The sequence below is a fragment of the Hyaena hyaena genome, unplaced genomic scaffold (genome assembly GCF_003009895.1).
Source record: "Hyaena hyaena isolate Hyena2069 unplaced genomic scaffold, ASM300989v1 scaffold_1306, whole genome shotgun sequence".
NCBI classification, from domain to species: domain Eukaryota; kingdom Metazoa; phylum Chordata; class Mammalia; order Carnivora; family Hyaenidae; genus Hyaena; species Hyaena hyaena.
In genome coordinates this window covers 149,007-219,718 of record NW_024081946.1, presented here as the reverse complement: position 1 = coordinate 219,718, position 70,712 = coordinate 149,007, and the positions used below count along the sequence as shown (strand labels likewise).

The following is a 70,712-nucleotide window of genomic DNA, read 5'->3' as shown; positions in this document are numbered from 1 at the left end:
GGTTTTGAGTTCCCGCCTGGTGGCTCCCAGGCTGGGGTTGATGGCAAGGTTGTGTCCCAGCCTCTCCTGTCTGCCTCGGTGGCCTTGTGCGTCACCCTTAGGTTTTTGTAAGAGGAAGTTATTCCAGATGTCGCTGGAGACCAGTTATCTAGGTGGAGGGGGGAGTTCAGGGGCGCCTCAGTCACCGTCTGTGGTTTTCTCTTCTCTTCTTTCTTTTTACTTTTCTTTCTTTTTCTTCTTCTTTTTTTTTTAATTTTTTATTTAATTTTTATTATTTATTTCTAGGAGAGAGAGAGAGAGAGCGTGAGCAGGGGAGGGTCAGAGAGAGAGGGAGTCACAGACTGAAACAGGCTCCAGGCTCTGAGCTGGCGGTCAGCACAGAGCCCGACGCGGGGCTCGAACCCACGAACCGCGAGATCATGACCTAAGCGAAAGTCGGACGCTTAACCGACTAAGCCACCCAGGCGCCCCTTTTTCTGTTTTAACTGAGAGAGAGCAAGCGCAAGCGTGGCCAGGGGAGGGGCGGGGGGGAGGGAGAAGGAGAGAGAGCATCCCAAGCAGGCTCCATGCCCACCACCGAGCCTGCCGCCAGGCTCCACCTCAGGGACTAGGAGATCCTGACCTGAGCCAAGATCAGGAGTCTGTCGCTTAAACTGACTGAGCCACCCAGGCGCCCCTCAGTCACCATCTTGAACCAGAGTTTGAAAGTGATCTTTCATACGACACCCTTTATCAACTTTGTTGATCTAAAAGTGTTTTCGTTTTCCTTCAAGTTTGAAAGTTGTTTTTGCAAACTATGAAACTCTGGTTTTATTTCCAGGACTTTTAAAATGAGATTTGATTGTCCTCTGACATCCATCTTATCTGAATAGAAGTCTGACAATCCTTTTTTCTTTGCTGTCCTCTATTGAATGTGTATTTACCTCTCTTCTTTTAAGCCATTCTATTGCCTTTTTTTTTTTTTAAGTTAATTTATTTGTCGAGAGGGAGAGAGAATCCCTAGCAGGCTCTGTGCTCAGCCTGGGAGCCTGTGCTGTGCGCACAGAGTCTGGCGGCAGGCTTCCATCTCAGATCGGGAGATCATGACTTGAGCTGAAATTAAGAGTTGGAGGCTTATCCGATTGAGCCACCCAAGTGCCCCCTATTGATCTTTTTTATTACAGCAGTTTGATTATGATATATCTAGGTGGTGTGTGTGTGTGTGTGTGTGTGTGTGTGTATAGGTTGTGTTACCTTCTTGGGATTTGTTGAGATTCTTCAATTTGTAGGTTAATGAAATATATCACTAAATTCGGACAGTTTTCAGCCTTTTTGTATCCAAGTTTTCTACCTCAGTTTCCCATCATTGTGGTACTCCTGTTTCATAATTGTTGGGTCACTCGGTACTGTCCAACAGGAGGCTGCTCAGGTTCTGTTCGTTATTTTTTTCAGTCTCTTTCTCTGTTTTAGTTTTGATAATTTTGACCTATTTTAACATTACTTTAAGTTATCTTAATTCACTGACCTCACTCCTAGTTGGCAGTTTCCAATCTGATAGTAAGGCCATCGATTGAATTCTTTATTGCAGATTGTACTCTTTCGTTCCAGAATTTTTATCTGCTTCTCTCTAATTTAAGTAAGTAAAATTTAGGTTGTTAATAACTTATTAAATAAAAAATTAAAATTTTGCTTTTCTGGGGAGTTTTTTCATTTTGTTCACTTAAATTTTTTTTAATGTTTATTTTTGAGAGAGAGAGAGAAAGAGAGAGTATGTGTGTGAGCAAGTGGAAGAGGGGCAGAGAGAGGGAGACACAGAATCTGAAGCAGGCTCCAGGCTCTGAGCTGTCAGCACAGAACCTGATGCGGGGCTCGAAGCCACAAACCGTGAGATCGTGACCTGAGCCGAAGCCAGACTACTAACCAACTGAGCCACCCAGTTGCCCCATCTTGTTCACTTTTTTCCTTTCACATTGTGTTCATCTTTCCCTATGTCCGTGAAAATACTTACAATAACTTATAAAATTCTTGTCTGCTGATTCTAACATCTGTGTATCTATGGACCTGTTTTTATTGGCTGCTTTTTCTCTTTTATGGATGACATTTTCCTGCTTCTTCACGTGTCTGACAGTTTTTAATTATATGTTGTTCATTCTAGAGGATATATTTTAGGAAGTCTTGATATGTTGTGGAGTGCTGAGTGTTGAGTTTTGTTCTGACCGGAAGTTAAATCACTGGATGATCCTCTTGATCCTCTCAGCCTTGGTTTTGGACTCTTATAGAGCAAGTATAATTTGGTATGTCCTTTACTCAAGGTTGTGATTTTTACTCTTTTGGTGTGTCCTGGAACATCATGTGAGTGCCAGAGGTACTCGGAGAGCTTTGTCATCTCTGGATGTCCTGGAACTTTATTGTCTGTTAGTACTGATGGGCTTTGGTATCTCCATTCATCTTTTTATCCCCCAGCAGCCACTCTGTCAGCCTCATGGGATTTTATCCTGTGTGCATGCAACCCAGCCCTCTGCAAGTACTTCATAAGAACGTTTACACTGACTTTTGTACCTTCCTGTATACTTCTTCTTCCTCTCTAGAACACTGTTGTGCAAATTCCAGCCACCTGAACTCTAGTTCAATATGCTATCTGTGCCTCAAACTTGACACGTCTAGAGCAGAATATAGTATTTCCTTTTTAAATTCTTTCTTCCCTGTTCCCATGCTTAGTTGGTGACATAACCCCACTGCCTAATCTCTTTGACAGCCGTTTCTCTTCCATATCCCTTTGACCACCAGTTCAGTCAATTTATCTTTTTCAGTCAATTATGCCTTCTTCCTGTCTATCACCATGGCAGCAATCTTAATTTCTTAATTGTTCTCAATTTTATGGTATCACAGCACTTTACCAAAACTACTAATAGAGCACTTATATCTTTTCTTATATACTACAGTGCCTAGCTTCAATTAATAATTGTTAATTGCATGAAGAAATGAATGGGTATTGTGTTTGCATGTGCTTGACCTGCTAGGCTGTCTGCTCATTTTGAGCAGGGACAATAAAATACGAGACACATAATTAGGTGTTTAATAAATGATTACTGAATGAATAATGACATTATAAAGTTACTAATTTTTTTTTGCATAAACAGATCAGGTCACCTGGAGTTGATATATTATATCTTCATATCATGTTCAGTATTTCCCAATCTACCTTAAACCGTTTTGGGGGAGGACAAGTCAGGGAAAGTCTACCTGCATGTTTGCTGATATAGTAGACCATTGTGTATGCAAGGCCATTTAGTTTTTTTAAAACAACAAGAACAACAAAAGCAAGAAATATTTGTCTGTACTATTCACCATTTTTAGTTTTGCACGTGTTCTCGGCTTTTCTTAAAATGCTGACTTTTGGAGTTAAGAAGTACATTTAATGAATTAGTAAAAATAAACAAAAGTGATTGTAGACATTTGTGCTATGCCAGAGATGTGAAATTTATTAGTATGATCATGAAGAAGCTCCTCTGTTTCCAGAAAGTTACCACCCAGCACTGGAAACAGAATTCCCAAAGCACCCAAAGAAAGATAAACTTTAATATGGAGGAAATGAAAAACTTTGGGAAGCCAGTAGCGCCCCCCTGTTCAGATTGCCCTGGGTCACTGGTGTCTACCATACGGCCATTGAACGTCTCTTGGTTTCTTTTTGAGGGAGAACATCATCCTTGTTCCAGCTTGGAAAATGTGTTGCTGCGGGTTCTGAGACAGGTGAACGCTGAAGCTTCTGGCTTCACTCTTTCAAATTCGGGCAGGGAGCAAAGCAGCCGTCGCTCAGCAGCAGCTTGAGATGCAGGGCTCACCGGAGGGCTGCGTGTAGGTTGTGAGGTTGAGGGACTCCAGGCACGGGGTGGGCTGGCGGGAGTTGAGCAGGAAGCAGGTGGGCACACAGGGCTGAGGAATGTGGCAGGGTGGGGGGCAGTTGTCACAGCAGGTTGGCTCCAGCAACCAGGTCGTGTGGGGGCAGGTGCTGGGCAGGCAGACTCCGCACCGGCAGCACTTGTCAGAGGAGCAGATGGTGGTGGCGGGGCCGGTGGGGACGCTGCAGCAGCAGGGCACACAGCAAGCCATGGCGCTGGGAATCTGGGTTTTTAATTGATTTGGTTGTAACGATAGATGAGGCTTCCGAGTTGTGACTGTCCCTCCTTTCTTTGAGGCTCTTATATACCCTCCCCAGTGGGTGTCGGTCCAACCAGAAGGCTTCTTTCCTGGTTCTTGTTTATATTAGTGTACCCATTATCCTTTGATTGGTTTGACATTTAGATGCTTGTAAAGAGTCTCTATTCTCCTAATTAACATTTATTTGAGTTCCTTGCTAAATCTGCACTGATTACTCTTGCTATTTGTGACTGGAACACAAGCTTTACAAAAGCTTCTGCTATTATAATTCTGACACCAGCCCTGCTGGGAAAAATTGCATGATGGTACACCATAGTATGTAGGTCTTCTCTCTGGTGCTGGTCTCATGTTCATTCTCTTTACCTTTATCTGTATCAGTTGTTCTGATGATGTTTTAAAAAGTTGAACTTAAGTTTAGTAACTTTTTTTTTGCTTTGAGGCTTTTTAAAAAATTACATAATTTTTTGTGGAGATATAACTAGCATATAACGTTGTGTTAGTTAAGTTTTGGGACTTTTGAAGATCAAACTTACATTAACATGGAGAAATATGTTATTGAGAAATATGGGCAGGCTTTAAAAAACACCTGTCATTTCAGTTTTGACTATAAATATTATATATTTATATATTTATTTATATATATTATATATTATAATATATAAATATATTATATATTATAATATATAATATATTTATATATTTATTTAAAAATTTGGACAAAATAGAAAAGTATAAAGAAAACTCACTCATAATCTTATCATCAAGAGAAATTCTTTATTCATACTTGTGTATATCCCTCTGGTCATTTTTTTATACATTTGCTTATCATTTTAACATGGGAATCATTACCTATGATTCTATGCCTTGCCTTTTTGTTTAAATGTATATACTTTCATTATCTTGTATTCTTAAATATATTTTATAATGTTACTAAAGTTTTTTTTTTTTATGTTTATTCTTGGAGAGAGAGCATGTGGAGCATGAGTGTGAGCGCGAGCATAAGCAGGGGTGGGGCAGACCGAGAGAGACACACAGAATCTGAAGCAGACTCCATGCTTTGAGCCAGCACAAAACCCAACGAGGGGCTCGAACTCACGAGCTGTGAGGTCACGACCTGAGCCAAAGTCGGACACTTAACTGACTAAGCCACCCAGGTGCCTGATAATGTATTTTTAATGTTTCCTAGCATTCATCGTATAGTTATACTTCCAAGTTACTTAAAATTTTTATATTATTAATCATTTAGGTTATTTTAAAGGTGATAACTGTGGCAATTGTAACAACTGTGGACCACATTAGGAGTCAGAAGAGCTCTTTACTGGGTTCCAGTCCTGCTCATTGCTTTCCTTGTTATGCCAAGTCATTCATTTTTTAAAGGCTTGTCTTTCTTTCCTGCAAAATAAGGATCATAATATCTACATTCTTCCATTCAGAAGATTATTGTCCATAGACCAGCATAAAGTGCTATATAAAGATAAATTATTATCATCACTATCCAAATAAGTTGTAGGTCAAACAAACTTGAGGTAAGGAAGAAAGGAAAGAAACAGTCTAAAGAAGAAAAAAACTAGTTGCAGAAAAGTCAAAGAGCAGCCTTACAGGAAGTAGCAAACATTTATCTGGAGGTTTGTACCCACAATTAGAGAAAATAGCTGGCACAGAAATTAATAAACTTCAGAATTAAAAAAATGTGGCTCTGCTTGGAAGGAAGGATTTTTAATCTCTCTTGGTATCCCTGGACTTCACCCAGATTTATCTCTGAGTGCATACCTGCTAGGTCTCACTCTTTTACTTAGGACTGATTTATATTTTCAGCATTTAAAAATTTTTGTTTTAAAGCTTTTTAAAAAATGTATTTATTTGTTTTGAAAGAGAGAGAGAATGGGAGGGATTCAGGGAGGGGCAGAGAGAGGGAGAGAAGAATCCCAAGCAGGCTCTACACTGTCAGTGTAGAACCTGATGCAAGGCTCAGTCTCACAAACCATGAAATCATGACCGGAGCTGAAACCAAGAGTTGGATGCTTAACCAACTGAGCCACCCAGGCACCCTTATATTTTCAGTATTTTTAAAATAACTTAATAGACATTTATCTGTAGCAGTTCCCATGTGCCAAGCACTGTGATAAACGTTGGATATAATAGAATGAACAAAACAGACATCATTCTTGCTCTCGTAGAACTTGGAGTCTGATGGCAGGTTTATCATGAACATATTATTCTAAGTTACTATTACTACACATTATGATAGGAAGGGTTCTAAAAGCATAAAGATTTTAAGCAAAAGGAAATAATTTTGACATTTTAAGAAAAAAACATTACAGAGAGGTTTGCAGTTTCTTACAGAATTTCATGGCAGAAAGAGTGCTGTCTTATTTAGAATGCAGTATTTGAGGCAAGCTTATGAGGATAAAGAAACTGGTACTGTTCTGTGTAGAATGTTATTTTCCCATAATTATAAATAAGATTTAAAGTTACAGATTAGAAAAAAAAAGTTACAGATTAGAAACAGTTGTAAAATAATGTTTATGATGATAAACTCCTCTCTTTTATCGAAAAGATTTATAGTACTTTATTAAAATTTCTTTTCTTTGCCATGGCATAAGTGACCTGGGTATAACTATCCTTTGCTCATAAATTATGACAGTGAATCCTAGACAGGTGAGCTAATTTGCCTTAGTCTGATGACTGACTTGTTAAAAAACTAAATATAGGAGCTATTGACATTGAACTACCTTTCTTGTGGTTTACCATTTAAGTTTAGTATGTGTCAGAGATACTAAACATTCTATTTTTAGAAATAAAGGGTATCTTTTTCCTTTAAGCGAATGCAGGAAAAACATGGTAATTCTTAATTACATGTAGATTTTCAAATTGCTGAAAGTCTACACACATACACACAAACACACACACACTTGCCCAGTTTTAATTATAACATCTAGAGTCAAAGGGCTTGTGTGGAAGGAAAAGTTCTTTTTCTCCCCTTGAAGGTCCTTCAACTGGCCTAAGATTTAGTTACATGGGACAGAGTAACAGGAGAAAACACCGAAGTTTTATTATGTCCACACAGAGTCCCAATAATGAAATTGAGACTTAAAGAAATGACCACGGCAAGCAGTTTTTATACTTTTTAGACAAAGAGACAATGTATGAGGAATTGACAGGTCAAAGAAAACTTAACTTTGGGAGCTTCAAATAGTAAGACTTTGGGCTGTGGTAGTAAATTAGTAAAAGTTAGCAAGGTTTGTTTGTACAGCCTTCTCAGCTCTGAATTTCCTCTTTCTGATGATAATAAGGATGTCTTTTGACCGCATTGTACAGAGAGGGTATCTTTCCTGTGGGAAATTTATTCCCTGCTTTCTCATGGACAGAGGAGTGTCTGAATGTCCTTGCATAGGCTGTTTCTTAGCTGATTTTTACTTGAAATAATCAGTATGCCAAAGTGGCGCATTTGGGGTGGCTTGCCCTTGACCCCTACAGGGGGAAGTGAAGTGATAGTGAAGATATAAACTGAAGGTTGATAATAAAAAGAAACAAAATATGATTGTTAGTTTCTTGCTTCAAACCTCTCTTTCCTTGGAGGTTTCAGTCTTAAAACCCTTTGCTTAAGGAGCCCCAGCCTTAGAGCCTTTGCATTTCTTCTCCCCTCATCCACTCCCTCTCTCCTCCCCATCTTCAGTGCTTTCAGTTCATGAGTTAGTAAGCTGCTGTTCTGTTTGGAACAGCCGCTCCCTACCTCTCCTGCCTCGTCATCTTTTAACGCTTAGCCTGGATAGCTTGGTGGCTTTCTATAACTATCCCTCACCCTGATGCTGAATCACCAGATCTGGGTTTTGATTACTCTTTCTGTGTGCTTGCATGCCGTGCTGCTCACGTCAGTCACAGCAGGAACCACATGGCCTTAGAAATACACCCATCCACCATATGTAGACCACATGTATTGTGATTATAATAACTTGTCTGTTTCCCTCACCAGATCTGAGAGAAACTTAGCACTCTAGGTGATAACATTTCTTTTATCTTTATGTCCTTAGCCTGGATTCAGCCTGGTGCAGGGGGAGCACTCATGAAATACTGGCCAAAGGAATTTGTGAAGGGACTGAATCACTTATTGGCAGTATTCTAGGTTGTGTCCCGTGTACCCCAAGGTTCTAAGTTCTATTCATTCAAACCACTAATGAGCCTGTGGGATCCTCTGAGAAATCTCATTCTGGAGGAACTCACAGGCACACTAAGGATATTTAGAAACATGTTTATTTATTAAAACATGTTTGAGAAAGAGAGCATGAGCAAGGGAGGAGCAGAGAAGGAGGGAGAGAGAGAATCCTAAGCAGGTCCCACAGTGTCAGCATGGAGTTGGATATGGGGCTCAAACCCACAAACCATGAGATCATGACCTGAGCCAAAGTTGGATCCTCAACCGACTGAGCCATCCAGATACCCCTAGAAGCATATTTATAGGCACTTGGTGCTTCCCTGCCCTGCCTTTGTCTTTTTCACATATATTCTTTTGGTTTTAGCTTAATGCTTTTCAGATTTTGACTTGTGCCTTTATATATGAAAGATATATATATATATATATATACACATTATGCATGCATCATATGTACATCGTAAAATGTGTTGTATATGTATTATATATGTATTACCTTTCTAAGGCAGGGCAAAGGATAATCTGCTCAAGATAAAATGAAATAGGTTGGTAAAAAGAAGTATAATTATCTCAGATTAAATCATGTTTAATCAAGTCTTTAGCTCCAGTTCTCAGCCTATCATCTGAAGAGTTTTGGCATTCTGTTGATGGTGGCAAGTAGAGTTATATTCCTTGGGCCCTGCTAGTGGAGTTGACCGCTTAAGATTTCTCTAAGGAAAAATGAAGTCGAGATTGGTAGGCCCACTTAGTGACTCAGGTCTTCAAACTGAATACCTGCCACTTTTAATCTGTGCATCACTAGATTTTCCGTTATAATCGGATGTGATGATTTTGTTAGAGATTCTTACATTTTATATTTCTCTTGCATGTTGTAAGTTGAGGCCATAACTGTTCCTTCAGCTTCTGGTCCTTGGAATTGGAGGCTCTGTGATATGGTAGAAAGATTTGGGCTTTAAAGTCAGATATACCAGGAGCTGAATTCTCGCTTTCTTACTAAATAACTTTGAGAATATTGAGTAACTCTTAAAGCTTCATTTTTCTCATCTATTAGTGATGTTTTAAGGATTGTGTGAGTTAATAATGTGATTTAATCAGCAACGTATAGATAAGTAAACATTGGCTCACCTCAGATTGCATTTGTCTGAGGAAAAGGGGAGAATGTAAAAGCTAACCAGTTTGACGTTAGCAGCCTAAAAACTAGCTAGTTCCAGTCATTCTTCTAGTAGATGCTTCTTCTTTTTTAATACAATAATCATTTTATCTTTACCTTTTTTTTAAATTAAGGAAATATACCAAAAACACTAACATAAACAAACAACATATCTTTCCAGAGAAATAAAGTTTATTGGAAAACCCATGAAGAATTTTTTTTTTGCTCTATGAAAATATCCAGTAGAAGAAATGGGATCTAAGAAGCAATGTGACCAAGAAAATACAGTCTGGGTCCTTACAGATTTCCATAGAAGTTTGATCACAGATGATGTTCACCTGCCCAGATGAACCAAATGGTTATTCAGCCAAATAACCATAAAGAAATTCTTGATTTTCTTTCCATTAAAATGAAAGGTAGGTTTTCCATATCTGGGCCATCTGGTCTGCCGCAATATCATGGTCAACTACTGAGGCAAGTGAATACTGGATAGACAGCTTCTGGGTTCTCCATTGTCAGGCAGGGAGCAAAGCAGCCGTCGCTCAGCAGCAGCTTGAGATGCAGGGCTCACCGGAGGGCTGCGTGTAGGTTGTGAGGTTGAGGGACTCCAGGCACGGGGTGGGCTGGCGGGAGTTGAGCAGGAAGCAGGTGGGCACACAGGGCTGAGGAATGTGGCAGGGTGGGGGGCAGTTGTCACAGCAGGTTGGCTCCAGCAACCAGGTCGTGTGGGGGCAGGTGCTGGGCAGGCAGACTCCGCACCGGCAGCACTTGTCAGAGGAGCAGATGGTGGTGGCGGGGCCGGTGGGGACGCTGCAGCAGCAGGGCACACAGCAAGCCATGGCGCTGGGAATCTGGGGTGCTTCTGCTTTCCTGGAAAGGCGAGGTTTCTGAGATACAAATGTCTCCTCTTGCTTTGGGGCTCTTATATATGGTCCCCAGTGGGTGTCGGTCCAACCAGAAGGCTTCATTTTTGTTTATCCCACCCTTCTTCGCTAAGATTCTCTCATCAGCTTGGTATTTACTTGTCCATTAAGAGTCCTGCCCTTATTAAGATACATCATGTTTTTGACTCATTGACTTGCCATTTTTGTCATAAGATGATTACATTTTATCTTCACAGGGTCTTGGAATGCCAAACCTTACATGAAATATGGATAATCAGTCTGAGTGACAATTTAGCTATAGTTTCAGATGCTGCATTCTTTTCCTTGTTTTTCTCCTCCTTAATTTAAAATAATATGCATAACATGATACACTTTTTAGTTACTAATATCAGAACATGCAACTCAAATGATTAACTGGACCATTTTCTCAGTGAAGTCAACAAGGACATGACACTTATAGATGAATGTTGCCTACGACTATATGCATCTCAGACATAGTTACCTTGTTTACTGAGATTAGAATTCAAGTTCTATTGAGCAAGTAGGGTGACAGCCAGAATGGAACAAGTTGAAACCCTTTTTCATTATTATTAGTCTATAGTGAGTTTCAAAAGTTGTATTATTCTATGTTGTTTTTTTTTTTTTAAACAGTCTTTATTCTCAAAGCTATGCCATTCTTGTAGTGAGTTAAAATGTAAATTCACTGGGAAGAAAGATCCACCAAGCTGCTGACTTTAAAAAAATTTTTTTAAAATATTTATTTATTTTTGAGAGCCAGAACGTGAGCAGGGGAGGGGAAGAGAGAGAGGGAGACACAGAATCCTAGCAGACTCCAGGCCCTAAGCTGTCAGCACAGAGCCTGATGTGGGGCTTGAACTCAGGAACTGTGAGATCATGACCTGAGCCGAAGTTGGCTGCTTAACCAAATGAGTCCCCCAGGCACCTCCCCCCCCAAGCTGCTGACTTTTGTTAAGGGTACCATTAAAAGAAAATCACCTCATCTTCATTCATGTTCAAACAAATGCTTAATTTAAAATAAGTTGAACCAAGAACAAAAAGGAGAAGTCATAAGATTCACAAAACAACAGTGGGTTCTGGAAGGGAATCTGATCCGATGTGGTTTAGAACTATAGGAGTCCTGGGTTGCCTGGGTGGCTTAGTTGGTTAAACATCTGACTTCGGCTCAGGTCATGATCACATGGTTCGTGAGTTCGAGCCCCACATCAGGCTCTGTGCTGACAGCTCAGAGCCTGGAGCTTCCTTCAGATTCTGTGTCTCCCTCTCTCTCTGACCCTCTACTGCTTGCACTCAGTCTCTCTCTCTCTCAAAAGTAAATAAACATTAAAAAAAAACAAAACTATAGGAGTCCTTTTTTCACTGACTTACTCCCCACTCTGTGTGTTTCTTTGTTTTTGTATCTTGGGTCTTCAATGAGGTTGTAAATTCCTTTGAGGGATGCCTTATACAGCATTCTTCACCTTGCTTGGCCTTAATGTGCTGTACTGTAGGATGGCAGATGAGGAAGTTGGACTGAATAATTATCTCTAGTGTGTAATATCCTGATTCTAGCATCTTCACATACTTGCCCTTGATCAGCACAAAACTATTCAGCTAGTAGAATCTAAATTATGTAATTTGTTGGATGGCAAATTGTTGAGTAAACACGAAGGACAGATTCTTTGGTGGGGTGTTTCTGAGGGGACAGGACTGAAAACCAACTTGGTCTGTTTAATAGAGAAGAAGCCTGGCTGAAACAGATCAGTGGGAAATACTAAATGTCATTGGCAAATAAGTCTCATGCATTTTATGAGAAGAAGAACCTGTTAGTGAAGTTGGCTTGGTTTTTGCTTAAATATTGATATGTATCACAAAGCATATTAAATAAAAATGAAGCTTAGCGCCTCCAAGGCACTTTACATCTCTGTGGGCGTGATCATACTGCTTTCTTGCAGTGTCCTTTCCCGATTCTGTACTTCTCAAATCCTGCTCATTCCTCAAGCATCAACTCACATATCTCCTTCACGAGAACCTTTAGGTGGTTCTTCTAGATATTTTCATTCTTTGCTTTCACATGGTGTGTCTCCTCTTTTTTCATTTAGATCTCATTTCAGTCTATTATATTTTATGGTTCCTCATTTATATGCCTTCCTCACTCCAGTGTGCAAGCTGTCTGAAAAAGTGGGAATTGTGTCTTCATCTTCTTAGTCTCTGTCAAGCACCTAGGTCAGTGCCTGGAACACAGTAGGTGCTAGATAAATGTGTATGGAATTGGATTAAATTTCAGGTTAGAAGGAAAAAAAAAGATGTGTTTATTTTTAGAATTGCCCCTTATAATTAATACCAATTGACATAAGCAGAGCAATTTCATCTGAAGTGCTTTACAGACATTGAAGTGGTTTTATATTCAGAGCTTCACCTAAACAAGTAATGAAGAAAATATGGCTCAGCTCAGTCTTTTGGGGTCTCCTTTGTGATTATGTTGATGTTTCTCAGAGTCTTTATTTTAAGAAGTTTTTTTTGTTTATTTTAGAGAGAGAAAGAATGTTCACGCATGCTCATGTTGGGGGTAGGGTAAGAGGGACAGAGAATCTTTTTTTTTTTCATTTTTCAAAATGTTTATTTATTTTGAGAGAAAGACTGAAAGTGAGTTGGGGAGCACAGAGAGAGAGGAAGACAGAATCCGAAGCAGGCTGCAGCCTCTGAGCTGTCTGCACAGGACCCGAAGTTGGGCTCTAACTTGTGAACCATGAGAACAAGACCTGGGCTGATGTCAACGCTTAACTGACTGAGCCATTCAGGCACCCCAAGAGAAAGAATCTTAAGCACGCTCCATGCTGAGTGTAGAGCCTGATGAAGAGCTCAATCCCACAACCCTGGGATCATGACCTGAGCTGAAATCAAAAGTCAGATGTTTAACCAACTGAGCCACCTAGATTCCCCCCTCTCAGAATCTTTAAAAGAATATATGTGAGGTAGTGACTTATAGAGGCAGGGAAAACGTTAAAATTAAAAGTAGGTGCTGACCTTGGAATTTAAAGTGACCTTAAGCTTAGAACTTACTATATTTTACTATTCAGGCAATTTTCTTCAAGTATTTACAGATCCTTGTGAGGCCTTCTTTTGCCTTTGAGGTTTATGTTGATGTCATCAGATAGTGTAATTCTCCTGGACATATTTATAGGTTTATCATGTGCACATATGTCAAGAGTTGTTTGGCAATTATAGCACTGAGACAGCACATGGTTTGGGGACAGTGGTGTTTATTTTTGAAGTAAGGAGTCCATGACAGCATTTACTCAGCTTCTCACTGGAAATCATCATTCAGAACATTGAATAATTCTGTAAAACTGAAGGCCCTGGGTCAGAACATTTTATTCCAGAGCATCTTTTTTTTTTTTAATGTTTATTTATTTTTGAGAAACAGAGAGACAGAGCACAAACAGGGGAGGGGCAGAGAGAGACACACACACAAAATCCGAAGCAGGCTCTGAGCTGTCAGCACAGAACATAAGGCAGGGCTCAAACTCACAAACTGAGATCATGACCTGAGCCGAAGTTGGAAGTTCAACCGATGGAACCACCCTCTTCCAGAGCTCCCAATTAAAGACCATTTGCTGAGCATCTCTTAAAGACTATTGTGGTCCGTCAGGGTGATGTAGGCGGGCTCTTGGAAATCTCTTTGGCTAGCAGCTCGATGCTCCACATTCACAGGGCTGGACACAGGTTGTGACAGAGATCCCACTCAGGTTTGGAGCAGGGTGGCCACTGCTGAGCAGCCAACATGATGGCATATAGGAGTCAGGCTCACAGCACGGTGGGGGGCAGGTGTCATAGCAGGTGGGCTGAAGGAGGCTGATCGTGTGGGGGCAGGTGCTGGGCAGGCAGACTTCACACCGGCAGCATGTGTCACAGGAGCAGATGGTGGTGGCGGGGCCAGTGGGGACGCTGTGGCAGCCTTGGAGACAAGACCCACAGCTAGACATTTTGTTGCAAAGGAAGATTTTCTTCTACAAAGCTGTCCTCTGTGAGTCTTTTATATGCACCTGTCTCAGGGAGCACGGCTTCTGTCCACCAGAATGTTTCCCTGTTGTTGTTTATATAATCCCATACAAATAACTCACTAACTTGTTTATCAGATGCGAGCTCTGATCAGGAGCTCTCCTTCAGTTTTATTTGGTTGTGTTGCGACATTCAAACGTGCTTCCTGTTGCAGTTTCAAAATGGGACCAGTGTAGGCTCTCCACTTAACTCTATCACAGGTAAATACTGCAGGGTCTCTTCTGACTTTCCTCTTTGTTACCGACCAGAACTTGTCCTCAGAGATGGTCATTGCTGAGTGTAAAGAATAAAGAGTGATTTCTCTGAGAAGTAAGAAATAATCCCTCTCAAAATGTGTGCCCTGGATGTATTTGGGAAGTCAAATTTTTTCCCTTACCAGATTCACCTTGCTGTCTTTTTGTGGATGTGAAGATATAAATGAATATCGAAGTTAGAAAACATGATCTTGATTGGGAAGTTCAGAGCCTGCTAGATGTCGTCTATATTGGTCCTCTGTGTTATCTATGTATGCAGTTACGTATAAACATTTAAATAAGCTCTCAATTTTACATAGGACATTGGTTTTTTTTTTTTAACCAGAAGCCTGAACATATTAAAACATAGATTCATAAGACCATGTATGGTCTGAGAAATGAACTTGCATCTCTTTGGAAAACAGCATGAATAGTTCCTTCTTTTCAGAATGACCAAACTGCTGAACTGTTTTATTTTTTAATAGTCACTCTTATCGTTTTAAAAATTCTTTCCGTTTTAATTCAGTGGTAGTGTTAACATGTCATGGCCAAAGCTAGTACATAACAACAGTAAAGGACACTGGTCAGCAAATCCATTCATTATAAATTTTTTTTTTACATTTATTTATTTCTGAGAGACAGAGAGAGAGTGTGAGTGGGGGAGGGGAGAGAGAGAAGGAGACACAGAATCTGAAGCAGGCTTTGGGCTCCAGGCTCTGAGCCTGACGCGGGGCTCAAACCCATGAACCATGTGATCATGACCTGCGCCAAAGTCGAACGTCTAACAGACTGAGCCACCCAGCTGTCCCCAAATCCATTCAGTATAAGTCAGATATTTATTCAGTCTCTAATAAAGCCTGAAGAGTGTGGTAGAGGGGTGCCTAGTTTTAACCTTATTTGACAGTTGAGGAGCCTGAGGCAAGGAGAAGTTAGATGACATGACCAAGGACTCCTAACTAGTAAGTGACAGAAGTACAATTTAAACCAAGACAGTCTGGTTGCAGAGATTCCTGTTTTGACTCTAATAGAGGGGGCATTGCTCTGCTGAGAGTGGAGGCTGCACATTGTCCCAAGATTAGTAGCAGGTAAGATTTGGTAGAAATGACTGCATCAGGTTATTGAGGGTCTCGACAGCCATGCTGAAGAGTTTAGTCTTGATTGAGTAAAAAACAACAACAACCAAAAAAACAACTTGAGTTATCCCAGAGTTTTAAGCAATTCAATTTAACCAACATTTATAGAGAGATAGAAACCTAGTCTGCCAGAGGGATAATTTGGATGGAGAGGCACAGGATTCTTGAGCCAAGATTAACTAGGAGGCTGTGATCAGGAGTCTGGTGATCAATGTCTAAATGAGGCTACAGCCAGTGAGAACAGAAAGAAAGGGCTGTAGGCCAGGAACAATTGGAAAGAAAAATGAAATGACTTGGTTTTTTGTTCTGTTATCAAGGATGAACAATTACTAACTTCACAGGTAGTTTTTCGCCTTGAACTAGGTTATCGAAACTTGAAGATGTGTTATGTTGCCAGACGTTCTGCATTTGAGTGCAAGGTTAATGATCCAGTCAATATTTTCCCGTGTTTAGGTTGCTAATAAGTATTTAAAGTCTGACTTTAAAAAAAAAGATGATTTGTTTTTACCTTAGAGGAGACATAAATGGTTTTCCCTAGACTCATTGTAGACACTCATTTTGTCTTAAACTATAATCACCCCAGAGAAAGCTGGGTTACCGCACACAACCAAATACACGGTTTAGAGAGATAGTAGACAATGTACTGTTAAGCAGCGTATTCTTCCTCCTGGATAAAGAGAGCCACATGCAGTCATATTTCTCTTGGGTGTATTGCTGTCTGCAAAGGAGGTGTGTGCTTTGGTGTAGCGGGAAGAGAAGCGACTCTTAGATTCAGGCGGTTTTAGGTTTAATGCCCCCTCTGTCACTCGCCATTTGTGCAACTTCTGTAAGTCACTTTCACAGTGTGTTTTCTCTCATGTAAAGTGGAGAGACTGATGGTAGCTAGCTACCTGTCAGTGTTTTTTGTTAGAAGTAAATGAAATTGTGCACATGAAGCACATATTGGAATGCCCTGTGGCTAGTCACTAAATGTTAGCTCTTATGAGTAAAAACAGCAGAAGTGGTAAGGTGGGATGGGGTTGGGTAGTGGCATGGAGTACTTGTTACTTACTTCTGGATAATCTAGAACCATAGATAAGCTGGAAGTGTCTTCAGAGGACATCTGACCAACCAGCTCGTTTTACTGATTTAAGACCCAAGACCCACAGAGCTCAAGTGACTGGCTCTGGACCAGAGAGGCAGCTCAAGAACAGAGCCACATACCTCCTGGGTTCCATCCAGGGCTTTTTAACTAGTGCCAGGGGTCTTTGAATGCCTAAAGACCCACAGTGGTAGTATTAGGACACTTAGAGTTATTTCCGGTATTAGAAATAAAGTCTAAATATTTATCCCTTACAAGCATGTATAAAAACCTCAAACTTCTTTGCTTTTGACTAAAAAAGAGGTAACTTGGTTATATTAATCCTAAAATTCTCCCTGATGCTTATAAATGTACTTATGAACAGACACGAAGGAAGGGATTATTATTTTAAAAAGTTACATGGGAAAAATAATATTTTTCATTAAATAAAAGGATGTCTTTTGGTGGGAAAGCTGGAAACCATCGTGTGGCAGTAATGGCGAGTGTCTCTCGCCATTCAGAGTGCGGCTGTTGATGTGTTGGGTCATTTGACACTCACAATAATCCTGAGACATAAACAGCGACAAGAGTATTATTTCTGCTGTGACAACAAGGAAGCTGAGGCAGAGAGGGAAGTGAATGGTCCATAGACCCAAGACAAGTCCAAGAATATATACAAGATTGCACTTTGGGTACTTTCTGTAAAAACCTTATGCACTTGGATTTTTCTAGGACAACATAATATATGGTCATCATAAAAGTTTTGTTCTAAGAGGAACTGTATGTTTTTGCTTACAGAATTGTGTGCCTATTTCTGGTGGATGGAGAATACTTCACTATAGCCTGGTATTTTCGGTTTATTTCAATGCCATGGTATGATATGCCACTTGGACTAGTAAACTTCTAAAGATAATTCTGACTAATGTAAATCAATTCTCACTTGAGGGAGCAAGGAATATGCAATAAATGCTAGTAGTTTTTCAGAACTGATTTTTCTAGAAGACTGTATATCAAGAAATGAGTATATATTCTTCCCCAAATGGCATTGAATTTTGAGCTTGGAATTTCACCGATGACCGGAATTAAGGGAGTCAGAAATATTTCTACTTGACAGTAAACTGACCAATTTGTTTAGTCAGTTAAGGAAGAAAGAAATCTTAATTTCAGGGGCAATGGAAAGTAAAATATAAAAAAAACATTAAAAATACTATATTAATCTTTAGTTTCCAGCATAGGGCTTGGCATAGTGACTTGTCCTGAGTAAAATGACCTAGTGAATTTTTTATTATTTGGTCTATCACAAAGAGCTCATATCTAATTATTCAATGATTTTACCACATGTGCTCTTCTCCTGCTGGGGTAAATCACGGACATCATGATGTACTGTTCAGGTTTAGCTAGGCATCCCACTTCCCCTAAGAGGAAACATGAGAGTAAATCATCACAAGGCCATATTTGCTAAGCCAGAACAAAGTTTATTAAGGAATAGTCAAAATGGCTATTTCTCAAAGAGCAGTGAAATAGCCTAAAAGACCACTTCACTCAAAGGAGGAGAGGATTGAGAAGGTGGGCAAATTCATGAAAACATGGCCCAGGGACTTGGGATTGGTTTAGCCTGATGTAGGTGGTAGCAGGTGTTGAAGGCCGGGTGACAAGCAGCACATCACCAAACCTGTGCAGAGACGCGGCTGCTTAGCAGGGCTCGCAGGGACTCTGGCAGCCAGGCTGAACGTAGGTCGTCAGGTTGATCCCGCTCATTCCGGGAGTTGGGTGGCAAGAATTGAGCAGCCAGCAAGTTGGCACGTAGGTGTCGGGCTCACAGCAGGGTGGGGGGCAGGTGTCGCAGCAGATGGGCTGAAGGAGGCTGATGTCATGGGGGCAGGTGCTGGGCAGGCAGACTCCGCACCGGCAGCATTTGTCAGAGGAGCAGATGGTGGTGGCGGGGCCGGTGGGGACGCTGCAGCAGCAGGGGACACAGCAAGCCATGGTGTCAGGAGTTGGGTTTTTGTTGGGTTGAGAAGAGAAGTCTGTTGGTGTCTCAATGCTTCTCTCTTCTGCCCTGGCTCTTATATACCCACCTCTCAGGGGCGTCAGCCTATTACCAAGAGTTTTTTTCCTTGTGTTTCAGTTTATAGCTATCTGCATTAAAACCATCTAATTACTTAAGTGTTTATTACCAAAGACACACTCTTTACCTCATAAAAAGGAGTTAAGATTGTTTTGTTGTCAAATTAGGACTCTTCACGATGGCTCTTTGTCACCTTAAGGACATTTCATTTCAGTCTTCAAAGGTGCCAAGTCATTATCTTCTAATCATTATCCATCATTAGTGATGGCCTGGTATGCTAGGTATCTGCAAATCATCCCCACGTTTTTTGTCTACTTTTCAGATGAAGAGATAACTACACGTTTTGATTGCTATTCTACCAGCAACCAAAAATACTATGTGGTAGTTTAGGTCTTCTGGCTGAAAAAGTGCTCAAAGTTTTAGATTTATTCTATGTGGCTCCAAGAAACTGAATTAAGATGAATGGGTGGGATCTATAGAGGAGATTCTGATTCTGCATAATGAAACAGTTTCTTAGAGAGCTGTAAAAATCATTTGCTTTCTGTTCACTCCGTGCGTGTAATGAACGATAACTTGTCAGGGGCAGGTGGATGGGAGTCAGGACCTGCGCAGTGAGAGTGACAGATGTCCTTTCAAACTCCATCCAACAATGTTATGAATTAAGATTATTGATGACCCAAAGGATAGTTATATGGGGCCATTTAGAGACTAAATAGTGCAATATTTTCCAGAATGAGTTCCATGAACACCTGTTCCAAGGAACATTAAAAGGTTCTCTTGTAAACCCATTTGGGAAATAGAATTCTTCATTGGTGGGCCTTTCAGTGCTTTTAATGTGCTGAAGTGCTCTGTGACTTCTAATAAAGAAATAGAACATGTATTTTTCTCCAAACTTACTTGACTGTGGAATCATTTTGTTTGTTAGTTTCCACGGGTTAGCTTTGTAGATTACCGTTCTATGGAGCATACTAGGGGAGATTTCCAAGTTACATATAAACTACTAAACTCCTAATGATGGAATTATTTAAATAAATAAAGGCATAAAACTTACTGTGATGCTTTAGCATTGCTTTAGAGTAGGAAAATAGTAAACTAGTAAACATTTAGAAATGCTTTACTTTGAAAGTCTTAATGTATATGTTTTCTTGACCCATCTTCATATAAAATGTCTCAGGCTCTAAAAAATAAGTTGAAAATTGTACAACATCAAGGAGTCAGAAGCCAAAATTAACAAGCTGATGGATCCCAAAGATGCTTAATATGAAAACTGCTTTCATTTTAGCCATCTACTCCCTACAGGAATGATTTTGTGGTTTGGGATCCCTCTGCTAGAATTTTGCCTGTTGTCCACATTATTCCATAGATCTCTGTTAGTTCAGTCAGACTTCATTGGTTGTACATCTACTGCAAGTCAGACATTATGCAAAAAAGAAGCTAATAGGTGCCCGCCCTTGAGGAGGTTGTAGAGAAGAGACATGGAGAAATCAACTGGCAAATGACAACACGGGGTTTAACATTCGGGTTTTCTAGGTGAGATGGAGAGTTTAGAAGTAGGTTTACCTGGAAGATTTAGGAAGTATTTCACAAAAAGGAAACCATTGCATGGGTAGCGATGCATGATTAAGAGCTTAGCAGGTAGAAAGGAATAGGAAGGGAATTTTAGCAAGTGAAACAGGGAAAGAAAATTCCACGGTGGGTTGACGGGATGACAAAAGTGTCGACTGTGAGAAGCGCAAAGCCCAGACCCTGGACCTCCCTTCCTTAGGGAGGCTGTGGAGGAGAACAGTGGGAGACAAGTTGGAAGAGGTGGGTTAGAGCCACAGTAGGAAGAATTTGCACCGTTCTTAGTACCCCACACTCAAGATTTTGAACTTCATCCTCTTGGCAATGGACATTCATTAAAGGTTTTTGAACAGATACGTGAAATGATCTGTGAACAGATATGTGAAATGATTGAATTTGTATTTAGAAAGAGGACTAGTTTTTGAGTGGAGGCTCAGCAGCATCACAATTTACTAAGTATTAGGCCTTGTGCTGAGTGCTCTATATGTGTTAATACAGTTCTCACCACAAGCTTGTGATGTATGCAGGGCTGCTATCCCTGCCATTTTACAGATGAGGAGGCTGAGATGACAGGCTAAGTAACTAGTAAGTGAGTAAGTGATGGAGCTAGCTTGTAAAGCCAAGCAGTCTGGCTCCGGATTCTTTGCTCTTAGCCACTAAACCATATTACCCCTTCCTAGGGAGGGTGTTGTTGAAGACAACCCTCAAGATGAATTGGTGTAAGATTGGTGGGAAGGATGGGATCAGGTTATTGAAGGTCTTGAGACCATAAAAAGGGAGCTGATGTTCGAGTCTGTTTTCTTAACCAAAATACTAGCCATAGAAAGGAGTTACTTTGAAGGCAGGGACAATGGGTGGGAAGCTATTTGGGTGTTCTATGGGGGTGCTGAGGAGGGTGTGATTTCTGTTTTAGAGGGTATCATAGAGAAGAGGAGGTATATCTGGGATTTCTCATCACATCATTCAATTTCCTGGGAACCACTTGTGGCATACCAGTTTGTACAAAAAACTAATATTCTTGTTTTTTTAAGTTTATTTCTTTTTTGAAAGAGAGCAAGAGTGAGCGAGCACTTATACAAGTAGGGGAGGAACAGAGGGAGGGAGGGAGAAGGAATCCCAAGCAGGCTCTACACTGTCAGCACAGAGCTAGATGCAGGGCTCAAACTCAGAAACCGTGAGATCATGACCGGAGCCGAAATCAAGAGCTGGATGCTTAACTGACTGAGCCACCCAGGCGCCCCTCTAATATTCTTGTTTTTAAGGTGACCAGAATATGGTCATAGGTAATAGGTAGCATTTATTAAATATATACCATGTGCAGAGTGGCACTAGGTATTTTCTGCACATCTTCTTCCTTATTTCTTATAGCCCTGTAAGATCAGTACTGTCACTATGCTCAAGTCCCAGATAACAAAACTGAGAGTAAGGATAATAAATAATGATTTAAAGTCATACAGCCAGTGAATGACAGCTTGCCTAACAGCTATTCCTCATACTTACTAATAAAAATCAGCATTTTTCTGGAATTAAATGTTATATAACTGTAAATTGTGTTCATTCATTTTTTAAAATTGGGTAATTCATTCATCAGGATGCTCAGCACCATGCTAGGTGCTATGCATATAGAAGTTAACAGGTCAGATGAGGTCCTGATTGTCAAGGTGTGTGTTCTAGTAGGGAGGACAGACACTGAAAAAATAAAGGAGTGACAGTGACAAGTGCCAGAAGAAAATAAAACAGGGTGAAGTGACAGAGAGTGGTTGGGAGGTGTTGCAGGGAGCGCACCTCCTTTGGTCAGGACGGGCAGGGGCGGCCCTTGCCAGGTGGCTGGAGTGTGGCCAAAGAGGAGTGTGAAAGGACATGAGGTCACAGAGGTAGGCAGGTGCCGGACCATGTAGGATTTTGTAGGTTGTTCAACAGAGTTTAGACTTTATTCTAATGGTGGTAGGAAGGCACTGGATGCTTTGCAGCAGGGAGGAGGGAGGTGATAACGTATGTTATCTGGAAAGTGAAATGGAACAGGGCCAAAGTGGAAACAGGCAGAACAATCAGTGGTCCAGGCGAGAAGATAAAAAGTGAGGCCAGTGGTTGAGGAACTGGGAAGAGGTGGAAAGAATCTGGGAGACATTTGTGAGAGATGTTAGGTAGTGTTGATCAGGAGATGTTAGGTAGGGTGGAGAGAGAAGTCCAGGGACCACCTTGAGGTCTCAGATTTACTCAGAGAGGAGACCCGAGCCACAAAGCTGCCATCTGGGGTTGTGGGAAGGAGTGGATGATGAGGTCACCGTGGGCCTTGCAGGGTGAGTGGCCTGAAGCCCGTGAAAGGGAACAGGGCTGGAGACACAGGAGGCTCCAACCTCCAGATGCAGAATGTGCTTACTGCCTGAGATGAAAGCTCGCTTTTATGTGTGTTAATCACAGTTTGCTGTGAGGCTCTGTGTGCCTTACCGGCATCCTGGGTTTCTAGGGTGCTGTTGGGAAAACCCGCCCATGACCGCACCTCCCAAGTCCGCAGGACTGTCAGTGTTGGGAGGCTTCACACTTCACCGCAACTCGATTTTCTTTAAGCCTGATGGAGCGCTTCATCCCTTCACAAAAGCAGGCTATAGGAGTCTTTTCAGTTTGTCATCCTAATAAAATGCCTGTAAGTAAAAACATTTGGTCTTTGTTTTCTGAATTGCATGATCTTTTAAATCTCTGATGAACTCCTTTAGAATGTCAATTGGAAGAAAAAATGGCTGGCTTCAGGACTGCCACTGCCTCTTTGCTGAGCATGCAGGCAAAGGATTCTGGGTTTGGGTTAAATGGTGGGCTTTGAGGGCCTTTCCCAGTCGTTGTCCAGCGTGTGGTTATAGCCAAGACAGACAGAACACTTGCCAGCTTCATCAGCCTGTGCTGAAAATTACTCTCACATTGGGTTTCTTTCAAATGAAAGTAATGTTTAGTGACTTAAATACGGCTGATACCGGCTTCAAGGGGCTGAGCCCTTCCATTCTGTCTCACACAGACATGTCTGATCCCAATGCAGCATGCCAGAGGCAGCCTCACAGCACTCCGCCACACAGCCTGTGTGAGCCCAGCCCTGCTCCTGTGGACTGGCAGTGTTACCTGTTTTTCTTGGGGGGTCAATTCTCATGTGTTATTGTGAGCTGTAGAATGTGTGGATAGTAACAGGAAATTATAGAGTTAAGGAAGATATAAAATACATGTGTTAACTAAAACTAACCCAGTTGGTAAATAGATGTTCAATAAAATTTGGATTTGTGTATTGTGTGAAATCTAATACTGAGATAGTTAAACACAATTATTCTATAGTAAACTTAGGGTTTTTCATCCTTGGAATTATTTGCTAACAATACTTATATCTTATAACTTTATTTTGAATCAGGTGTTTTTGTCCATTGGTTAGGCAAATCCAATTGCTGGATTGAATTAAGTAGCTACTGGATTTCTAAGGAGTTCCTATAGGTAGTTGACATTTTTAAAAATTAAGATAATTAATTGTTTATGTCTTTAAATTTTAGCTGACATGATGGCTTTAAAATGTATTTTGAGTTGTTCATTTACTAAATATACAGCTAATTTTATAATAACAGCAAACCCTTATATATTTCATAGCATTTACTATATAACAGATATGGTTCCGTGCTTTACATGCACTATGTTATTTAATTCACTTTTTAATGTTTATTTATTTTGAGAGAGAGAAAAAGGGAGAGACAGAGAGTGTGAGCAGGGGAGGGGAAGAGAGAGAGGGAAAAGATCCCAAACACGCTCTGTGCTGTCAATGCAGAGCCTGATGCAGGGCTCATTCCCAGGAACTGTGAGATCATGACCTGAGCTGAGATTCAGAGTCAGATGCTTAACTGACTGAGCCATCCAGGTGCCCCTATGTCATTTAATTCTTACATTAAATGTGGTTGGTATTGAAGTTATCCTTTGTTTTACAGATAAGGAAAACTGAGGCACAGAGAGGATAAACAAGTTGCCCAAGGTCAGCAGCTGGTCAGTAATGGATTTGGGATCTGAAGCAAAGCTGTCTGGCTCTAGAGCCTGTGTTCTTAATCACTGTATACTAATCCATAATCTCTCCATTATTGATTATTATGTTTTTCAAGAGAAAATAAGCAGTTTAGTTTATTTCAGCCAATCTTTGTTGAGCTCCTGCAGTTTGCCTGGCACTATGCTAGAAGATTTGGGAGACTCAAGGATGGGCAGAACACAGGTGTACTTTCAAGTATTTTAGATTCTCCTGCGGTTCATTGGGCACACAGGACTTGAACACAAGGCAGAGAAGGAAAGTCGTTCCAGCCCTAGTGAATAGCTGCAGTAAACGCACAGATGTGGAAAAGAACAAATTGTCATTAGGAAGAAGGGAATAGTGTACTATGTCTAGAAAACAAGAGCCTTGACTCCCAGGCTGAGCAGTTTGAACAAGTAGGTAGACCACTGAGAGCCACTGATATGTTTTTCTAAAGTAGAGAAATTACTTCATCAATCCCCTCATCTGTAAAATATCACATTGATACAGTGTTTAAAGAATAAATTAAATAACGCATTAAAAATGTTTAGCACGATGTCTGGAATATAGTGAGTGCTCAATAAATGGTTCTAAATAAATGGTAGTTATTATTAAGTAAGCTAAGGGAAGGTGGAGTTACTTTTCCATCATTTATAGGTGTCCTTTCTATCTACCCATGGGATGAACTAGGGGTAAATCCAGGAGTATAGCTTTCCAGTTTTCAATGTCTGAAAAGTCTTCTGCCTGTTCATAGGCTTCACTATAACTTTGCAACCAGTAGGGGCTCCACCTCTACAAAGGAAGGACTGATGGTTCTCAGCCTTGCTTTGCCAGAACCTGTGAGGCTATTGGGAAGCAGTGTCTGTTTCTCTAGTACCTTCTTTTTTTTTTTTTTTTTTTAATGTTTTATTTATTTCTGAGAGAGAGAGTGTGTGAGCAGGGGAGGGTCAGAGAGAGAGGGAGTCACAGAATCTGAAGCAGCCTCCAGGCTCTGAGCTAGCTGTCAGCACAGAGCCTGATGTGGGGCTTGAACCCACAAACCGTGAGATCATGACCTGAGCCGAAGTCGGACGCTCAACTGACTGAGCCACCCAGGCGCCCCTCTAGTACCTTCTGCCATGTTGCAGTTTTGTGGAGGTAGTCATCACAAACGCTCAGTAAAATTTATTACTTAGAGGAGAACTGAAGCCAATCTCTGTCACTCTGAATGCAGATTTCTCCATTCTGCATTTCTTATTAATATCTATGGCTTATGTGAAATTCACATTGAAATTCACTTTGAAATTTTAGCTGGAGAATCAGGATGTACTAGGACAGCTTTATTGAGCAAAGTTGGTCAGCATTCCTCTGTGGGAATTTGGCTTCTTGATCAGTAGGGAAGAAATATGTGAAGAAAGAAAAGAACTGAAAGGAAAGGAGCATCATCACATGGGGAAAAAAATTCCCATAAACATTAAGAGCGTTCTGAATTTTCTGAATGCAGATGAGTTGGATAAAAAAGGAACAACCACCCAAAGGGAGTAAAACATCATTCTGGGTATCTCTCTTACGAGTTTTCTCAGCTTGATCCTCCACTCTTGTGCATCTGGGTATTATTAGCCTCCTAATAGTCAACAGGGTTTTGTGTTTCTAAAGGTGTACAATTGAATGGTGAGGAGGAAGAGAAAAAAATATTTTTTTTACATGCCAGGCATATTACTATTGATAAACATACTTGATACTCAGAGGGACACTGTGAGATATTAGAACCCCCATTTGATAGACAAGATAACATTGGGTAGATTTGAGGGGTTCATCTTAGGTTTTCTGATTCTTTTCTCATCCTACTCTCCGTCTCTTCCTGTAGTTAAAAATATCTTTAGAGTGAAGTGTACAGTCTATACTCAAATGCAATGTAACAAGATACTTTTTTGGCTTAGTGTTAAGTGTTACTTCCAGTCTCAGCCCCTGGTCCACACTAATTTCTAGTGACTTTTGTGTGCTTCTCTCTCATTTTTGTCTCTTCTGTTCAATAAAACAGTAATTGTTGGGGTGAAGTTTCAAAATACTAATCTCAGAGTTTCCTGAATTCTTATTTATTTATTTAATAGTTTATTGTCAAGTTGGTTTCCATGTAACACCCAGTGCTCATCCCCACAAAAGAGTTTCCTGAATTCTGTCTTTAGGATTCATTGTATTATCTCCTCCCTCCCCCACCGTGTCCCCTAGAGGAAAACGATCAATTCCTCCTGCTTCGAGATCTTCCTGGCTGTTCATCTAGACACACCTCTGTCATTTTGACTCTTCTCAAACTTTCTCACTGTTCATGACTTCAGTGGCATTAAAAATCCTGAGTTCCTTCACTTAGTCATCTCGCAGTGTTATAAATCTACTAAGATCTTTTTTGTCCAGGTCTGCAGGTCTCATTATTTGAACAAATGAATACTATCTTATATTATCATATTGATATTACTTAATTCTGGCTCCATTTAGATCAGAACTCTCCCCATCCTTTTGGGAAAAGATTTAATTTGTCTCTTCCACCTAAGATACATACTATGCTGACAAATTGAGAGATCAAAAGTCTTGACATTTTTTTTTTGTTTTTAATATTAGCCTAGTAAAAGCCAGAATTTTTTTATTTTAAGGTCATGCAGTATATCAAATCTGTTTCTCTGTCATGTATTTGTAATGCAGGAATCAAGAAGAGGAAAAAGGAATGTGCTTAGAAATGAATAGCCCCAGTGTGAACAAATATTTGGTGCTTTGGATTAGTCTCTCTGAACCTTCCAAGAGCAATTTTACTTAACTTTCAAATCCAGTCTCACCTATGGCTTTCATGCTTCAGTTGAGATGATGATTCAACATTTTCTGCCTTGAAGTTTCTCAAAATCCTTTTATATCCTTGGGCTTTTAAAACTAAGTTTGCCTATTAGCATTTAATAGAATAGTCATGATGGAAAGCAGGTTTCTCAAGTCAGAGTTATGGTTTTAGAAATAAGTCAGTAATTAACATCTGCTGTCAGGCCCCCATGGCACAGCCCACTTTTCATGGAAGGTTTTTCATAGAAATGATACAGCTTTCTTAACTACAGAGCTAAATGGTGCTGAGTAATCTTTCTAGTTCCTCAGATTCTATCAGGCCTATAATGTTGTAATTCTCTGGCTGCCACCTCCTAAGCTCAGAGACTAAATTTTTCCCACAGTCAGCTCCCATGATTAACAAAGTAAGTAGAACATCTGAACAAATGGTTCAGTAAATAATCTGAATTTTTATTTATTTATTTATTTATTTATTTATTTTTACAAATAGTTTATTGTCAAATTCGTTTCCACATGACACCCAGTATAAGAGTACAGCAATAAGAGTCCCTTCAAGAACCACACCCATTGTGTGAATCAAGTGAATTTTGTATGGAGAATTTTAAACTCAGTTGATAGGTAACTAACAGGGTAAAAAGGAGATACTGAGATACTACAAATGTAGGAACTGCAGAAAACCCTGCGGAAAGAATGATAGTTTCTTTCAAAGGAAGAGGGAGGGAATTAACATTTAGAAATTTAGGAGGGGGGATTGTCCTATAGAGCCCAACACAGTTGCAGGAAAACTGGCCAGCCGGTGGCTCTGAGTGGGGTGTGCAATAAAGCAGGTTCTACACGTGTTGAGAAAGCTGCAGACTGAAGTTAGGTGCTTCTCTGGGAAGGATCTGCAGCTGCTGGAGTGAACAGGTGTTACTGGGAGAGGATCATGGGAAGTGCCGGCATACAGGAAGTCCCAGTTAAGTAGAAGGAAGCAAAATGGAAGGAAGGAGCCAGTGTCTCCTTCCTCTTCAGCTTTGCAGTTTTCCTCTGTCACCCCCTAGTGGCAAAGCCAGACAGAGTGGTTTGCCAGAGGGTCCCAAAGCTGGCAGCAGAAGGGAGGGCATGAAGCTGGGACAGTAACTTAACATCATTTCCAATTCCTTAATGTCATTGTCTCTTCATGAGTTTTGGAGTCACACTTAGGAGCTGTGACTATAAGCAAGTTATTTAACTTTCTTTATTTGTAAAAAAAAAAAAAAAAACACTTTATGGAGATATGATTGACATGCAAAAGTCTGTTCATATTTAATGTAAATAACTTTATGAGTTTGGAGATAAGTATATACCCATGAAACAGTTACCACAGTCAATGCCATAAACTCCAAAAGTTTCCTTCTCTTTTCTTTTTTTGTGATAGGAACACTCAATGTATATCTTTCTAGCAATTTTTTAAGTATACAATGCAGTATTCACTGTAGACACTGTGGTACACAGTAGATCTCTAAGACTTATTCATCTTGCATAACTGAAGCTTTGTACCCTTTGGCCATCACGTCCTTATATCCCGACCTTCCCCCTTACCCCCACCACCCCAGCCTCAGGTAACCACCATTCTACTCTCTGCTTCTATGAGTTGACTATTTTAGATTCCTCATATAGATTTGTTCTGTGTATGGCTTATTTATTTTAATGTAATGTCTTCCAGGTTTATCTGTATTGTTGCAGATAGCATGAATCCCTTTCTTAAAGTTATTGAATAATATTCCATTATATGTAAATACCACATTGTCTTTATCCATCACCCATTGTTGGACACTTGTTTTGCTTCCATGTCTTGACTATTGTGGATAATTCTGCAGTGAACATGGGAGTGCTGGTATCTCTTTGAGATCCCGATTTTGGTTTGTTTTAATGAGGGAGCATAAGGCAAGCTGACAGGATGCAACCCCCCCCACCCCCCACTTCTAGATGGGCTATGTGTGATATTCCTCAGCACTCCTGGCTGACCCAGAACAAAGGAAAGGGGAAAAACAAATGGTTAACTGATAAAGATCATAGTCCCTTAGGACCTAAGTCTCCATCACCACTCCATAGTGATGTGGAAACAAAGGCAGAAGGAAATGGCAGATAGAACTAAATTTCCTTATAACCTGCAGCCTATTGACAAATAATTGAGGCTGGCAGAGTAAAACCATTTTCCAGAGCTCCCTTCTGTCTTAATGCTAATGCTTTGCTAGAGGGAAAAACAACCTTAGTTTGACAATAGCTAGACCTCCACTATCTTGAGAGTCTTCTTTAGCATGAAGAAGAAAATCTGCATGAAAGCTTCCCTTGGACTTTACCTCCCCCAACCCCATAGTATATAAACCAGTCCCTCTTTATGGTCCAGGGGCAGCTTTTTCTGCCTGTGGGTCCTGTCCCTGTGCTTCAATAAAATTACCTTTTTGCACCAAAGACATCTTCAAGAATTCTTTCTTGGCCATTGGCTCTGGACCCCACAAACCCCACTGTCACCTCCAAAAAACGTCATCAGTTTAACCTCTTTTAGATTTAATTTACTCATTCCACAAAACTAAGATAACTGTTTCACAGAACTGATGGAATATTAAATGAAATTGGATTCACTTGAAGTGTATTTAGTCTGGGTACAGCATATGGCACTAAACAAGGGAAGGAGAAAGGAGAAGGAAAATAAATAAGGAAGAAACTACAGTTTTTATAATCCTTCCAATTGATCACAAGGCTGTAGTTGATATTTATAACTTACTTCCTCCACTACCCATTTCATGTTTTCTTTGTGCTCAATCAGGACCTCAGATGGTTGGTGTTCTTACTTTGTGGGGTGATAAAACCTTCATTTCTGAGAGGTCTTGAATCCACTGTGGTCTTGTCTTTTTCAGGTTGTCAGTGGATGGGTTATAGTGGCACACTCAAATATAGTCTAGATTGACTTCAAAATCCCAAAGAGCCCACCACGAGTTGTGCTTTTCCTAGTCAAGATAGTTCAAAGGATAGCAATTTTTCTTTCACCTTAGAAAGGAGATCTCAACACATTCTAGATAATTTGACTCCAAGAAATTTCACCGAGGGGGTGACCTCCTTAATTTTTGTGGGGTTTACCTTCTACCCTGGAGTTCACATATGTTTACTAAGACATCTAAAGCACTTGCTACTTCCTGTTCATCAGAAACAATTAGCATGACATCATCAATGTAGTAGATTGATAGGATTGTGGAATGTCAAGATGATTAAGATCTCTCCTGAGTATATTATAATAGAAAGCAGGAGAGTTGACACAGCCTGGAGGCAATACTTGTAAAGTTACTGTTAGTCATACCAGTTAAAAGCAAACTGCTTCTGACTGTCCTTGCAAACTGATATGGAGAAAAAGGTATTTTCATATCAAAAGCTGTGTACTTCCAGTTGCCAGGGGCTATGCTGATTTGTTTCAAAAAAGATACTCTATCCAGGGGCTCCTGGGTGGCTCAGTCAGTTAAGCATCACCTCTTGATTTCAGCTCTGGTCAAGATCTCTTGGTTTGTGAGATCACGTCAGGCTTTGTGCTGGGTGTAGAGACTGCTTAAGGTTTTCTCTCCCTTTGTCCCTGCCTTGCTTGCTCATGCTTTCTCTCTCTCTCAATTAAAAAAAAAAAAAAAAAAAAAAAGATACTCTGTACACTCCATGTGGAATATCAGCTGCAATTGGGGCCATTACCCAAATTAGTTCAAAATAATAGTAGATAATTACATTGCTATACTCCAAGATTTTTCTGCTTTTTCAGCAGGACAAAGAAGTGAGTCAGTGGGGAGATGGTAGGTATCACCACCAGGCTGTATTCAAGTCCCTGAAAATGGCACTCACTTTCCCAATTCACCAGGGATTTAGCACCTTTTTGACTTATTACCCTTGTAATGAAGGGAACTTCCAGTGGCTTCTACTTGGCTCTTCCTATCATTTGAGCTTTATTCCATAAGCCAGAGTGTGAATGTGGGGTAATGCCAGTTGTCAAGTAGATTATTCTAGTTATACGTTCACCAATTGGGGTATTGATCTCTGGACCTACTGGGTCTGCTGTGATTCAAATGTGTGATAAAATGCCAGCTGTCACTAGGCCACCATAAGCAACCACTTTCCTTGGTGGACTGGAGTGACATTTTGGGTCTTTAGGAATTAGTGTCAACAGTGTCTGATAATCCTTGTGGTAGGCAGAATTTGGGGCCCCATGACCTCTGAGCCCTGGCATCATGCCCATGAATATATAATGTTATAGGACTAAGGTGACTTTCCAGATATAATTAAGGTTACTAATGAGTTGACTCTAAAATATGGAGAATGTCCTGGACTATCCAGGTGGACTGAGAGACAGTAAGTTAAGACAGTAAGTAACACCTGACACAATTTAACACCTCTCTGTCTTTTCTATTTTATACTTTTCCTTTCCTTTTCATTCTTTTCTCCATTATTTATTACTTCAATCAGTGCCCTGATTTTCTTCTATACCTTTTGTTATCCATCTACTCATATTTGTGGTCAGTGAACCGTAATTAAAAATGCTCCCCACTTTTGCTCTAGAATTTGTAATCTGAATTCCACCACTTCCAAAGTAGCCATTTTTAAACCTGCAGAAACTGGTTGCACCTCCTTCATGTCTAGTTCCTTAATTTCATTCTCTATGAGTTTTGGACTCAGACAGATTTGGGTTCAGATTTCAGGGTTTTTTTGTTTTTTTGGTTTACTTATAAGAATATGTGACTTAAGGGACACCTAGGTGGTTCAGTCGGTTAAGTGTCCAGCTCTTGATTTTGGCTCAGGTCATGATCTCACAGTTCCTGGGATTGAGATTTGAGTAGGCTCTGTGCTGAAAGCCCAGAGTCTGCTTGGGATTCTTTCTCTCCCTCTCTTTCTGCCCTCATGCTCATGTTCTCTCTTTCTCTCTCAAAATAAATGAATAAACTTAAAAAAAATAGTATGTGACTTAAGCAAGCAATTTAGCTTCATTTAGACTTATTCTCCTCATTTACAAGCCAGGATAACAATATCCATTTCAAGCATTAATGTAAGTGTTAAATGAAATGAAGCACGCATGAAGTATAATTAGCACGGAGCACCGCGTATGATACTAAACAAGGTCACATTGGTTCTCATCTCTCTGTTTTATGCGTATCTTACCCATCATTCTTCCCCCTTTTCTTTTCTGCCTCTTGTCCCTAGTCTTTTTCATTGTGTCTTCTCTGTCTTTTCTATTTTGTACTTTTCCTTTCCTTTTCATTCTTTTCCCCATCATTTATTACTTCAGTCACCACCACCCCCCCCCAGCCTGATTTTCTTCTATACCTTTTGTTATCCATTTACTCATATTTATGGTCAGTGAACCTCAATTAAAAATGCTCCCCACTTTTGCTGTAGAATTTGCAATCGATGTGCTTTCCCTATCACTGAACTGCTTCTACAGCTCAGATCCTCTTTGGTATCATATGCAGGAAGTTTCCATTTCTGAGACCTTACTGCAGTCTATTGCATAGTGGTTAGGAATATTGTAGGTTTCCAGTTTTGCAAAAACCAACAAATATTGGCTTAATCAAAAGGACTTATTCTTCTCACAGGTAGGCAGCTGCTAGCAATGGTTCAGAGACTCGGCTGTGTCAGGACCAGTGCTCCTTGCATTCTCTTGGGATTCTGTAGCTCCAGGAATCCGATCTGTATTTAAAGTGAAAAGAACAGGGGTGCCTGGGTGGCTCAGTCGGTTAAGCATCTGACTTCAGCTCGGGTCATGATCTCATGGTTGGTGGGTTCGAGCCCCACATTGGGCTCTGTGCTGACAGCCAGCTCAGAGCCTGGAGCCTGTTTCAGATTCTGTGTCTCCCTCTCTCTCTGACCCTCCCCTGCTCATGTTGTCTCTCTCTCTGTCGGAAATAAATAAAACGTTAAAAAAGTTTTAAAAAGAATAAAGTGAAAAGAACAGTCAGGGTGAAGAGGAAGTAGAAGCACCAGCAGTGTGTGTCCCTTTTATCAGTTAAAGAAAGCTTTGTTAAAAGCCCTTAACTGACTTCTGTTTATATTTCACAGGCCAGTCTTGTGTCTCTCTATTTCTGTAACTTTTATTTTTTTTAATTCATAAGCTTATTATTTTAGTGTCAGACTACAAGCATCTGCAGGGCATAGTAGGTAGGGCACTTTGGCAATATTTCAATGTCTCTATGGTTTTGCCTTTTTTTTAGAAGGTTATATAATTGGAATAATATAGTACGTAACCTTTTCAGATTGGCTTCTTTCATTCAGTAATATGCATTTAAGATTCTCCCAAGTCTTTTTGTGGTTTGATAAATAATTTCTTTTTATCACAGAATAGTATTCCATTGTATAGATATAATAAGGTTCGTTTTTCCATTCCCCCATTGAAGGAGATCTTCACTGCTTCCAGTGTTTTGCAGTTAGGAATAAAGCTGCTGTAAACATCGATGTGCAGGTTTTTGTGTGGACATAAGTCTTCCTCTTTTTTGGAGAAATACATGGCAGCACAATTGCTGAATTGTATGGTAAGCCTGTGTTTAGCCTGGTAAGAAAAGCTCAACTGTCTTCCAAAGCAGCTGTACCCACCAGCAGTAAGAATTCTTGTTGCTCCGTTAATATTTCCCAGCATTTGGTATTGTCGCTGCTTTGGATTTAGCCACTCTAATAGATGTGCACATTGGACTCTTTTTTACTCGTTTCCTTACATTTAGAATGACTTTAAGACCCCAAAGATTACCTCTCTTTGAAGCCTTCCCAGATGCTGCCCCCAACACGGCCCAAATGATCTTTTCCTTTTTGAAATCCTGTTTCTGACCCTTCCATCTTCTTTGCAGTCTATATGACCAAGACACTACTTTCCACAGCAGTGGCCTCCAAAGCCTCTCCAAAATGTTGAGAGTTCCTGAGGTATTACTTTCTCATAGGTCCCCCTCCTCTGCCCGGGTTCTGGGTTGTCTCCAGCTCCTCTGAAACAACCCAGAACTTAGCTCTTTCTCTGGTGTTCACAGGAAAGTTGCCCTACTCTAGTAATCACATGAGTTTAGTGACTTAATGGGGATATATCGCGAAGTAATATTCATGACCTCCTTCCTGGGTCTCTCCTCTATTCTTTTATCTCCTCGCCCCCTTTCTGGAGTAAAAAAAAAAAGGAGTTCTTCTCTCTGTCTTATGTGTAATTATTTCACATCCTTGTTTCACACCACCTATTGTAAGTTGGACTATCAAGGTGTATTGGCCACAAAAGCATCTCCCTAAGACAGAGGGAGATTTTTTTCCTGCTGACTACTAAGAGAATACAGTTTATTTGTTACATTGTTTATAGCTATTTTCACACATATGCTTTTTATTTCTGGATAGTAAAGTCCACAAGGATAAGAATTAAGTCTTTGTCTTCCTGATCTCCATAGTCCCTGCTTTAGAAGTGGTGGTTGATCGGGCACCTGGGAGGCTCAATCTGTTAAGCATCCCACTTTGGCTCAGGTCATGATCTCACAGTTTGTGAGTTCAAGCCCCACATCGGGCTCTGTGCTAATGATTCAGAGCCTGGAGCCTGCTTCAGATTCTATGTCTCCCTCTCTCCCTCTGCCACTCCCCTGCTCGTGCTCTGTCTCTCTCTCAAAAATAAATATTAAAAACTTAAAAAAAAATTTTAAAAGAAGTGGTGGTTGATAAATGTTAATAGAATGCATGAATGAATGAATGAATGAATGAATTCTTACACTGTATATGACTTCAGTTTCTTTTAAAAAGAAACAGATGTACTTCTTTCAGGCAGGCATTCACCCATTATCACATTTTATGTACAAGTGGAAACACAGACTATAGTTTGTTTGCCCAGTTATAATATTTATTAAGAAATGACAGAAAACACTTTATCACAGATGAAATTGAAATAGCCAACAGGCAAGATCCTTAAGATCTCCCCCCTCCAAAAAAGGGATGAAATAAGATGTTGAAGTATGAAAAAGTCTAGCCTACTTCTTAGAAGCTGAATATTAGGTGAAGGTCTTCCATTCTTTCTGGTGACATCTAAGGAAAGTCACGTGACTATACCCTGGTGCTTTTGATGTTAGAAAAAATGTTAGGTAAACATAGCAAAAATAGATAATAAAGCGAGGAAGAATTAGACTTGTGGGTAGTTCTAAAGGATTACTTCCACAATATGTAGTAGTTTTCGACCCTGAAGAAAAATCAGTAATAGTATATCCAAAGCATTTTGAGAATCAGCTGGTAGGTTTGCAGCATTTCTGTGTTGGTAGTGGAGAGTCAAGGTATTTGTTGCAGAATAGTATCAGGTAGAACTCATACACTTGGTAGCCTCCATGACAAAAACCCAATGACTTCCAAGTTCTAAGAACTTGTGGTGGTCCAGGGGGGTGGTTGAGGAGATACACTGTTTAGAGATGCTGTGTCCTGGGCAACTGGAAATCAACAACCTGGTTTTTTAACAGGTGGGCTCACAGCAGGTGGGCTGGCAGCAGCTGGGCTGGCAGCAGTAGGAGCAGCAGGCAGGGCGGCAGCAGGACTGGCCGCAGTAGGATGGGCGGCAGCAGGAGGCCTGGGCGTGGTGCAGCTGGCAGCAGGTGGGGGGAGTGCAGCTCACCACACAGCAGGGGGGCAGGCAGGTGTCCTCCACGCGGCAGTCGGGGCGGCACCACCTGACGCGGCAGCTCACGCCTCCGCAGCCACCCTCCTGGCCACCAGCAGTGCCACAGCTGGTCCCGCAACAGCTGGGCTGGCAGCAGCTGGGCTGGCAGGAGCTGGGCTGGCAGCAGCTAGTCTGGCAACAGCTGGGCTGGCAGCAGCTGGGCTGGCAACAGCTGGGCTGGCAGCAGCTGGGCTGGCAGCAGCTGGAGCCACAGTTCCCGCCGGTGGAGCAGGTGGGAAATCCACAGAAGCTAGTGGAGCAGCAGGCCATGGTGTCAGGCGTTGGGCTGAGAGTTGAGTTGCTGAGAGGGGTTTTGGTGGTAAGGTCTATGTCAGACCTTTTATATATCTGAGCCAGCTTCTATTTATAAAATTCTTAACATATCTTCCTTGTTTTTGTTTTAAATTTATTCCTCATTGGACCTCTGATTGGCTTACACTGAAATACTTATGACCCATTATGAGCAGCAGTTTAGAAATTAGTCTGTTTTATAGTTTCATTTGGACTGCTCATGTTCGTCCTTTGCTCTTTGGAATACATTTGTGGTTTTCCATGTTCAAAGAGTCCTTCTATTTTAGCCCATGCCAATGCCCTCATTTTGTAGACGTGGTTATTCCACGTGATATTTTGTCCATATCTCTAAGGCTAAGGATAATTGTGCTCTTAATTTTAACTATTATTTTTTTCTTCTGACTATATAGACTGAATTCTCTTGCATTTAGGATATTAGAACATCCACTGAAATGAAAAGAGTGCCCTTTGGTTATGTATAATTCAAAGCTTCCTACTGGGGTGCCTGGGTGGTTCAGTTGGTTAAGCATCTGACTCTTGATTTCAACTCAGGTCATGATCTCATGGTTCATGAAATTGAGCCCCATCTTGGACTTTGTGCTGACAGTGTGACGCCTGCTTGGGGTTCTCTCTCTCTCCCTCTCTCTTTCTGCCCCTCTTTGGCTTGTGTGTGCATGCTCTCTCTGTGTCTCTGTCTCTCAATCTCAAAATAAATAAACAAACATTAAAAAAAACTTCCAGCTAATTTACTTCAACATAAAGTCGAGTTACTATTATAGTTCCTTTGATCTCAATCAATTCAAAATATGTATTTATTATCCATATTCTAGGCCAGAAATCTTTTTTTGAACCAGGTGACATAGTATATATATAAAGATATCTAGCAGAGTGCTTAGCTTTGGGTAGGACTTTAATAAATGTTTACTGAGTCTGGTTTTGAATGGGTGGTTTACTGGACATGATTCATGGCTTCATGTACCACTTATAAATGATTTAATAGAACTTTCAAGCTGTAGTACCTCTCACGGAGGAGTCCTTATTATTGTCAAAAGACACTAGGAAGTGCTGGAATATTTTTCTATGTTTAATAGTTGAACCAAGTCTCATCGAAAAACACCTGGGAATTATGACATTTTGAAGGATATTTTTCCTTGAAATGCATAATCTTGTGTTTGATCTATCATTGCTACCAATTAAATGACAGAGGTAAGTGCTGGGAGCTTATAAATAACTTGGAAAATATTTTTTTAAAGTATCCTACATTTTGTTCTATTGTATTTTGTATTGCACTGAAATACTTAATAAGGAATTAAAAAATTAAATGGTAAAAGATTTTTCTTTTGTTCTAGATTTGTCTTAACTTCCTAAGAGACTATCTTTCAAACTGGGTTGCAAAGTACAACCTATATAGTTGTTTGAGATTTCTAATACATGTGTCTGACAAACAACGATGGTAGAACTCACAGAGTATCTCCCTGGCTGTTTGTTCTATCCTCATTTAGGTCAGAGATACACTTTCTATGTAAATGGAGTACTTATTTCTAGTAAATGGAGGTGAGTGTGGGAGTTGAAACTTGGAGAGCAATTTGGAGACCAGTGGGAAGAATAGGGTAAGACATAGGAATTAAGCCTAAATGCTCTTGGAAAATAGTATCGAATAGATAGTATCTGGTAGATATCTTAAAAATCTATTTAGTAAGGAGTATAATCTCTAGATATTAGGCACATGCGAAGGAGAACATCTAGTATATAAACTGGAGGGAGATTCAAATGGTAGAGCTACATCTAGGTAGAAATTCCATAGATATGATCAACCTGAATATTTTAGCCCAAAGTGGCCTTACTGATTTAGACCTAATTATTATAGGTTAGAGCATTTAAGTATTTGAATAACTGTAAAGATTATTTAATGCACGGAGCATTTTGTTAACTGATGGATTCAAGCATAGTGTAATTAGTATTCAGTCTTTCTGGTTTAGCCCTTATGTGTATGCTCTAGGATTATTTAAAAATGCAAATCCACTTCCTTGAATTCCAGCTAAAGGTGGACAAGCTTAGAGGTAGAAGGAAGAAAATAACTCAGTTTGCTTTACACATTTAAACATTTTATTTGAATTAACGTGATATTCAAGGAGAAAGCCGGTCTAAAAATATGTGCGGATCAAAAGATAGGGAGGAGACCAGAGATGTCACTGAAATGAAGAAATACCCTACCCTGGAGTCTTCTCAAGCAAGGCAGGATATCTAGATACTCTGATACATGTTTTCAGTGCGCTAATTCAGCACATCCAGTAGGATCCTGACCAAGACTCATTATTCTTGAATGAGTGGCTTAGAAACATCATGGTACTTAGCATGGGAGTAAAATTAAGCACCTCTTCAGAGGTCAGAGCAGTGTGCTTAGTTTCCCCTTTCATCCTTAATCAGCAACCTTGCTTTTAACAGGTGGACTGGCAGCAGGTGGGCTCACAGCAGGTGGGCTGGCAGCAGCTGGGCTGGCAGCAGTAGGAGCAGCAGGCAGGGCGGCAGCAGGACTGGCCGCAGTAGGATGGGCGGCAGCAGGAGGCCTGGGCGTGGTGCAGCTGGCAGCAGGTGGGGGGAGTGCAGCTCACCACACAGCAGGGGGGCAGGCAGGTGTCCTCCACGCGGCAGTCGGGGCGGCACCACCTGACGCGGCAGCTCACGCCTCCGCAGCCACCCTCCTGGCCACCAGCAGTGCCACAGCTGGTCCCGCAACAGCTGGGCTGGCAGCAGCTGGGCTGGCAGGAGCTGGGCTGGCAGCAGCTAGTCTGGCAGCAGCTGGGCTGGCAGCAGCTGGGCTGGCAACAGCTGGGCTGGCAGGAGCTGGGCTGGCAGCAGCTGGAGCCACAGTTCCCGCCGGTGGAGCAGGTGGGAAATCCACAGAAGCTAGTGGAGCAGCAGGCCATGGTGTCAGGAGTTGGGTTGAGAGTTGGGGTTGCTGAGAGAAGTTTTTGTGTTTTGACTACAGCTTCTGCTTCTGGTCTTTTATATATATCCTAGAGCTGCATATTTCCCTAGCATTCAGCATTGTTCCTTGATACCATTTGCAAAGTCAGTCTGTGATTGGCTGATACCTGAGTTGTTTAGAAAGTTATAAATAGCATTTCTATAGCCTGCTTTGGTCATTATTCAATTAAGTCCTACTATGTTTCTTCTTTGCCCTCTGGATCAAGTGAATGCTTATGGAAGCCAATCAGAGCAACACCTCTTTATGTACATCATATGACAGACTAGACATGGGCCACCCCTGACTTGCTTTGTCATACCTGCCCTTTGTTAACTTTTAGACAGTTCATGTAAACTGAGAATTTTCTTCCTAAGTGGTCACTAAATTAAGGATCTGGACCTCATAAAAGAAAATATGTTCAGAGTTGGAATGACTAACGTTAGTGTAATCAAAACATTAATCAACATCCAAAAGAACTATGCCTTTCTAGGATCTATTTGTGCAAATTATAAGAGTAAGAGCTCTAACCAATATTTTTGCCTTCCACCAACCATGTACATATTCCCAACTGAAACTCTTAAGACTTTTGCTGGTAGATTGTTTTCTGACTCTACTAAATTAAAAATATATGCTAGTAATGAATATGCCTTTTAACAAGTCAAGGAGTACACAGGCATATAAATAAAGTTAATAATTTTCCTCTTTTCTGCAAAACACCCATCCCGTCCAAAACTAGTACTTCAGAAATAATATTAACAATTTGATATATATTCTTTGATACCTTTCTTCTTGCTTTTGCAAACATAAACCAGCATACACACACACACACACACACACACACACACACACACACAGATACATATATGTAAAATTAAAATATAAATAAAAAGTAAAAGTTGGGATCTGTACATTTTTAAAAAGTTTTAATTGTAGTAAAATATACATAATATAAAATTTACCATCTTTTTTTAATAAAAAGGTTTTTTAAATTTATTTTGAGAGAAAGAGACAGCGTGAGCAGTGGAGGGTCAGAGAGAGGGAGACAGAGAATCTGAAACAGGTTCTAGGCTCAGAGCTGGCTGTCAGGAAAGCTTGAACCCACAAACCGTGAGATGACCTGAGCCATAGTCGGATGCTTAACCAACAGCCACTCAGATGCCCCTAAAATTTACCATCTTAATCATTTTTAAATGCACATTTCACTAGTGTGAAGAACATTCACATTGCAATGGTGCAAACATTGGTTTGCAGTCAATCTCCAGAATTCTATATCTTGTAAAACTGAAACTCTGTATCCATTAAAGAACAACTTTTTCATTCTCTCCTCCCTAAGCCTTTATAACCACCTTTCTACTTTCTGTATTGATGAATTTGACCAACCTAGATGCCTTATATAAGTGGAATCATACAGTATGTCTTCTTAATGAATGGCTTATTTCACTTAGCATGTCTTCAAGACTCATCCATGTTATAAATGTATCAGAATGTTTTTCCTTTTTAAGGCTGAATAATATTTTGTTGTATGTATATACCACAGTTTATCCATTTACCTGTTTGTTCATGGATACTTGAGTTGCTTCCTTTTGGCCATTGTGATTAATGTTGCCATGAACGTGGATGTACAAATATCTTTTCAAGATACTACTCTCAATTCTTTTGGGTATATACCTAGAAGTGGAATTGCTGGATCACATGCTAGTTCCATTTTTAGTTTTTTGAGTACCCACCATACTGTTTCCCATAGTGGCTGCACCATTTTACATATCTACCAACAATATACAAGGGTTCCAATTTCTCCACATCCTTGCCAATACTTTTTGGGTTTTTTGGGAGTAGACATTGTATGTCCTTGTGGTTTTGATTTGCATTTTTGTAATGATTAGTGATATGGAACTTTTTTTCATATGCTCGTTGGACATTTGAATATCTTTTTTAAAAGATTAACTTTATCTTTTTAAGGCTTAGTTATTTTGAGAGAGTATGTGTGTGTTTGTGAGTGGGGGAGGAGCAGAGAGAGAGGGAGGGAGATAGAATCCCAAGCAGGCTCCACACAGTCAGTGCAGAGCCTGACACAGGGCTCAAACTCACAAACCATGAGATCATGACCTGAACCAAAATCAAGAGTCAGACACTTAACCCATTGAGCCATCCAGGTGCCCCCATTTGTATACCTTCTTTGGAGAAATGTCCATTCATGTCCTTGCCCAGTTTTTAATTGTTACTGTTGAGTTGTAGAAATTCTTCATATATTATAAATATTTGCTTCTTATTAGATATATGATTTGCAAATGTTTCTCCCATTCTATAGATTGAATTTTCATTTTGTTTATCGATCCTTTGATGCACAGTTTTTTATTTTGATATAGTTCAATTTATTTATTTTTTACTTTTGTTGTATATGCTTTTTGTGTCATATCCATGAAATCACTGCCAAATTCAATGTCATGAAGCTTTCCCCCTATATTTTCTTCTAAGAGTTTTATAGTTTTATCTCCTAACTTTAGTTTTTTTTTTTTTATCCATCAGTTAATTTTTGTACATGGTATAATTTAAGGATCTACCTTCATTCTTTTGCATGTGGCTATCAATTTTCCAAGCACCATGTTTTGAAAAGACCGTCCTTCCCATTAAGTGGTCTTGACACCCTTGTTGAAAATTATTTGACAATATATGTAAAGGTTTCTCTCTGGGCTCTCCCTTATATTCCATCTGTCTATATGACTGCCTTTATGCCAGTACCATACTGTTTTGATTACTACAGCTTTGAAATATAGTTTGAAACCAGAAGTATGATGCCTCCAGCTTTGTTCTTTCTGAAGATTGATTTGGCTGTTCTGAATCTTTTGTGGTTCCATACAAATTTTAGGATTTTTTTCCCCTTTCTGTGAAAAATACCATTGGAATCTTGATAGGGATTGCATCAAATCTGTAGATTGTTTTGAGTAGTATGGGGATTTTGACACTATTAATTCTCCTAATTCATGAGCATGTAATACCTTTCCATTTACTTGTGTCTTTGTTAATTCTTTCATTAGTGACTTCCAGTGTTTGGTACACAGATCTTTCATCTCCTTGGTTATTGAATAAACCAAATAAACCAAATACTCCTTGGTTTATTCCTAACTATTTTACTCTTTTTGATTCTATTGTAAATGGGATTGTTTTCTTAATTTCTCTTCCTGGTAGATTGTTGTTAGTATATAGAAATGCAACTGCTTTTGTGTATCGATTTTGTATCCTGCAACCTGCAACTCTACTGGATTTTATTAGTTCTCATCAACCATTAGTTCTAATCTAACCATTTTTCTTATCGTTTTTGGGTGATAAGGTGGAGTCTTTAGGGTTTTCTAAATATCATATAACCTCATCTGCAAGTAGAGACGATTTTACTTTTTGTTTCTTATTTGGATGCCTTTTATTTCATTTTGTCTAATTGCTCTAGCTAGGACTTCTAGTACTATGATACATAGAATAGGTAAAAGTGGGCACCCTTCTCTTTTTCCCTGATCATAGAGAGAAAGCTTTCAGTCTTTTATCACTGAGTATTGTGTTAGTATGGGCTTTCATATATGGCTTCTATTAGTCTGACATAGCTCCTTTTATTCCTAGTTTGTTGAGTTTTTTGTTATTATGAAAGAGTGTTGAATTTCATTAAATTCTTTTTCTGCATTTATTAACCATGTTTTCTCCCCCTTTATTCTGTTATGCAGTGTATTACATTTCACTGATTTTTTTTATATTGAACTATCCTTGCATTCTAGGGTAAAATCCCACTAGGTCATGTTGTATAATCCTTTTAATGTACTGTTGAATTCTGTTTGATAGTACTTGAGGAATCTTGTATCAATATTCATCACAGATGTTGGTCTCTAGTTTTGTCTTCTTGTAGTGTCTTTGGTATCAGAGTAATGCTAGCCTCACAGAGTAAGTTTGGAAGTATTCCTTCCTCTTTAATTTGTTGGAAGAGTTGGAGGATGGTTGGTTTTAACTTTTCTTTAGATGTTTGGTAGAATTCACTAGTGAAGCTTCTGGTACTGGGATTTTATTTGTTGGGAGAGTTTTTTTTAACTGATTCAATCTCCTTGCTAGTTATAGATCTGTTCAGATTTTCTATTTCTTCATGATTTGGTTTGGATAGTTTATATGATTCTAGGAATTTATTCATTTTATCTAGGTTTTCTAATTTTTTAGCCTATCCCATACCTATTATTCATTCTTTTAAATAGCTATGCAATTTTCCAGAGTATGACCATACCACACTTTATTCAGTCATACCCTATTGATAAATCCTCAGTTGTTTTTAGTTTGTGCTTTTGAATTAAAAAAAATCATAGAATTTTAAGCTAAAGTAATCCAGCTGTAGGTGATTATGGTTGGGTCACATGATCTAGGGAACTGAGCCCTTAACTGAGAACTAAATTAAGCTAATTAAACTAAATAGGCTTCTCAAACTGGTTCTATTATTAAGTGATTCTAAATCACTTTTTTAAAAAAGGCACTTAAGCCCTCTGAACATTGGTTTATTCATCTGTAAAATGAGATGATCTTTTAGACAACTCCAGGACTAAACTTGTGGAATTACACTACCAGCTCATTCATTCCTCAAGGGTATGATCTACCGTGTCTGATTCACCTTGGTAACCTTTGTAGTGCCTTCTGCACCATCTTGAATGTAGGCACTCAGAAAAGGCTGTTGAATAAAGGAAAGAAAGAATGATTGGCAGTGGTGTATGGTAATGATAAACAGCCAATTTTGCATCTTACCTAAGTCACTTGTCATTTATTTTATACTTTTTTCTCAGCAAGTGCTCTTAGGTGTGATACCTGAAAGTGGTCAGAAGTTAAAATCGGGGGAGGAAGAGGACAAAGCACGTTGCCATTTCTTTTCTATTGTTCCAAGGTGTCTTCTGGGTTGGATCAAATCTCTAGAAGATATGTTGGGGAAATTGATCCCTTGCTTACATGTTATCCTTTATTTATGCTTTCTGATTTCTTGATTTTCCTTAACTCTTGCATGAATAAAGTATTATAATCTTAACCCAAGTAATAGTTTCAATAAAAAAGAGTATCTTCAGCTCCCTCTAATTCTGACTCCAAGAAACCACAAATTAATCCTGATCCTTGTCCAAAATTACTCAGATTTATAAAACATTTCCTGATGCTTGTGTTTAAATATGTATAAATTCATTGTATGTTATGTATACATTCATTGTGTATTACATATCAGTGCATGTGTATTACATATCAGTGCATGTGTATGAACAATAAATATGTATATTTCAAAGTGAAAATTTTAAACCAAAGTAGATACATTAGTATCCTCACTTTCAGTTTAGAAACGGCGTGAGGTGGGGAGTGGAATTAGAGTAAAGTTCTCCATCTAACCAAAAGTGTATTTCCTCAGAGAGGCTTTCCCAGAGTGTGGTTCTCTTGTTTTATTCTGCAAGGCTACATGTGAATGAAAGAGTGTAATATATTGGCATATGTTACCATGGTTTGAAGATTGCTTGAAAGAGCATTCCTCTAAGAGACTTGAAAAAAAAATACATCATATTCTGGCTTTGGATTCAGAGTTCCTAACTTCTGTAATTTTCTGGTTGTGAAAGCTCTTTGCAATGTTGGGTTATGGAAATAGAGCTTGTGCCACTTTATGAGACCCTATATAACTGTCTTTGCTGTATCTTTTTATGAGACTAACCTCTAGTATATCTGATCAGTTTTCCTAGCATGATATAAGGAAAGCAGTGTGGGATATCAAAAAGAGATTAAAACCTTTTGTGACTCTATGAAAAACATATCATGAACAAACTCAATGAAGAAAAAGAGATATTATTTGCTGCACCAAATAGATATAATTTAATAGACCTTGGTATATTATTCTCCTTTCATAAAAAGTACAATTTGCAGGATAGGGGAGTACAGGAGGTAAACATATCTGAGAAGGACAGATGGTTCTTCCATGGCATCAGTGAGCAGAGTCACAGAGTAGATTCAAATGTGTCCTAAAAGCAAATTGGTTTTCTCATTTCTTGAGTCAAATTTGTATTTTGGCAACTTCACTGGGGAGATCAAAGTCTTCCCAGAATTGGATGGAATCAGATAGATCTGTGAGGCCCACATTTTTGGTAGCCCTCACAACAAAAAACAAACAAAAGTTCAAGACTTTGTTAGTGGTCCAGGGGTGTTGGAGGAAATAATTAGCTCATGAATTGATTTGGAAGTTGAAACTTCAAGTTGAAAACCAGCAATCTTGCTATTAACAGGTGGGCTCACAGCAGGTGGGCTGGCAGCAGCTGGGCTGGCAGCAGTAGGAGCAGCAGGCAGGGCGGCAGCAGGACTGGCCGCAGTAGGATGGGCGGCAGCAGGAGGCCTGGGCGTGGTGCAGCTGGCAGCAGGTGGGGGGAGTGCAGCTCACCACACAGCAGGGGGGCAGGCAGGTGTCCTCCACGCGGCAGTCGGGGCGGCACCACCTGACGCGGCAGCTCACGCCTCCGCAGCCACCCTCCTGGCCACCAGCAGTGCCACAGCTGGTCCCGCAACAGCTGGGCTGGCAGCAGCTGGGCTGGCAGGAGCTGGGCTGGCAGCAGCTAGTCTGGCAACAGCTGGGCTGGCAGCAGCTGGGCTGGCAGCAGCTAGTCTGGCAGCAGCTGGGCTGGCAGCAGCTGGGCTGGCAGGAGCTGGGCTGGCAGCAGCTGGAGCCACAGTTCCCGCCGGTGGAGCAGGTGGGAAATCCACAGAAGCTAGTGGAGCAGCAGGCCATGGTATCAGAAGTTGGGTTAAGAATTGGGTTGCTGAGAGAAGTTTTTGTGTTTTGGTAGTTACTTCCACGTTGGGCCTTTTATAAGCCTTGACCAGCCATTATTTACATAATTCTCAAAATTTCTTCCTTGTTTGTATGTAAATAATCTGTCTCTGAATAATAATTGCCCTATTCCTGAGTTACTTGTTCACCCTCTGAAAGCCTTTAAAAGTTCATTTTTATTTGGTCTTCAATTAGGATTCTTTACCACAGTCAGGTAGTCATTGGCATTCATGGGTTCATAACCCATAATCTCCCATATTTGTTAAAATTTTCTCATTGCCCTAAGAATAATTGATGCCTCACCTTTACAGAGTGTCAGTATTACTCAGTGTTGACCCTGATAATGGAGCTCTTGGGTCTCACATGACAGTTTAATTCCCAGCAATGAGTCTCCAGTGTCAACTGCTGCCCCTTTATATTTCTCATCTTCAATTTGACTATGAAGCAAAGTGATCCAGTTGGCCAGAAAGGGATGCTTTTTTGGTGGGCTGGGAATGTGGATGAATTGTTACTGATTCTGGAGCACTTATGTGCCCAAGTGGTTCTGACTACTTTGCATGTATCAGTTCATTTAATTTTCACTGTAATCCTATGTACTCCTACCTATACAACTTCCATCGTCCATGTTGGGAAATTGAGCCTCAAGCAGAGTTATATCTCTTGCTCATGTTCACACCAAGAAGTGGTGAATATGAAACCTGAGCCCATGCCATTAGGTCCAAACTAAATTCTTCAACCACTACAGTCAATATTTTGTTTTCCACATCAGCAGTTGTTCCAGAGAAGATCAAAGGGTAAAGGAAAGATGTGAAAATTTGCTCACTTTCAAACTTTTTTTCAAGTCAAAGGAAGAAATGCAGAGCTTAAGATGAGTAATAACACTATGTATTAGAGACTTCTCTGGAAATTTTATTTTTTTAACAACATTATAAACTTGAAGAAAATTTCGAGTGCTAAAATGGTTGACCTGCTTGACTTGTGACTTCATCTAATCTTTGATATTAGGATGTCCTGTAGATCCAAATGTCCTTAACTACATAAAAATCACACTCAGCTATATCAGCACGGGAGCATGTGACGTACTATGGTACGTTAGATCAGCAGCATGCAGTTTACTGAAGATACTAGGAATGAGTCCAGCTTTCTGGAAAATTAATATAGTTTGAAGGAGGCAGCTAATGAGGATGAAAATGACAGTTTTTTGCAGGTGCAAGGAAAGGTGACCTGGCCTTCATTGAGTATGGACTCTATTACAGGCAAGTGGATGTTAAAATGCCACTTACATAGTTTGAAACAGAATAGCAGGTGTTAGTTTCTGCTTTTCCAGGAATGACGGTTTTGAGTTTAGATCATAACTCTTCCCAAATCAGAATGAAGGCATTTACAGATACCACATCAAATGTGAATAGAAAGGTATGCTTCCTCTTCTTAAGCAAATCTACATTATAGATTCTTCGAATAGCTAATTTTCCCACCATGGATGTTTGGAATATGTAGACTTGTCCCTATTACAATCTCAGGAGCTATTTAAATTTATCATATATAAATTCAGTAGAATCTTTGATACTAAAAACATTTATCTCCCCTTCCAAAAAGTTCAAATATTTGAGGAATTGAAATCCTGCTTACGAGGGTACTGGGGATAGTAGTATTATCTGTTAGGTCTCCATTTTGATGCTTTTCTGCTGTGGCACTGTTTTCATCATCTCCCTTGGTGCAAAATTTAACTCAATTTTCATTTTTCTGTTCTTAGTTGCCCTCAGAGAATTATTAAGAATAAAATATTTTGATCAGAGTTCTCCAGAGAAACAGAGCCAGTAGGATGTATATGTAAATATACAGAAAGAGATTTATTGTGAGGGATTGGCTCACACAAATGTGGAGGCCAAGAGGTCTCACCAGGAGCACTGGAGTCTGAAGGCAGGAGAAGATGAGTGTCCCAACCTAAGCCATAGAACAATTCACCCTTCCTCTACCTTTCTGTTCTACTTGGGGTCTCAATGGATTGGATGATGCCCATCCACATTGGTGAAGGCAGTCTTCTTTACTCATTCTACAGACTCATATGCTAATTCCTTCCATGAACATCTTCACAGACACACCCAAGAATAATATTTTACTAGCTATTTGGGGATCCCTTAGCCCAGTCAAGTTGATACATAAAATTAACCACGATATAAGGTATGGCACTTAAAATTTGAGAATTCTACTTTTCGGCCACAGACTAATCTGAACATTCCCATATCTCCCCTAAATTAATCAAGAAAATAAAATTATTTCCTCCTACCACTTAAACCCATTTCTTCTTGATTGGTTCTCATACAAATAGAGTAAGAAGTTATAATCAATTTGTGATATTTCCCTGTGTAGATGTTCTGACCTCTTTAAATGCTGGAAATCACTATCATCTTCTTGGAGAAAAGAATGCCAATAACTTTACATTTAAGATGATTTTATTACAGTGCTTATTCTCTTTGGTTTTTATTACTTCATTTAAGTGATGGGGTCTAGACCCAATAGTATCAGTGTATCAATAGAATCAAAGAATGTGTTTGTCTCTTATTATTGAATGCCTGCCTTCTGTTTATAAATATTAATATATTGAGTTATTTTTCTTTAAGATGTCGTGGTTCTAGGTTTCTTATTATAAATTTGGGGGTTCTTTCAATTCCTTTTTACTAGTTCTCTAATTCAGTTCCATCTGCCTTAGCTTCCTGAGTGATAAGATGTGGTTGATATACCAACCAGTTGAACATCCCCAACTTTTTACTCTAAATCAGGTAATAAGATCTTCTTCTCTTCTGAATGCCAACCTGGCTCTTTTGGTGCTTCTGAGATAAAGTCCTTCTAAGTAAAAGCTGCATCCAACCTAAATCTTCCTAACCCCTTGGAAGGCAAGAGAGTGGTATATGAGGGACATAGAGTATTGAACATGTTTTAGACACATTGTGTATGAATGTGTAGGTTGTGCCCTGATGGGGGAGGCTCTGTCCACTCAGAAGGAGAACCTTTTTCATACAAAGATGATATAGGCCCAGTAAGCTGTGTATTCTTGAAACTGTTTCTACCTAAAGGTGATGCCTTTTTCTAATTCTGGTAAGGTTATGCTAGTGAAGACCCACCTCTTTGACTTACTTCTTTTTTTAAAAAAATTTTTATATTTGAGGAGGGAAGGGGCAGAGAGAGAGGGAGACAGAGGATGCAAAGCAGGCTCTATGCCAACAGTAGAGAGCCTGACGTGGGGCTCAAACTCACAAACCATGAGATCATGACCTGAGCCGGAAGTTGGATGCTGAACTGATTGAGCCACCCAGCTTCTCCGAATTACTTCTTAAATTGAGGTGAAATTCATATAACATACACTAAACCATTTTAAGATGTACAATTGAGTGGCCTTTAGTGCATCCATAATGTTGTGCAACTACCATGCTTCTGTGTAGTTAAAACCTTTTTCATCACCCAGAAGAACACCTGATAATCTTTAGTAATCACTCCTCATTCCCCCTTTATCTCCAGCCACTGATTTACCACTTTGATTTTAAAATCAAAGATTTTATCCATCAAAGTGGAAGTTCTTATTGTGTGTTTTTTATTTCATCCTTGCTTTATTCTAGAACTTTCTCTGGAGATTAGACTAAGAATGGGCATAGTGTACGCCAGTATCATGCTCATTTAAATCCATTCCTATAATGAATATCTATTTTTCTAGTTCATGGTACATGAGCTAATTGTATAGATGTTGTAGAAGCATTGGTTGAAATTCCCTTTCATCATTTTCCAAAGCATATTTTGAGGAACATTAAGTTCCAGGATGCTAGTTGGTAATAAATGAATGGAGTATTCTCTGACTAACTCACTTTGGGAGTAATAGTTACAGAGCTTTCTTTAGTATTCTCATGTGCTTTATAAACCTTCAACATGGTGAAAATGCATGCAGCATTACTTGACTGTTGCATAATTTTTCATCACTGGGCATCTGAAGAGACTAATTATCAGTGCATCACCTGTTTAGGAAATAACCCATCCTGTGCCTGGGAGGGATATTGTAAGCAATGAAAGTCATTTCTTTTGTTTTCCAATTTTTCTAACTTGGTGCCCAGGCAGGTGAAGGGCCTTGCTCCAGAATCCATGGGTCCAGGGCTCCTGAGTGGCTCACTCGGTTAAGCACTCAACTCTTGGTTTCAGCTCATGTCATGATCTCATAGTTCATGAGTTTGAGCCCCACATAGGGTTCTGCACTGACAGTGCAGAGCCCACTAGGGATTTTGTCGCTCTTCCTCTTCCCCTCTCCCCTGCTCTCTCTCCCTCTCAAAATAAATAAATAAACTTAAAAAACAAGAATCCTTGGGTTCTTAGTTACTAAGTGGGGATTAGAACTTGGAACGTCTTTATATCTTATGCTAGAACTTTGAAATCTTATGCTTACTGTCTTTCCAATTATGTATTACCCTTTTATGCCCTAGATAGTTGAAAGAATTGTACACATAATTATATATGAAGGAAATGAATAAATTTGGTAATATCTCAAGAAGCTAAATAACATAAAAATTCCTTTTTGATAAAATTGATCTTCTGAAACACCTAGCCTGTCAATTTGCACACACGAAGACCTTGGAGAATAGTTCCTAAATACTGACACATTCTTTTAATCATAGATTTTGGGTGTAGAATATTGGACCATTAATGGTCCAAAAACAAAGGAAAACTATTTTTTGCAGACCTTAAAAAAGGAAAAAAATAAAGAAAAACCATAGTGCCATACCATGTCTGAGATTTTGAAAAATCCAAATACCCCAATATCAACAACAAATTCCAAAGAAAAGAAAGCTCCAACAATGACCTTGTCATTGAAGAATAAAAATTTTATTAAATCCCAAACCCAATGAGCTGTTGAACTATTTCAGATGATATTTATAGTAAAAGTTTTATACATTCCTCTTAACTTTGTAGGACTTCTGTTCATGTGCAGATTTATGAAATATTTTTGGTCTTTGATTCGATTCACATCTTAGGAAAATTATGTAGCCATTTGAAAGCTGTGTCCTGGGTATTGAAGCTCAGGAGTTTATTGGGACTCTGCATTGGCTCATTTTGAAGTGCCACTTTCTCAGGGTTCCTTTAGAAAGAGAGTTTCAGCAGGTGGACTGGCAGCAGGTGGGCTCACAGCAGGTGGGCTGGCAGCAGCTGGGCTGGCAGCAGTAGGAGCAGCAGGCAGGGCGGCAGCAGGACTGGCCGCAGTAGGATGGGCGGCAGCAGGAGGCCTGGGCGTGGTGCAGCTGGCAGCAGGTGGGGGGAGTGCAGCTCACCACACAGCAGGGGGGCAGGCAGGTGTCCTCCACGCGGCAGTCGGGGCGGCACCACCTGACGCGGCAGCTCACGCCTCCGCAGCCACCCTCCTGGCCACCAGCAGTGCCACAGCTGGTCCCGCAACAGCTGGGCTGGCAGCAGCTGGGCTGGCAGGAGCTGGGCTGGCAGCAGCTACTCTGGCAGGAGCTGGGCTGGCAGCAGCTGGGCTGGCAACAGCTGGGCTGGCAGGAGCTGGGCTGGCAGCAGCTGGAGCCACAGTTCCCGCCGGTGGAGCAGGTGGGAAATCCACAGAAGCTAGTGGAGCAGCAGGCCATGGTGTCAGGAGTTGGGTTGAGAGTTGGGTTGCTGAGAGGGGTTTGACTTAGAGCTGGTATTCCACTTGGGCCTTTTTATAGGTCTTGGCCAGTTCCTGTGTTTGTGATGGACAGCATTTTTATCCTCTTACTCTTTAAACAAGCTTTTGCAGAGCCCTTTGATTGTTCAGATACTGAGTTGTTTTAACTACACCCCCAAATTGGTTTTTCCTTTATTGCTAAGCTAATACTCACTAAATGTGTCCATCCTTGGTAGAAATGTTGTTTCATTTCCAAACAATGCTGTAATTTTTCCTCAAGTCTCAGCTTCCATTCTGCATTTATGGTCACATCGCCTGACCAAGTGACTCTCACTCATAAGAGGATTTGATTTGGGAGTAATATTTACCAAAATCCAAGTCTCCAGAAAAAAATTATTAACAATTGACTGCCCTTTGTGTAAGACTATCTTTATATATTTTTGATTAATAAGATTATAGTCTCTACAGTCAGTCAGATACAAATCCTGATAAACTTCACATTCATAGAAATTCATATATTTTTCCAGAAATTGGCCTCCAATTTCCATGATCTCTCCTGAACTCCATACATTCATACTTGAGAAAACATCACTCAGGAAGATACATAGGACAAACACTGTTCCATTCCAGCTTACTATGGATATTTTATTAGCATGAATTTAAAAGGGCTAAAATTGATAGCCAGTAATTAGGAAAATACCACACAAAATTTTAAGTGTAATTTATATTTCTCTATGAAAGATAAAAATCATTGCTCTGTGGATTGTCTAGACAGTATTTATTTCTAAAAGGTGGAATTTGTTTTCAGTTTATGTCATCTTGTGTAACTATACCATGTATCTTATGAAAGGATGTTGAACCAAAGAGTATGACAATTGAATTTATGAAAAGGAATCAATAAAAGAAAAAGCAGAAGTTAAGAAATACTTTTTCTGTATCACAGTGTTTATAAGGCAGGGTAGGAAATGGATATAAGTGAAAAGAGATTACGTGTACCTACCGTATAAGTATAAAGGGGTTAATGTTGTGATATGGACCTCTTTTAATTTCCCCTCAGTATCAGTTGATACTAGAATACTGTTGAGTCTAGGAATGGCTATACTTTGGAGAGGTTAGTGACTTGCTCCATTTACACAGTACACAGCCAGAGAGCTGGGTATAAATTTCAGTAAAATAAATTTGAAACAATTTTGTTGGTTGCCAAAATAAAGAATATGATTTTCTATTTGCTGTTTAGGGTTATATGGAGGGAAATAAGAAAAAAAGAGCCTATTATTGCTATTTGCAGTAGGTTTGTCATTTCCTTCCAATTTTGAATAGAAACACATAGTTAGCTTTTTAAGAGATGGAGGTATTGGTTTGTACAATGATAGAATTATATTAGAATGTGATTCATGCCAGTGTCAAGAAAGATATCCATGTCATGTGATAACCATGACTATAGGTATGAAGGTGAAAAATGGTTGAAGGAATCCTAAAATGTCAGAGATCAAAAACTTAATAAATCATCTGTCCAAACATTTATTTGTATAGGTACTGATGTCATTGTTTTTATATATAGCAGTGTTTATGAAATCATCATATTTTACCCAGAGCACTAAAACATTGTGCAGAAAGCAAGAGTCAATCTGTGTGCTACATATCTTGCTGTAGTTTATGAATCATTATAGTACTGAGAGGAGGGATGAATCAAGGAAAAGAATCAAATATATTAATATCCATCCTTGTAGTTTTAAATTGGAACATTGATATTGTGGTACAGTCTGCTTTTTAAAAAACTGTTTATTTGTTGAGAGAGAGAGAGAAAGAGAGAGAGAGGGAGAGGGGTGTGTGAGTTCAAGTAGGGGAGGGGGAGAGGGAGAGAGAAGGAGAATCCCCAGCAGGTTACACACTGTCAGCACAGAGCCCAACAAGGGGCTTGAACTCATGAACTGTGAGATCATGACCTGAGCTGAGCTGTAATTGAGAGTGGGATGCTTAACCAACTGAGCCACCCAGGTGCTCCCAGACTGGTTTTAATTTCCTTTCAGCATTAGCTGATGTTAGAATACTGTTGAGTCTAGGAGTGGCTGCATTTTGGAAAGTTTAATGACTTGCTTTAGTCAGATGGTACACAGCCAAGAGCTGGGTATAAAACTCCTGTCTCTCCTTCCTACATCAGTTATAGCTATTTATTTTATTTTATACCATGCTATTTTCCAGGATCAATTAATTCTTAAAGCTCTTTGTCTCAGGGTGCCTGGATGACTCAGTTGGTTGAGTGTTTGACTCTTGATTTCAGGTCGGGTCATGATCTCCAGGTCATGGAATCGAGCCCCACATCTGGCTCTGTGCTGACAGCATGAATCCTACTTTGGATTCTCTGTCTCTCTCTCTCTCTCTCAAAATAAGTAAATAAACATTTTTAGAAAACCAAAAATCTTCTTTGTCTCCTATTTTTAAAAATGTTTTATAATATCTCAAGAATAGAAATAGTAGTAGCGGGCAGAAATGCTATGGAGTAGTAACTTTAAACACACAGTAACTAAGTATAAAAATGTTAAGATTCTTTTAAGTATCTTCTGATCAGAAGAATTTTCCCTAGAGCTGCAATAAGACATTTGATTCTTAATTGTTTCTTGTTTCCCATATTCATATTAGGTAATATACTTTCTGGGTTTCTATGTCTGCCATACCTTTGTGTTTTCTTTATTCTGTGGCTATCATCTTAGTTCAACTCTTATTGTATATTGCTTGGACCAGTACAGTGGCCTCTTGATTTGTTTCTGTATAGCCATTATATTGTCTAGTCTTTGGCCTTCTTTTTTAATAAACAGCTACCATAGGAATCATCCTGATGCCCAATGCCTGTCATGCCATTCACTTGCCCCAAGGCTTTCAACAACTCCTTAGTATTTATTGCATTAAGGGCATGCTAGTTTGGTTACTATTCAAAGCACACACATTTTCCAGATTTATCTTCCACTATTATTCTACATATATCCTGTGTTCCCAGCCAAACTATCATCTGAACAATCTCTCTCTATAGATACCTTTGTGCATACCGTTACCAGTGTTGAAAATGCCATCTTCCTTTAGATCTGTATGCTAAAATCTTAACCTCTATAAAATGTTAGCTTCCTTTTCAGTCTTTTTTGTTCTCCCCAATCAGTAGTGACTTTTTGACACACTGAAGTGTGTTGTACTTTTTTTTTCATTTTCTAATTTTTAGATGCATTATTATGAATTTCATTTATCTCCCTAGAAGTTTTTTGAAGAAGGGAGTATTTTTAATTCACTTTAATTTCTATTGTATGCCATATAGTCTGTGACTTGCAGATGGTAGGCAATCAGTACATTTTGTTATATTTAAATTTAATGGAAAAAAGTGGAATAAATAAGAAACCAAATATGGGTTTGCTAGGCCAAAGAAGAGAAGTTTATTAGAAAACAAACATGCCACAAGACCTAAGATCTAAGGTGGGAAGAAGGGAGTTGATACTGTTACAAAGACTTGAGAACAGCCCAGGTCTTAATAGATGAGCCTGGATCTCCATTCAAACCCCTGGTTGACTTGGGGTCTTGATGGTTTAGGGCAGGAGGTTTCTTAGGTAGAGAAAGGAGTATGACTCTTTCAGAAGGTTGATTGCTTGTTCTAGACAGTGGACTCAGCAGCAGGAGGAGGTCCTGCAGGTGGTGCGGCAGGGGGCAGGCTGGCAGCAGGGGGGGCGGCAGCAGGGCGCCTGCACAGAGATGGGCTGGCAGCAGGTGGAGGCCCAGCAGCAGGGGCGGCAGACCACGGCCGTGCAGGACGTGGGGCAGCAGCTGATGGGGCGGCAGCAGCCCTCCTGCAGGGAGCAGGGGTCGCAGCAGACGGGGCGGCGGCAGGGCTCGCAGATGGGGCGCGTGCAGCGGCAGGTGCAGGTCACGGGGCGGCACACGGTGGTCTGGCAGCTGACGGGGCGGCAGCAGCAGGGGTCGCGGCAGCAGCAGGGCTGGCAGCAGCAGGGCTGGCAGCAGCCTCCCCCGCAGCCCGAGGAGGAGCAGGTGGAGCCACAGCAGGGGCCGCACATGGTGGTGTCTGAGGCTGGTTTGGGTTGGAGGGGTGAGAGGACTCGGGTGTTGTCAGGTGTGAATGCCTCCCTCCTGCTCTGGGCCCTTTATATACCCTGGCCGGTGCTGATGACCTCTATCCCCATTTATCTTTTGGCCAATTGAGTACAGTTTTTTGACTAATGATTGTATTGCTTGTGACATACTCATGATCTCATTAAAGAATTGTTGCATTCCTAAATATGGATACATTTAAGCTGTTTCTCATCAAAATCTAAGCACTAAGTCATTTGAGGTGATAGCAGCTCTTGATGCTTATTTTGGGTAGATAGCACCTGATGAATCCTGGGCAAAATGGTCCTAAAGAAACTGCAAGTTTTTTTTTTTTTTTCTTTTAAGAAACTGCAAGTTTTAAAAGAAATTAAACATAGAGGGTTACTAGAGCACTGAGTGGATCCTGTCCTTGACCCCCAGAAAATGCCCTGAGAAACCTGCATGTGAATGAGACCAATGTTAGACATGTCTTCACATGTGGACTCCTTGGGATTTTATTTACATATCACCTAATACAATGGAGTGCATGTACTTTGGCTTTTCTTTTCTTTTCTTTTTTAATAGTTTATTGTCAAGTTGGTTTCCATATAACACCCAGTGCTCCTCCCCACAAGTGCCCTCCTCCATGCCCATCAAGAGTGCATGTACTTTGAATAATACTGCAGCTCAGATATTTGTATAGGAAAGATAAAAGGTTATTTTTATAAACTGGGTAAGTGTTGGAATAAAACACCAATGGCTGCCTTCCATTAGTTTTTTCTTTTCTCCAGTTCAGCTTTGAGCAATAGTGGTCCTTCTGGTCACAGAATATTGATTTCGTCTCTGACACATCACATTTTCTGTATTTGCCTTTCTTGTGTGTTAGATAAAGAATCATATAATAGGAAGTTTTTTCTTAATATACCTTGACATGGGTACTATGACTAAGAAGTGACAAGATGGAGGTTTTCAACCAGCATTGCAGACATATACAATACATTGATCAGAGGAGGGACGTCAGAGGCTCCCCAGCTGTTCTGTGGTGGCACTGCTGGAAATGTGGGGGACATGCTTCTAAGGGAAGGGTCACCAGAAGTGTTTGGGGAATTGCTTGGGGGGAATAGTCTCATTACTTTACAGCTTTTCCCCTATTACTATTCACCAGATAGGTTTTGGGTCACTTGAGGATCATTCCCATCATTCAGAAGAATGTGCCTCAGGCCCCAGGGGCGAAAGCTCCCCAAGTGGAATTTTAAACATAATTTCAAAACTTAAAAGGAATGTAAACTGACCGAACATATAGTCATAATCAGGGAAACAGAGGAGGAAGAGATGAAGTGCAGTCTCATCAATGAGGACCTTCGACTCATGTTTCATGTTTTTTCTCTGGTCCATGGACACGTGATTTTTTTCCAAAGCAATCACCAGTGCCTAGATAAAAACTTGTATATTATGCTCTTTTTTGTTCTTTCTCCAGCTTTATTGAGATATAACTGATATATAGCATTGTGTAAGCTTCAGGCGTACACTGTGATGATTCAATGCTTGTATACATTGCACAATGCTTATCGCAGTAAAGTTAGTCAACACATCCTTCACCCCACCTTGCATAACTATCCTTCCGTTATTGTTGTTTTTATGGTGAGAACATTAGCACTCTATTCTCATATCAGCTTTCACATATATAATATATTATTAACTGTGGTCACCATGCTGTACATTAGATCTGTGGAAATTATTCATCTTATAACTGACAAAATCAGTTATAGCTGACAAAATCTTATAATTTTGACAAAAATCTCCCCATTTCTCCTACCTCTCAATCCCTGAAAATCACTTTTCTACTCTCTGTTTCTATGAGTTCGATGTTTTTGACTCCAAATATAAGTGATCTCATACAATATTTGTGTTTCTCTGACTTACTGCACTTAGCACAGTTCCTCAGAGTCCATCTACATTATTGGAATTGGCAAGATTTCATTCTTTTTTATGGTTGAGTAATACTTAATTATATATATATATAATAAAATATGGTTTATATATAAAAAAGCACAGTTATTGTATATATATAATGGAATACACACATCATATATATCATTCATATATATATGTATACACGGTGTTGTATATACACGTATAATCATATTTTCTTTATACATTCATCTGTCATTGGACATTTAGGTTGTTTTAATACCTTGGCTATTGTGAACAATGCTGTAATGAACATGGGAGTGCAGATGTCTCTGAATTTATCTCCTTCAGATGTATACCCAGATGTGGGATTGCTGGGTCATATGGTAGTTCTATTGTCAATTTTTTGAGGAGTCTCTAACCATTTTCCACTGTAGCTGTACCAATCTACATTCTCACCAACAGTGCACCAAGGTTCCCTTTTCTCCACATCCTCACCAGTATTTGTTCTCCTCTTTTGGATACTAGCTATTCTAACAGGTGGAGGTGATACCCCATTGTGGTTTTGATTTGCATTTCCCTGATGATTACTGATGTCAAGCACTTTGTTGGCCATCTGTATGTCTATTCAGGTCCTCTGCCTGTTTTTCAATAAGATTGTTTTTTTGTTTGTTTTGCTGTCTGTTTTTGTTTGTTTTTATTATTGGGTTATAGGAGTTCCTTACACATGCTGGATATTAACACCTTATCAGATATATACTTGGTTTGTAAATGCTTTCTCCCATTTGCCTTTTCACTTTGTTCATTGTTTCTTTTGCTCTGCAGAAGCTTGTTAGTTTGATGTAGTCCCACTTGCTGATTTTTGCTTTTGTTGCTTACACTTAGCTCTTTTCAAGGCACACTGTCTCATAATCAAATTTTCATGTTGTTGGGAGTATTCATGATATTCCCATTTTGTGCAAAGGAGGCCTCTTTGAAAGATACATGAAACCCCAAGTTACCAAGACTAATTTCTCTACTCTGAACGCTTCTGATTCAAAATTGTTCCAAAGAGATATTCTTTCCCCTTTGTAAAGATCCACAGAGAGTACGTGAATCCCTCAGTAAGCAGTTCTAGTGCTACTTAGTCTAAAATGCTCATCCTCACCCCATAATCAAACTTCATCTCCAGGCAGAGAAAATAGGAGTTGCGTTTCTGTAATTCATGCCATAGAGCTCTGTGATTTAACATTGGTGGCAAGTCATGTGGTATTTTTTTAATGCCACTTATCCTAAAACTAGACAACATTCACTGAAACTTTGCCATTTACTGGCTGTGTGTCCTTGGGCCATGAGGGGTAAGGATGGCATATACCCAGCTTGTTGTGAGCAGTAAATAAGCTAATATTTGCCAAGTGCTAAGAACAATGCCTGGCACTTAGCAAATGTCTTGTGTTTGCTAAGTAAGTAAATATATTTTAAAAAGTCATGTTATATGGGTGCCTTTAAACTCTAAATTTTGAATTTAGAATAAAAATGAACATATATGGTATGGCAAATGACTATCTCTTTGCTCAGTCAACCACAGACTGTATACTAAATAAGATCATCCAGGGGAGAGTTTCATTAATAACATTAAATAAAATAAAGATACCTGGAAGAGAGTTATAGAGCTCCGTCTTTTGAACACTGATTTCTGGAAAGGGGAGTTACGTCATTGTCGTAGATCCTATAAGGAGAAAATGTGGCCTGAACCCTACTGAAAACCCCACAGTCCATGCAAAACAGTGAGTTCTTAGAAAAACATCCTTTAAAAAAAGACTTAAAACTGATTTAGATAGGTTCTTGATGGTGATGGGCAACATATTCTGTATTACTAATGCTAGGGCTTTATTTAGCACTATCATTCAACAATAATATTATGAACAAATTTTAACATGGAAAATGTATTATTGTCTTATGTTCATAGTTATCAATTCTCTATGCAAATGGTGAAAAGTAATTAGAATTATAATTTGGAACAGCTAACAATTTTTTTTTTTTTTTTTACAAATAGTTTATTGTCAAATTAGTTTCCACATAACACTCAGTGCTCATCCCCAAAGTGCCCTCCTCCATGCCCATCCCCCCTCCCCCCCACATCCATCAGTCCTCAGTTTTTGTCAGCATTCAAGAGTCTCTCATGGTTTGCCTCTCTCCCTTTCCCCCACCATTTCCGCCCTTCTTCTCCCCCTTGTTCCTCCGTCAAGTTCTCCTAATCCTCCTATACGTGCAAACATGATATTTGTCCTTCTCTGCCTGACTTATTTCGCTCAGCATAACACCCTCAAGGTCCATCCATGTTGCTACACGTGGCCAGATTTCATTGTTTCTCATTGCCATGTAGTATTCCATGGTATAGATAAACCACATCTTCTTGATCCATTCATCTGTTGATGGACACTTAGGCTCTTTCCATGTTTTAGCTATTGTGGAGAGTGCTGCTATGAACATTGGGGTACATGTGCTCCTATGCCTCAGCATTTCTGTATCCCTTGGGTAAATTCCTAGAAGTGCTATTGCTGGGTCATAGGGGAGTTCTATTGTTAGTTTCCTGAGGAACCTCCACACTGTTTTCCAGAGGGGCTGTACCAGTTTACATTCCCACCAACAGTGTAGGAGGGTGCCTGTTTCTCCACATCCTCGCCAGCATCTAGAGTTCTCTGATTGCTCATTTTAGCCACTCTGACTGGTGTGAGGTGGTATCTCAGTGTGGTTTTGATTTGTATTTCCCTGATGAGGAGGGATGCTGAGCATCGTTTCATGTGTCTGTTGACCATCTGGATGTCCTCTTTGGAGAAGTGTCTGTTCATGTCTTCTGCCCATTTCTTCACTGGGTTGTTTGTTTTTTTGGCGTGTAGTTTGGTGAGTTCCTTATAGATTCTGGATATTAACCCTTTATCTGATATGTCATTTGCAACTATCTTTTCCCATTCCGTTGGTTGCCTATTAATTTTCTGGGTTGTTTCCTTGGCTGTGCAGAAGCTTTTAATCTTGATGAGGTCCCAACAGTTTATTTTTGCTCTTGATTCCCTTGCTTTTGGGGATGTGTCAAGTAAGAAGTTGCTGCGGTGGAGGTCAAGGAGGTTGTTTCCTGCTTTCTCCTCTAGGGTGTTGATAGTTTCCTGTCTCACGTTCAGGTCCTTTATCCATTTTGAATTGATTTTTGTGCATGGTGTGAGAAAATGATCTAGTTTCATTCTTCTGCATTGGAACAGCTAACAATTTTTTAAAATTCTTAATTTGGAACATATCAAGTTGCATACCTTATTTTATGCAATTGAGATGATCCCGAAAAGTTAAAATATGAATCAATGTTTAATAATTTGATCAGAGTTTAAAGATATCAGAGAAGTCCACTATATATAGCATAGTGGTACACTCTTCTATATGTAGTAAAATACTTCATTTGAGTACAAATAGATGCTCTGCAATTATCTGCTTTAAATCCACTTAGACTCTCATAGGTAGGTTTTTAAAAGCCGAGCATAGGGGCACCTGGGTGGCTTAGTCGGTTAAGCGTCCGACTCTCGCTTAGGTCATGATCTCGCGGTTGTTGGGTTCGAGCCCCGTGTCGGGCTCTGTGCTGACTGCCAGCTCAGAGCCTGGAGCCTGTTTCAGTCTGTGACTCCCTCTCTCTCTGACCCTTCCCTGCTCACACTGTCTCTCTCTCTCCTAGAAATAAATAAAACATTAAAAAAAAAAACTTTAAAAAAAAATAAAAAATAAGTAAAATAAAATAAAAGCCGAGCATAATCTAGAGAAAGATTTAAATATTTTCCCCAAAATAAATATAGGTTTTAGACAGTACAGTCCACTAAAAAGAAAATATATGTTCATTTTAAAATGATATAATTAAGAAAAATACAAATAAGAAAATGAGTATTATCCCCAATTACTCTTATATTTTGTTGCATTTTGTTTATTTTATTTAAAAAATTTTCTTTTAATATTTATTTATTTTGAGAGAGAAAGAGAGTGCGTGTGTGAGTTGAGGGAGGGCTGCAGAGAGAGAAGGAAGGAGAGGATCCCAAGCAGGCTCCATGCCACCAGCTCAGTGCCCAATGCAGGGCTCTGACCCCACAAACCATGAGATGATGACCTGAGCCAAAATCAAGAGTCAGTCACTTAACCAACTGAGCCACCCAGGTGCCACCACATAATGTTTTGAATACTTTTTAGGCATAAGCACACATAGACATGCAGAATATATTTTTTTCTCACAAAATAGTTTAATATTTTATAACTTGCTTAATTTTAACTTAAATATATGACAAGACAATTGCATCATGTTTCCTAGTGAGTTTATAATCTTTAACTATTTTTAACTACGTGTGGCATTTCTTCTATATTTATGTTTATATTACGTACTGTTTGCCTTTTTTTCTTATTTATACCTTATCTCCCTAAATAGATTATAACCTCTTTGAAGCAGGAGCTCTCTTTTATTCTTTCATATTCCTTCAAAATGGTCTCCACTCAGTGTCTTATTCATAGTAGATGTTCAACAAACCTGTGTAGATTGTCAGTGATTGAATAATTTTCTTGGGAGATTGCCATTACTGCCCAGTTCCTGAGCACAAAGATAATCAGCTCTTGAGAGCCAATGTGGGTTTAATACCCACAAGACTTGACACTGTAAATAACATTCAAAATAACTACCAGATCTTTCACACATAGGAAGGAGTGTGTTTATCTGAAGCCATAGTTATTCTTGGCCAGAGAAAACCTGAGTTCCTCTGGGCAGAAGAACATGTCTCCTACCATATTAAGATGAAGTGTTTGACTTAAAGTCTTAATGTCAGGGGACTTGCATTCTCCTGGGTCTTTTCTAAACATCAGTGATTATAATTATATTAGTAAGAAACTTATTTAATTGTTCATTAAATTGATCACTCTTCAGCTTTAAAAACATGGGTTTGGTCAGATGTTGCCTAAGGTTCTTTCCACGTCTGACATACTGAGTTTTCTAAGTTGTGCTTACAACAGATGTCAGGTCACTGAATGAACCCTCAGACCAGGGATGTGTGTGTCAGCTCCGATGCAGCCTCCTCACTGGGTGTTGTTAAAGGACATTTCTCAGATGTTTGGCATCTCTGGAATTGTGAGCACATGTGATTCTGTACGTGTGAGGAAGATAGAGCTGTGCCCACTTTTCTCACTTGGCTACTATACCTTATAAATGCCACTTAACAAGGATAATAAGGAAACTACCCAGACTTAGGTTGTTTCAGAGAACAGTTTGAGAGGATTATTCTGCATCTTGCTTTGATTATCTCTGGGCAAAATAGAGAGACAGAACCTATTGAGAGGAAGTATCACAAAGACCATGATTTCATGCTGGAGATACTAAGTTTATTAGAAAACAGAAGACATATTTGAGGAGTTCGATTGGGGTCCTGAGAGGACAAGGTATCTTCATCGGTAGTCAGTCTGAAAAGGGGGCTTGAGTGCCTACTCTGAGCCGGACTGAAGAGATGACAAATGGGCTTCTCAGGGAAAGGCATGTTGTTCTGCCTTCAAGTTCAGAGCAGGACGGCCCCACCATCTACTGGGGACCCTTAGTGATGATGCACTCAGCAGCAGGAGGAGGTCCTGCAGGTGGTGCGGCAGGGGGCAGGCTGGCAGCAGGGGGGGCGGCAGCAGGGCGCCTGCACAGAGATGGGCTGGCAGCAGGTGGAGGCCCAGCAGCAGGGGCGGCAGACCACGGCCGTGCAGGACGTGGGGCAGCAGCTGATGGGGCGGCAGCAGCCCTCCTGCAGGGAGCAGGGGTCGCAGCAGACGGGGCGGCGGCAGGGCTCGCAGATGGGGCGCGTGCAGCGGCAGGTGCAGGTCACGGGGCGGCACACGGTGGTCTGGCAGCTGACGGGGCGGCAGCAGCAGGGGTCGCGGCAGCAGCAGGGCTGGCAGCAGCAGGGCTGGCAGCAGCCTCCCCCGCAGCCCGAGGAGGAGCAGGTGGAGCCACAGCAGGGGCCGCACATGGTGGTGTCTGAGGCTGGTTTGGGTTGGAGGGGTGAGAGGACTCGGGTGTTGTCAGGTGTGATTGCCTCCCTCCTGCTCTGGGCCCTTTATATACCCTGGCCGGGTGCTGATGACCCCCACGACACAGGCCATTTCCTTATTTGTGTTTACTCTTTCTGAAATGGCACTGGTAAGTTAGTAAGCTCCCTAGACATTTTTTTTTAGGTGCTCAGGTACTCATGGAAGACCATTTGCTTTCCTTATTTGATGGAGACTCATTATGTTTTGCTATTTATGGTTCAAATATGCCCTTAATGACCCTAACTTCAGAGTTTCCAATTATCTTAATAATTCAGTGATGTTTTTACCAATTGACGTTTTGACAGCACAAAATAGCTGTCATGCTCTTAGGCTTATTTAGTAATAGTGGAAGTGGATTTCCCAAGTTGTGAGTGTCCATTTCCACCATTAAACTTCCTGGACAAAACAAGTTCAGAAAAGTGATATGAGACTGTATGAAAAGGCATATGGTCTGTGAATAAAAGAAGAGTTTTGTTGTGTACTTTTTGTAGCTTCAGGAATGCATCTTATCATTTTATCATCAGTGGGTTTTTTCCCCCAATTTTAAGAATTTTGGTAAAATACATATAATGTAAAATTTACTATCTTACCATTTTTAAGTGTACAGTTCAGTGGTATTAAGCACATTCATATTGTTGTGAACCATCAGCACCATCCATCTCTAGAAGTCTTTTCATTTGCAAAACTGAAATTCTGTCCCCGTTAAACAACTCCCCATGAACTCCTCTTCTCAGCCCCTGGCAACCACCATTGTAATTTCTTTTTTTTTTTTCTGTAATTATCTCCCCCTGCCCCCCACCCCATTAGTATTGGCTCCAGCACTACTTGGCATATGACTTTAGGCAAGTCACTTACCTGGTTCCTTATGTACAGAATGTAGACTATAAACCCAGCCTCTGGTAACCATTGTTCTGCTCTCTGTTACTGTGAGTTTGGCTTTTTTTTTTTTTTTCTTTGTCTTAGATAGACATAGTTGTACTTTCATAGTTGTAGCTTTCCAAACTATGTAGAATTTCATTTTTAATCTTCACGATGGCCAGTATCATTGAGTTGTAGTAACTATATTCTAAGAACTTTGCTAAAAGAAATAAATGTACTAACTTGTTCTTCATAATAATCCTTCGACATAGGTATTGTTGAATTCCTAATTTTACACATAAGAAACCAGAGAAGTGACCTGCCTAAGGTCATACACCTATGGTATTGGAGCCAATACTTACTGCAAAAACACCTGTAGGAACATTATTGTAAGCCCAAGGAGCTGAAGAGTGGAATTGTGGTTACCATATTCCCTTTCATTAAGGAATGTCTGTTTTATTTAGGAATTTTAACAGTGAATTTATTTTTAAAACAGGTGGTATTTGTGAAATGGCTGATTTTTAGAGTTATATGAAAGGACTTTATGTCTTCCGAATATCCTCAGGAATTCAAAGAATTATCGCCCACAGAGCCTTCTGAAAATTCCAAAACATACCGTAAGGAGATAGCATCAAAGTTGGACATAATTGATTGGTTATGGAGCGCTATGAACAAAGCCACTGTTGAGAAGAATTTCCTCTACCCTTTAAGGTCCTTCTTCCTGGACTAAGAAAAAATGACATGAGACAGATTAACAGGAGAAAATAAAATTTAATAGAATACATATGAGGAAATCCATATAGCTCTGGAAATTTCAAAGATAGTGAGGCAGCATGATACTTACATGAGCTAAGGAGAGGAGTGAGAGTCTGAGGATACAAAGGGGAGAAAGACCATTAGCAGGAAGATGGGAGATGTTTAGAAAGCAAACTTAATCTATTATGCAGATAGGTTTCATAGATAAAGAGGAATCTCTATTAATAGCTTTCTTCCTGGTAGAGACAGGTAGTCCAGGGAGAGGTAAAGAATGTTTACTGAATCTGCTGGGTTTTGATTGGATTTAATTCAAAATAATGTTCACACCACAGTGGCTCATTTGGGGACAGCCTGTCCTTGGTCCCTACACTACCATCTAGATGAAGGTTGCAGTCTGCCAGCATAACCGAGCCCCCCGGTAGTGATCCCAGCCAAAAGTGACCTCTAGGCCCGCTTTGTCTACATCCCAGGGTCTTGCTCCAGTGTTTCCCCATGCACTACACTTGAGCATATTCCTGCTTACAGAGCCAGTTGTGAGTCTCAGTTGTTTAGGACTGTAGGAAAATCATGTCACACAGCCATTTTATAGACTCTGCCTTTGGATTTCCTTGGTTCTAACCTTTTGCTTTACAACTAAGTCTGTTCTAGATCTGTGGTTGAAGCTTCCTTCTTGATCATTCTACTTGCATAGTCCCTTGCTGGCTTACCCAGATCTTCACCAGCCACTGTGGCTAACCATGGCATGGAGTTACTGTGGAAACAAACACAATCTCATAATAATGAGGAGCTTGGGAGTACATAAAGCATTCCACATTTGAGAATATAATAAGATAAGGAATTCTCTAGAAGGAAAGAGGAGGAAAACAATGTAGTTAGAGACTTTTAAAAATGATGTTCAAGAACATGTAGAAAGAAACTAGATTTGTCAATCTGTCTACCAGTAAACCATAATCCCTTACTAAAGAGAAAACCCCATTGTATATTGCAAATGTTTTAAACACAGTGGGCTTCTTGTTGAGAAATTTTTACCATATTTCAAGAAAAGTACTTTCCTTCATGAGAAAGCTTATTTATTTTATTGTAAGAATGCACATGTCCAGCATGAGGAGATAATCAGTGACGGATGAAGATGTTTTTCTCTCCTCTAACTCCATAGAACTTATTCAGTCATTCAGCAAATTCTCATTATATCCTATGTGCTAAATATGACACAGGTCAGTGGGAATCCAGTAGTGGACAAAGTCAAGTTCCAGGCCTTCACAAAGCTTATTTGGCTTGCCTCCTCTCTCTGGGCAGGTAGATATGCCCAAGCAGGCAAGTAGCACATTCCAAAAAATTGTTTTAGATCATATGCTGGGAACTCAATGTATATTTCTCAGAAAAACACTAGTAGTTGGTTTACTAAGCAGCCTAAGTGTTTAACAACAACAAAAACATATACAAGTGGATTAATATTCATCTTTCAAGTACATTGGCATTGTTTTAATTTAATTCTAAATTAGAATGATTCTAGCTAAGCTACATAGCTCCTTCTCTTCCCAGCAGCAGTGACTCTATTAGAATCAGAATTGACCAGGAGCACTTGGTTGGCTCAGTCAGTTAAGCATCTGACTCTTGATTTTGGCTCAAAAATCTTGATTTTAGCCAAAAATCAAGAACTCATGGTTTGTGAGATCAAGCCCCACATTAGGCTCTCTCTCAGCATAAATAAATAAACATTTAAAAAAGAATTGTCCATAGTGGTGCTGGAGGGGAGCCTTGGGAAAGATGGGATAGTGATTCTTTGAACCTAGGCCTTCAGTGGTTCAGGATTCCCAGGTACCAATTAGTATTAATCATGGCACAGTTTCCTAAATCAGTGTATAAACATAGCTCTGACTTAGGCTTCCTCCTCCTTATCACATGTATGGGGATGATTCATGGGTCAAGTTCACAATCAGAGAAACCACTGTAGTCTCTCCATTTCCTCAGCATCACCACAAAACCTGTGGCTTGAGATATGAAGGTGCCTTCCATGAGATATTCTGTATTACTTGAACTACTATTAAAATTATAGACCTTGCACTTGAATTGTTCCTAAAGGTTAAAAAAAAAAAAAAAAAAAAAGAAAGGCCCTTGAAAAAATCCTTTTGGTTCTTCTGATTCTGCATACCATACCTTAAGCTAAAAGAAGCTTTTGAAGATTAATAAACAATAAAGAGAAACACATTTGCTTCCCAGAAATAAAATTTTTTATTATTTTACCATGTGAAATCCCAGCATAAGCATGATGATACCCTGGAAAATTACCCCATCTTGAAATAGTAGAGATGTGATGAGTCAGTGGGATAGAGCTCCATTCAAGAAGAACTTTGATCTTTGTTCACTCATGTTTTTTCAAGCCAGGAAATCAAATGAGGAGAGCTGGCATGTTTCTAAAGTTTGTCAAAGAGGGCCAGGATTAACTGTGTAATTATGTGGGAAAATGGATAGACAGATACTGTTGAATTAGTTGTTGAAGAGCAGGTAGTTTGCAAAGGACGGATCTCTCATCTGATCCCTTGGGGTGGGAAAGAGTGTTCACGTGTTTCTAAACACCTGGGAATGCTTCTCAACGGGCTGTTCAGCAGCAGGAGGAGGTCCTGCAGGTGGTGCGGCAGGGGGCAGGCTGGCAGCAGGGGGGGCGGCAGCAGGGCGCCTGCACAGAGATGGGCTGGCAGCAGGTGGAGGCCCAGCAGCAGGGGCGGCAGACCACGGCCGTGCAGGACGTGGGGCAGCAGCTGATGGGGCGGCAGCAGCCCTCCTGCAGGGAGCAGGGGTCGCAGCAGACGGGGCGGCGGCAGGGCTCGCAGATGGGGCGCGTGCAGCGGCAGGTGCAGGTCACGGGGCGGCACACGGTGGTCTGGCAGCTGACGGGGCGGCAGCAGCAGGGGTCGCGGCAGCAGCAGGGCTGGCAGCAGCAGGGCTGGCAGCAGCCTCCCCCGCAGCCCGAGGAGGAGCAGGTGGAGCCACAGCAGGGGCCGCACATGGTGGTGTCTGAGGCTGGTTTGGGTTGGAGGGGTGAGAGGACTCGGGTGTTGTCAGGTGTGAATGCCTCCCTCCTGCTCTGGGCCCTTTATATACCCTGGCCAGGTGCTGATGATCCCCATGACACAGGTCATTTCCTGGAGTTGTGGCTACCCATTGACCCCTAGATTGGGGATTCTGTTGCTGAGGCAGCAATTCCATCATGGAAGGATGCTTTCCTTTCTGCCTGTCTCCTTTCTTCCTTGAAATGAATACTTGATGAATTATATCATCCAAAAAATTACCCATGGAATAACCAACCTTCCAGACCATGCCATGTGATACATTGAAAGTGTGAAGAATCCAGTGTTGACACCATCATACTTTCCTCTTGATCGTCTTGTTCACCACCCATGACTCAGTGCAAGACTGTAGTGTTCCTGAGGTCACAGACCTGGTTTCTGATTGACCTTGAGGGTGAAGCAAGGATTTCTCAAAAACCAAATGACTCATGAAAGGAGATGTGTACTGATTGTGCTATGGGAAGAATGGTCCAGTGCTTCTGGAAAACAACACAGCGCTTCACCTCATTTGTAAGGGAATAATCACCAGAGCCTTTGAAGTGATATTGTTTAGTAATTCAGTTGGCCTATAAATGAGTCACTTCTCAAACTCTTACTATGTAAACAGTACTATTTATGAGTGGAGAGGGAAAGGAAAGAAAAATAAGTTCCAAGTAGATTCTTATCACCTACTAATTACAAATTTTAGGATAGTAAGACAAAGGCAGATGAAGCAATCAAAGGCAAAGACTTTTCATGGGACAAAAAAATCAAACTAAGTGAGGATTTTATTCATATTATGCATTTTGAATGCGCCCCCTGAGTAAAGTCTTAGAAATAAAATAAAAATTGGGGTCACTCTTTCCAGGTATGACCATAAGCACTTCAAAACACATTGTAAATATTTATAACGGAACCCATTATCTTTCTGTAGTAGATGCTTTGGTCTGTTGGCCGAGGGTTTGATTGCTTATGAAGTGTGAAATAGGCTTCAAAAAAAACCCAGAGGAATTAAATGTGCTAGTGACTGATAAGATAGCCTTGTCTTTTTTAGGTACAGCTAAGAAAAATAAATTTATAGTTGGAAGATAGGTTAAGGATGACATTGTCCAAGGGTTGCTGATGACTCTTAGACTAAATTTTCCCCAAAGCGTGGTTTGTTTGATGTGATCATTAAAAATTTTTTAAATGTTTATTCATTTTTTAAGAGAGAGACAGAACACAAGTAGGGAAGGGGCAGAGAGAGAGGGAGACACAGAATCTAAAGTAAGCTCTAAGCTCTGAGCTGTCAGCCCAGAGTCTGACATGGGGCTCAAACCCAGGAATGCTGAAGTTGGATGCCCAATTGACTGAGCCACCCAGGTGCCCTGATCTATCATTTTTTAATACACTCCTTGGTCTGCAAGGAGTGTCCTTGAAGGTCCTGGTCCTTGAAGGCCTTTGAGTTTGTGACCCATCATGGTCCTTCAAAGGTTTTGGAAGGCCATATTTGTAAATTGATATCTCTAAAGTTATGCAGGTAAAAGAGTGGCAAAGCGTTTACAGTGCTATGGTCTTCTGTTGAGTATAAACACTCTTGAGGGACATAGTCTTTTCCAACTCTGTTACTTCAAACCAGTGAACAGGTAGTCGTAGTTATCAAAACTTCTATCTAGTGAAATATAATGGGGACTTGATTGATTTATGATTTAGTGTATTGTTATTTGGATTAGCATATAAATAGTGATTCAAGTGTTAGGAATAGAAACATGTCTGTAAACTCACTGCATTTGTTAACTAACAAGGACAGAATACCAAGAAATTCTGTGTCCTGATATCATAGACTGTCAAAATTTTGCTATTTGAAGCCACATCAGTAAGCAAGGAAGATCCCACTATTTCCTGGACAGGATCTTAGTCACCTTAATACAGAGAAGCAGCATCAGTATCCAACCCAGAGGCAGAATTCCAGATCAGAGATTTTCAGAAACAACATTCTTCATTTATCTTAACTATGTAGTTTTCAAAAAAAGAGGACTTAAGTCCGTGTGACAGCCTAGTCCTCATGTGAATTCTTTTGCACAACCCCTGTTTTGCTTTGAGTCCTTTGAAACACCATTTCATGTAATTCTACTTTAGCTCTACCATTCTTCAAAAACCTATAAAAATAACCTTTCCTTTGTTTGATGGAGTGTCCCTGGTCCGATGCTGTGTGGTCTCCTTTGCTGTAGAACATTAATAGGCCTAAGCTTATTGAAAGAGATTGTCCCTAGTCTTTGTCACATGGGCCTTTTTAGTCCTGTTATTTGAATTCCAGATGTTCTCCAAGAGCATAACCACCAAGGTGGGAGCAAGTAAATGTTAACCACAGTGGTGATAACTTGTGGGATTTTGTGGTTGGATTGAAAGTATGCAATGCTGACGACTTTTTCTGAT

The 70,712-nt window shown here is 40.2% G+C and overlaps 7 protein-coding genes across 8 annotated transcripts; all 7 read right to left on the bottom strand.

Moving 5' to 3' along the window:
- Positions 1-3,792: 3,792 nt before the first annotated feature.
- Positions 3,793-4,089, bottom strand: LOC120225074 (keratin-associated protein 3-3). The gene has a single exon (XM_039223304.1). It carries the CDS (start codon positions 4,087-4,089, stop codon positions 3,793-3,795), a length of 297 nt encoding a protein of 98 aa, XP_039079235.1.
- Positions 4,090-9,979: 5,890 nt separating this feature from the next.
- On the bottom strand, positions 9,980-10,276 carry LOC120225075 (keratin-associated protein 3-3). Its single transcript, XM_039223305.1, has one exon. It carries the CDS (start codon positions 10,274-10,276, stop codon positions 9,980-9,982), a length of 297 nt encoding a protein of 98 aa, XP_039079236.1.
- An 8,222-nt stretch (positions 10,277-18,498) lies between these two features.
- Positions 18,499-18,792, bottom strand: LOC120225073 (keratin-associated protein 3-1). Its single transcript, XM_039223302.1, has one exon. It carries the CDS (start codon positions 18,790-18,792, stop codon positions 18,499-18,501), a length of 294 nt encoding a protein of 97 aa, XP_039079233.1.
- A 16,902-nt stretch (positions 18,793-35,694) lies between these two features.
- Positions 35,695-51,580, bottom strand: LOC120225063 (keratin, high-sulfur matrix protein, B2D). Of its 2 annotated transcripts, XM_039223291.1 has the most exons (4): positions 51,105-51,580; positions 45,686-45,897; positions 38,926-39,112; positions 35,695-36,112 (listed from the first exon to the last, which is right to left on the bottom strand). In XM_039223291.1, exons 1-4 carry the CDS (start codon positions 51,578-51,580, stop codon positions 35,695-35,697), a joined length of 1,293 nt encoding a protein of 430 aa, XP_039079222.1. The 2 variants fall into 2 exon arrangements, with proteins under 2 accessions (XP_039079222.1, XP_039079224.1); XM_039223293.1 differs by lacking the exons at positions 35,695-36,112; positions 38,926-39,112 and having other exon boundaries at positions 45,414-45,921; positions 51,114-51,580.
- Positions 51,581-55,247: 3,667 nt separating this feature from the next.
- On the bottom strand, positions 55,248-55,652 carry LOC120225064 (keratin-associated protein 2-3). The gene has a single exon (XM_039223294.1). The coding sequence runs from the start codon at positions 55,650-55,652 to the stop codon at positions 55,248-55,250; it is 405 nt and encodes a 134-aa protein (XP_039079225.1).
- Positions 55,653-63,170: 7,518 nt separating this feature from the next.
- On the bottom strand, positions 63,171-63,575 carry LOC120225045 (keratin-associated protein 2-3). Its single transcript, XM_039223270.1, has one exon. It carries the CDS (start codon positions 63,573-63,575, stop codon positions 63,171-63,173), a length of 405 nt encoding a protein of 134 aa, XP_039079201.1.
- Positions 63,576-67,852: 4,277 nt separating this feature from the next.
- On the bottom strand, positions 67,853-68,257 carry LOC120225044 (keratin-associated protein 2-3). The gene has a single exon (XM_039223269.1). It carries the CDS (start codon positions 68,255-68,257, stop codon positions 67,853-67,855), a length of 405 nt encoding a protein of 134 aa, XP_039079200.1.
- Between the last annotated feature and the right edge of the window lie 2,455 nt (positions 68,258-70,712).

What these genes read in the sequence shown, in the direction of transcription:
- LOC120225074 (XM_039223304.1), bottom strand. Translation starts at nt 4,089, where the DNA reads ATGGCTTGCTGTGTGCCCTGCTGCTGCAGCGTCCCCACCGGCCCCGCC.
- LOC120225075 (XM_039223305.1), bottom strand. Translation starts at nt 10,276, where the DNA reads ATGGCTTGCTGTGTGCCCTGCTGCTGCAGCGTCCCCACCGGCCCCGCC.
- LOC120225073 (XM_039223302.1), bottom strand. Translation starts at nt 18,792, where the DNA reads ATGGCTTGCTGTGTCCCCTGCTGCTGCAGCGTCCCCACCGGCCCCGCC.
- LOC120225063 (XM_039223291.1), bottom strand. Translation starts at nt 51,580, where the DNA reads ATGGCCTGCTGCTCCACTAGCTTCTGTGGATTTCCCACCTGCTCCACC. An exon ending in TGTGAGCCCACCTGCTGCCA is followed by an intron (nt 45,898 to 51,104) that starts GTCCACCTGCTG and finishes CTGCTCCACTAG; the next exon opens with CTTCTGTGGATTTCCCACCT. An exon ending in GCCCAGCTGTTGCGGGACCA is followed by an intron (nt 39,113 to 45,685) that starts GCTGTGGCACTG and finishes CTGACACCATGG; the next exon opens with CCTGCTGCTCCACTAGCTTC.
- LOC120225064 (XM_039223294.1), bottom strand. Translation starts at nt 55,652, where the DNA reads ATGTGCGGCCCCTGCTGTGGCTCCACCTGCTCCTCCTCGGGCTGCGGG.
- LOC120225045 (XM_039223270.1), bottom strand. Translation starts at nt 63,575, where the DNA reads ATGTGCGGCCCCTGCTGTGGCTCCACCTGCTCCTCCTCGGGCTGCGGG.
- LOC120225044 (XM_039223269.1), bottom strand. Translation starts at nt 68,257, where the DNA reads ATGTGCGGCCCCTGCTGTGGCTCCACCTGCTCCTCCTCGGGCTGCGGG.